Source organism: Amaranthus tricolor, chromosome 15 (assembly GCF_026212465.1).
Source record: "Amaranthus tricolor cultivar Red isolate AtriRed21 chromosome 15, ASM2621246v1, whole genome shotgun sequence".
Lineage (NCBI taxonomy): Eukaryota > Viridiplantae > Streptophyta > Magnoliopsida > Caryophyllales > Amaranthaceae > Amaranthus > Amaranthus tricolor.
The window spans coordinates 6,477,874-6,549,962 of NC_080061.1; the positions used below are offsets into that span (position 1 = coordinate 6,477,874).

Below are 72,089 nucleotides of genomic sequence, written 5' to 3' on the forward strand. Positions count from 1 at the left end.
GTGAGTGATTCATTAAAGCATCTCAAAGTAAAATGTGCAAAGGGTGTAATAGCCTAATAGGTAAAACCGTAAAGGTCAAAGTGTGAGATAAGACCGTTTTATTATGAGAGGGACTCATATAATTAACGTATGTATTTAATTAGTCACTTTAAAATATAAGTGATTCCTCTAATATATTAAATGTAAATGAGTCAGATCAATAGAGATAGTCTCATTTAAGAATTTGTGTAAACATGAACTCAAATATTTTGCAAATTAAAAAAAAAAGAATAATAAAAGATAAAAATGATTAGTTTCTAAATAACTTTGATCACGTAGCTTAAAATTATAAAAAGTTAATATTAATTAAATTTACATTAAAAAAATCAAAAAAAATCCTAAATTTTTTTTGAGTAATCAAAAAAAGATTCTACCTGATTATTTATTAATTTATAAATAATGAACAAAATACAAATTAAGAGTTGCTCTAGTAATGAGTAGGACTGAATAACAAATGAAACATTTAACAGCTAGTTTTTTGAGAGATCGTCTCTTTGAAACACATATTTTAAGCCAAGCCCATTAAAGATTATTGCATACTTATCGTATTCTTAATGTCTACTTACGTTACTTAATGTTTACTTACCGTATCCTTAATGTCTATTTACAATATATTAAATGTTTACTTACATTATTCTTAATACCTATAATATTTTTAAAAATATATAATGGTTCGGTCCAATTAGAGATTGTCTCTCACAAGAATTTGTGAACATTTAATCGCAACATGAATAATCAATGAAGAATAAAAAATTAATAAATACTCGTTTCGTTTTCATAGAATTTACAAATTTTAATGTCAAACTTTGATAATAATTTCTTATTGATTTATAAGAAAAAACATATTTATGTAAAATTTTAAAAAACTCAAAATTAAATAATTTGACTTTTAAATTTACATTGAAATGCAAGTAAAAAGCAGATGAGATTAATAAATGAAATATAGATACTAAAAAACAATTGTACTACTCAAGGAGGAGAGAGAGAGATAAAAAAGGGAATCCCAACGCCTGAGAAATGAGAGAGAAACTGAATAAGAAAAAGATTGAAAGAGACATTAATTATTAATTAATTTTGAAGTAATAATCTTAAATCTTAATCTACTTTCAATTCTCTCCTTTTAAAATTTTTTTAGTTAGATTAGAAAGTATGCCGAAAAAAAGGGTTCGATGATGATTAAATTAAAAAAATTATATAAATCATACTCTCAAAATTGGTTATTGACTTAACTCTATATTTCTAAGATTTGGAATACTTATCCTTTAACCTATGCACATTTATTTAATTGGTTGTTTTGGGTATTTTGAGTTAATGAAATATATTAGGGTATACAAGGTTAAAAATCACATTACTTGGAAATTGGAATATTCAAAAGTAAATAATAATCAAAAGTATTTTTAAGCGAATGAACTATTCCTTTCAAAAAAAAAGTGAATAGTAATTAGTAAGAGTATTATTTACAAATTTTTTACTTTAAAACCTTTAAAAAAAATTATATGAGACTATCTTACGGTTAGATTTGTTGGCCCATAAGCTAAAAGTTTTATTGTTGGGTTAGACTATCTCACAGTGAGACCGTCTCATATAAGAATTTGTGATATTTAAAATAAAATTTAAACAACTTTTTCAAAAATTCTTGTATGAGACGGTCTCTCCATAAGACGTGTTTCATACTTGGATTAAAAGGCCTGATAATAGAAATTTTTAGTATAATAAAACTTTTGTATAAATTCGTCTCATAATAAATTTATATCATGATGAGACCATCTTATATAAAAGTGGCTCTTTTAGTAAATTTTGGGCCGATCCATATTAATCGGTATAAATGTTCATTAACCAAAACAAACTCTATTCTCCTCTCCGGCTCTCCCCTAAACTTAACAACTAAAAATACCGAAAAAAGGCGATTTTGATGCTTCCACTTTTTTCTCTCTCCTCACCAACATTAAACCCTCGTTCTCTCTCTTCCCAGTTTCTTCTCCTTCTCCTTCTTCTCCCTCAGAGAATTATCAGATTCTCTTCTTCACTTATAATCCTTTCTTCACCATTATGTTTTCAGATTCATCATCAATAATCAATAATATAATAATAATATTATTAATGATAATATAGTATATGTAGTTGTATTTATTATTAATATTATTATTACGACGTTTTTGGAAGCATTCAACAACATTGTTTGGTTACTTGTGACCTCCACTTTCCTCCTCCGTCCTCGCCTTCTTCTGTTCGTACATCTCACAGATCCTGGTACTTTTTCTTCCAAATATCTTCTGGTTTACATTTTTTTTTATAATTAATTTATTCTTTTGTATTTTTCTTATTCTTGTTTAATTACTCTATTAAATAATGGAGTGCTATTTATAGTTTTAATTTATTTCTATTATAATATTATCTTTTTTAGGATGCTTGCATTGTTGGGTGTTTGTCGAATTCATTTTTTGATGAGCGAGTGTGTGTATCTTTTTCTTTACGTTGCTCCATGTTTTTAAATCTATTTTACTGTTACATGGAGGAGGATATATGATTAGTTTATCTTAATTAGGAATATTTTTAATTTTAATGTGATTATTGTTAATTAGCTAGGATTAAGCAAGTTAATTGTGGGATTATTTCTTGAATTATTACTATTTATGTGGGGTTTTAATTTGGCAGAAATTTCTGGGTTTGTGTTTTTTGATATAATTTTATTTAGGACCCCCTTATTTATTGTGTAATAAACTAAATCTTAGTAACATATTCTTTGTGTTTTTTACAGTATCATAATAATTTATAAACAGTTTTGTGGTAGGATTACATATTTTGTTCTTGTATCACAAATCACAATATTAATGTCAGATTGCCATTTACATTTTTTATTACTCTTTTAGTCCTGTTATATATTTTAATAAATACTCCCCTCTGGCTTCAAGTACCAATCTCAATTGCTTTTTGGAATTATTAAATCTTTATTTATACTTTTATTTTATTTTATTTTATCACTTGGGTTATTATTTAGTTCGTCTCTTATAAATAATAATATTTTAAAATGAATTTTACTTTGTATGATTACGGTTGAATAATGCATTCGATAACGCAAAAAGCAAATGGAATTTAGTGCCAGAAGAGAGGGCTGTGTTGTTTAAGGAAAAAGATATTATTGTATACTTTTTTGTTATAAAAAATGTCACTAAAATAAGCGAATAAACTAAAAAAATATTCAACATTAATTAAACATTAATAACATTGACTATCATGTGATTTTATCAATATTTTATATTTATTAATTTATTAATTAGAACATGTATTTATGGCCCGTTTGTTTAACGATGTTAATCGGTGATAATGTGAATGATTTATAGTCTAAATTTTCATGAGATGGATCATGTCATTTCTATAGTAAAAATTTGATCATAAAAAAGATTTTTTTCACAATTTTCCATGAATTTTATTAAGAAAATGAGATTGTTGAAGAAAAAAATCATAGCCATGAAATTTGTCAAGAGATATTTTTATCATAATTACACTAACTTTTCATTGCTATATCCACAATTTACTACCCATTAACAAACGGGACGTTACTTTTGATAGATTAGTCCTCTCCGCCACTAACTATGTAGCAAAATGAGTTAAACAAGTTCTCGGCTCCAACCATAAGCTGAATGCTTTGGGCAGCCTTTGTAACCTTTTTAAAGTTAAGTATGTGGATCAATGTGGAAACGTAGCCTAAACTTTTTCATAGGAACTAGGGTCATTGACAGTTATAACTTGAGGTGTGATCTGTTGAAGCTTGAGAATCAAATGCACTAGTAATGGAGTATGCAGTAGAAGTGACGGAGTAGTTTAATCAAATGTACTTAGTAATATAGGAGTAGAGCTAGAAGTAACAGTAGTTTTGATAAATTAGACAGTTTTCATTACCCACATTTATTTATGAACCTGTGTTCTAGTATATACTTTCTTGGGTTACTTTGTTTAGTTGTGCTCAATTGATTTTTGGATAAAACCTCATCGTTGCTATGTATGTAGTACGATGGAGCTCCCTCTTTTCGTTTCTTTTTTGACAGAAACCGTGTCGTATATTACTTGGATCAGCTTGTTACACTGCTGTATGGTATAATTAGAGTGAGCTTCTACATTGACCTTTTAAGTAAATGGATGTTTTAGATTTGGAGTAACATCTTTGAAATTTGGAGTGACTTGGCTATTGTAAACAGAACTACATATACTATTTTCCTTATATATGCATTTGGATTTAGGAACGAGGGTCAGTCTTATTGAGTGATGGAAAGTTGCACAGCATCTCTACAATGTTCATACTTTTTTTCTGTAGTTTGAGCCAACATGAAGTATCATATCATGTATATGTCATATCTGGGTGTTAGGAATTGTATTTTTTGAGGAAGGGGCCTTTCACTTAAAAGAAATTGATTCGGTAATGCAAGTCTTTGTATTTCTTGTAGTTTAAATGAAATGGTTGTGGACTTATGGTATTACTTGATATGTTTATCTACTGACTGATGCTTTGATAATCAAACCAAAATTGGTAGTCTTTCTCTAGTAGCAATTTGCTATTTTTTTTTCTTTGATTGTTGATTGTTGATTGGAACTCCTCAATCTTTTGGGATTAAACCTTTGACATTGTTGTTGTTCCTTTATTGATTGGAACTCGTGAAAACGTTGTTTGGTTAGAATACTTACTATTGGTTTCTTTTCCAGCGGTTACTTTTGCTCAAATTCGGCAGTAAATCTTTGGCCGTTGCAGTTTTGACCCAAACATTTGACCCATATTGTCGTCTTCTCTTTTCTACCTCATTTTTGGCAATGGATCACTAATAGTAATTGCGTGCGTTACAACAATTATAACATTTTCCTTTTACCTAGTTTATATAGCTGGTTTGTTTAACTGGTAATCTTCATCTTTCTTTTATCATTTTCACTTCTGAAAGGGTGAAAGCTTTGCAGGTACAGAGAGGTAAGCAAAGAAGTTCTGTTCTCAAATCTGAAGATCCGTTAAAGGAGAAATTGAGGCAGACTATTCTTACCCAAGACCTTCGTTTCAGGCAACAGGTATAACTATTGCTCACAAGTCTGGTTTTTCATGTTGCTTTCTCGTTATATGCTCGTGTTTTTACAGCTTTGCACCATTGTACATTTACTATATCAAGCGAAAATCTCATTTGATTTTCTAGATTGATTTGAGTAGATTCTAATATTTCCCCTAAAAGGACATTTTAAACTGTACTTTTGTGCGGATATGAGCATTCATTCAATTTGTTACCGTGTTAGACTATTTTAACTCTAGATCTTTGAACTTCATCAACCGTACCAGGTGCAAAGATCGATGAAGGAGGACATAAAGCAGAAGGGTTTATTTTATTACAATTTGCCTAACAGAGGCATGATGGAGGACTTTAAACAGAAGGGATTTGATAATTACAATTTGCACAATGAAAGCATGATTTCAGTTCATAGAAACGTGAACAATCAATTCCCCCATTCAACGGTGAGTTAGAACTAGTTTTGATGTCATTCTTTTACATGAAAATGTTTTTATGAACTTTATAGAACTAGTTGTATATGTGAATTGGTGAGAATGTGTTCGTGTATCTGAAATTGCTATTTTCCTCTTTTCTGTTGATCTTTTGTCCAAAGGTTGTGCTGGAAGTTTTCCAATTGGCCATATGTTGTGATGCCTTATTGGTGCTGTGATCTTATTGATCACGACTTTGTGCAATTATATGACGGTCTAAAATTATGTTTTTCTGGCTAAGTATTCGTACAATGTGTAAACTGTCATTTACTTACAAATTACACTAACAAGTAACAAGGATGATTATGCAGAAACCTCTTGACCTCAACCTTCCTGCTGATGAATTCATTAAACAATGTGCTGATGATTTTTCCGGAAATGCCATCTTGTCAAGAAACTGTTCTCGGGATGAGCTAGTTTACCGTCTGGATAATATGGACCTTTCTTTGAGCCTTGGACTAGCTGCTAGAAATATGAATGGAGAAGGTAGATCTTGGAAGGAAAAGAATACTTTTTCATCTTTACTTTCCATCATTGATCTTGAAGATCCAAATTTGAGTTTTCCAAACTATGATGCTAAACATGGGCTGTCTTCTAGTTCTGCTGCTCCAAATTCTTGTTCCCCAGACAAACACAAGATAGATTTTTCGGAAAAAGGCAAGAAGGTAGAAACCTTACAAGTATGTGACATTTACGGAGACTCGTATAGAAATACATCTAGTAGATCCCGTGCTGATGCTGGTTCAAGTTGTCAGACCCAATCACTCTGTGACTCAGGTATACTAAAAAGTACTCCTATATTAATTGGGGATGCTCTCTTTGTCTGTTAAGATTGCTAGATTACACTTCAAAAGGTCTCACATCCATTTGCGTGATGTAGCTGATTTCAGTCGAACGGAGAGAGCACCCCTTTTCTTGATTGACAATGTGCCTTGAAATACGAAACAGTTCTTGGTATAACCTCATTGATATTTCATTTGCAGGAATATATGGGCACCACAGAAATTTATTCATTTCTAAAATTAGTAAGAATCCGAAGTCTACTTCTGGAAATGTATTAAATTTAGACCTCAATCTACCCTTTTTTGAAGACCCGTCACATATCTCAAATGATCATTCTTTGGTGGTCAATTCATCTATAACTAGCTCATATCCTGTGTTAGAAAATGTTTACCACAAGTCCAATGTAGCCTCTTCGATCAGTCCAGCTTCTTTAAGGGCGTTCTCTGAATTGATCATCAATCGTCAAAAGGATGTGAAATCTGGAGACAATGAAAGAGAGAAGTGCTTCGAGGATGTTAAGTTTAGAGAATGGAATGTGACCAACATTAATTTTATAGATCTTAGTTCTGATTCCTCTGAAGAGGTTTGCATCAGCAGATCTGATCCAAAAGTTTCGAGTGTGGGTTCATCTTCGAAGGTTTCAGTTGGGTTATCACGCGATATGGATTTAGACAACGCAGTTAAAAGGGAAGCAAACTTAGACAAGGGTGTAGGATCCTTTGAGCAGGCAAATTACTCGAAGTTGTTTGGCTCCTCTGAGTCTGAGGTTATGCCTGAGCACCATTCCAGCAGTACAAAGACAATGCAGTCTGGTGTCGGATGTGATGACATCAACTTCTCATCATCTATTCTTAGAAAAGAGGATAAAACGGGTCCTCTAGCTGCTCATTCAGGAGAGGACGTAAGATCTTCCGACAGCATAGAATCCGATATCCAGTGCTGCGCCAGTATGAAAGAATCAGAACAAGTCGATGAAAGAGTTCAGATAGCGGCTGAATTACTTGTAGACATGGGCAGGGTAATGCAACCCTGCAGTCAAGCTGAAATGTCAAAACTTCCACAGAATGAAGAAGAGGACAAGCCTCAGCGTTATTTGGATTCTTACGAGGCAATGATACTGAACGCAGAGGAGTGTATCCCTGATGATTATTTTGTTTCCTCAAACGCATTTTCGGTGGATGTATCAGAAAAGAAGGACGTCGAGTATAAGTTGAAAAGGGGAACCCGGATGAGAGATTTTCAAAAGGACATACTCCCTAGCTTGTCGACCTTATCAAGGCAAGAAATCCTAGAAGATATAAACTTGTTAAAAGGCGTTATAAGATCACGGGAATACAAAAGAATGAGGACGAATGTGGATGATGGCGGAGATAACTGGTGCAGGTCATCAAGGAACAAGCGGTCTAGAGCCAACCGAAGGTATTATTCTTGAAGGAAAAACTGTAAGATAGCTAGAACACAGGCCATTATACAAAGGTTATATTTAGGTCATTGGATGTTCAAATAATTTATTGATATAAAGGCTTTGAATCATATACATAAGGTCATGTAATCAAGCTTCTGGGGCTTTGGTTTTAGGCATGATTTCTGTAGTATTTGTCAAAAAGAATTTAGATGGAGTACCGTGTAAAATGGTCGCCAATTTCATTCAGATTGTCATGACCCAAAATAGTTCATTTTGTAATTTAAATCTTAATACTGGACTAGTTAGTGCTACAGCCTACATCATGCCCTTTTTGTTTATCACAAAATTCTTGTGAGAGACAGTCTTTGATTGGGTCTTTCCATAAAAGAAAATATAGAGTAAGAGTAAGCATTAAGCTTTAGAGTAAGAGTAAGCATTAAGCTTTAATGGACTGGGCTTGAGAGACGTCTCTCAGAGAGACTAGTTGTGCATAGAACACAGATGTTTGATGTCTCATAATATAGTAAATCATCATTCATTGTAGGATTCTATTTTAGTCTAGTAAGATAGTTTCGATAAATCATGTGTCTTAAGCTGCGTGATGTTTTCTGTTAGTCTGTTAGGAACAATAATTGGAAACAATCCCTTTATTCTTATGCATACAATCTGTAATCCGCATCTTAGCTAGAAGTTACTCGTGTGAGCCTTTGATAGAATTGATACGCATTTTTTAAATTAGTTGTATCTTAGATCATATTGGGTTATATCCACTAAATTCCAGTCGAATTTCGGGTCATGTAAAATTTGACTAGTGTAGGAGTATAATTGTAGTTGAGTTTGATGTTTGTACTTTATTTTTGATAAATTAAAAAGCATATTATTGAAATCCAAATATATTGTATCAGTTGTTTGTATGAGTTACTAAAAATACAGCTCTAGCAAGGGATGCGCTCCAAGGAAACAAGTGGGAATGTTTGCAAGATCCAAGGATCTTGAATGTTGATTGTAACTCATAATAAAGGGTGCACGTTCATATCATATTCATATTTCTATATTTAAACAAGATAAAGAGTATATGCAATTGAATGCTTTCATGTCATCACAATTGAATGCTCAAAAATACATCAATATCCCTGGTTTCACTTTTTTTTTTTCCTATGAGTTTACAATTTTTTTTTTTTTTTGAGTTTACAATATTGTTAAGAATTATGAAGAATTTTATGAGATCTTCGAAAAGGATATTGATTTTAAATTTTATATAAAATAATTTTTTTGCTCTAAAAAAAATTACACTTTGAAATATATTTATTATATTTTTTTAATTAAAATTTATAATGGTTAAGGTAGTAGGATAAGAGAATAAAAAAAGCAGGAAAAATCGAATAAAAGAATCACTCGAAAAGTAGAAAAAGGTTAAATGGATCATCTTATTGAAACAAAAACAAAATAAAAGTCCAGTAAATTAAAAATGAAATAAATCGATATTTTAAGCGCAAAAATCTTATAAAAGGGAGTATGAGAATTCATGAACTTTTTTGAGATATTGATGGAGTTAGTGCAACCTTAACATGAAATTTAATTAAATATATACTCTTACATTATGGTTTTTTTTAGATTGTTAGGTATATTGAAACATTTGATAATAAATAAAAACATATCAAAATATTAGGACCAATAGGATATGTAAAGGTTTAATGAAGATCATAATTTTTTTTAACTATTACATGAATTAATGCCTTAATTTCACACAAAATAATCTACTAAAAAATTTCCCAAAATTTCCTTCATTCAAATAAAATAAAATTCTTAATTTATAAGATGGAGCTTAAAATGTAGGAATAGTAGTCCACTATCCTATGAGGATTTTATTATTATTATTATTATTATTATTATTATTATTATTATTATTATTATTATTATTATTATTATTATCAATTATCATCACAATTGGCAGCTGTATCGCAAAGAATTTATGTTATTAAACTTTTAATCTTCGAACGGTGCAAAAGAATGTGAAAACTTTAGAGACATCCAATTATATTACTTGATTTAATAATTCATTCCAATAACAAATTGAAAGAATCAATTACATATCAATCAAAAGAAAAAAGTAAAAAGAAATTATTGGAAAAATAGGGTGGTACTCCGCAAGGTTGCACTAAAACGGACACGGACAAGGGAAAATGCCAACTTAAAAATGGCGGACACGGGGACACGAAAATGGTAATATAATAAATATATCAAATTAAAGATAATTTTACAATCTTTCATTTGATATATGTAAATAAAAACTTTAAAAACATAAAACTCACAATTTTTCAACTTTTCAAAATTCAAATTACAAACACTAAGACTAAGAATTTAAGATTAACAAATAACACATAACAATTTAACATTAACAAATAACAATTAACAAATATTCAACGAGGATATACAAAAAAATGGGAATGGAGGTGGGGCAACACCATGTAGAAATAAGAAATAATTCTCCGGCAATGTTTGCTTTTTTACGCAGTTCAATGCACTAATTCAATTTTTAATATTTCTAATTATGTATAATATAAAATTATAAAAATTTGATATTAATAATCTTTGCAATAAAACAATCAAATAAAATCTCACTTATTTTTTTTTAAAAAAATGTGTCCTTGACTCCTTGCCGTATCCCTTTTGTATCCTTGCAATGTCCGCGTGTCCGGAAAGATATTAAAATATTGGACACTTCATTTGGCGTGTCGGACACGGATTTTCGCGTGTCCTTGTCCGACACGTGACATGCAGATTCAGTGACATATCTGTATATTCCAAATACTCCGTACTCAAATCTATAATCTCTATTGGTAGTGTCAGATTACAATCTCAGTACTATAAATATTTGAAAATTTGACAAAATAAAATATTATCAGTATAATTTTACCGTTAAATGCTATACGGTTTTTTCAATGGGTGATGCTATTTTTCGCCACCCCTTTTCATTTTATCGCCACCCCCCTGTAAAATTACATTTTTGCCCCTGTATTTAAAAAAATTACAAAATTGCCACTATACTTAAAAATTAATTAATAAATGTAAATCACGCTTAATAACACTAATAAGAATTTAATGCGTAAGATTTGTCTATATATATGGAATTCTGAGATGCGTATGAAGTACGAATTCAAACACGGTATTATCTTTCTAAAAACTAGTATTATCTCTCTAAAAAGTGTTAAAGAAGTGGTAACCCGTAATTGGTTAAATATGGCTAACGAAAGCGACTATGAGTCGGATGCGGTACGTAAAGTTGTCGTTGGAAAATTAAAAAAAAAAAAAAAAAAAAAGGCGCACAGATCTGGGCGCCTGAACCATGGTTCAGGCGCACAAATCTGGGCGACTGTGAATTTTTTTTTTTTTTCCGTATTAATTTTTTTTAAATTATTATTATTATTATTGTTAGTACTATTTTTTATTTTCCGTATTAATTTTTTTTTATTTTCCGTATAAATTTTTATTGTTGATAAATTTAAATTTTTAAGATTTTTTTATTTACGTAATGTTTTTAATTTGTTGTTGTTGTTGTCATTATTTATATTTCAAATTTGCAGGAGTTTGAAAACTTTGGAGACAACGTAGACTACTCTGGTAGCTTTGTTACGGATAGGGAATTTATCTCCTTAGATGAGTTACATAGTTGGGCCGATGCGATAGCAATAACAATTGGTTTTCAATTTACACGTGCTTCTTATAAAAAGAAAGAAGGACGTTCTAGAGTTAGTGTCTATTTAAGATGTCACCGCTATGGTAATATTAGGGGTGATGTACATAATCTAGATAATACTGCCCGACCTGGTTCTAAAAGTAGAAGTTGCGGGTGTAAATTTATGATTGTAGGAAGTAGTCGTAAACCACCAGAAAGACCTTGGACGGTAAGGGTGTGTCCTGGTGAAAAGGGAAAACATAACCACCCGTTCTTGGTGTACAGAGATGGTCATGTAAGGGCAAATAGGATTAATGTAGACATTCGGGAGCACATACGACAGCTTAGTGCAACCGGAATGCAACCGGCCTTTATTATGAATTCTATTAGAGATAATTTTCCTGGTTTTTATGCTAGTATGAATCAGATATATAATATTAGACAATCAATAAGGAGAGAAGAGATGGAGGGTAGGACTCCCCTTCAACACTGTCTTCATATGGCCACAGAACTTAATTATGTGGTCTGGACAGACTTGGATAACGAAGGGCAATTGAGCAGACTATTAATTGCAAATCCTACCTCTATCCAAATGATACGTACGTGGCCGTATGTTGTGCTGATAGATACAACGTACAAAACGAACAAACAAAAGTGGCCACTATGTGAAGTGATCGGAATGACGCCAACCAATCACAATTTCTTGGTTGCGTTTTGTTTGATGCGAGATGAGGCGGTTGTGTCGTATTCGTGGGTGCTGCAGGGATTGAGAGATATTTTCGGCACTGCTCAGACTCCTAGCGGCATTGTAACCGATCGAGACGAAGGTTTATCTCCAGCTATTCGTGACGTCTTCCCAGGTAAAAAGGCTTTGCTGATTCATTATTGTGGTTATATCTAATGATAATGTCTTAATTACGTTCAATGTTTTGTTTAATGTAGATGTGCGGCATTTGTTATGCATCTGGCATATTGGCAACGACGTTGAGAACATGGTGGACAAGTTGTGTGGCGGCAAGAAAAATCAACAAGGGCAGGTATTCAGGAAAAGTAGATGGAACCCCTTGGTTGAAAGTTCTACGATCGAGGAATATGAAGATAAATGGCAAGTGATCGTCAGTACGTGGTCGGTTAGGAACAAAAAGGTCGTTCGGTATTTGACTGGAACATGGATTCCACTGAGAGAGAAATTTGTCCGTGCGTGGATGAATGATTGTTTACACTTGGGTAACCGGACTACCAGCAGAGTTGAAAGCCAACACTCGTCTTTTAAGTATTACCTTGGTAGCGGTAATAGCTCATTCGATACCCTTTTCAAAAGGGCGCACGCACAGATTACAAATCAGCAAGCTACAATCCGACAAGCGCTACAGGATTCCATGTCTTCTGTACCAAGATCGATGCGACAGCATTACTTTAGACCTCTATATCGCCACGTAGCTCTCTATGCCTTGGAGCAGCTCCAGCTTGAGTATTACCGCATGTTAGAACTCGGTGATTTTGTGTTTAACAAATGTGGTTGTGTACTTCAACAAACCCATGGATTGCCGTGTGCATGTTATTTACATATGTCCATCGGATCACATGGTGCTTTGTATTTGGATGACATTCATGAATTCTGGAGTACTTTGAGGTACACAGAGGTAGGAGACGAAACCGATGAAGGAGTACGATACCCGAACGCCAATGACAAAGAGTACTTTCAATCTCTAGTCGATGAAGTCCTCAAATCTGATCCCGCTGTTGTTCGCCGAATGTCTCAGTTACTTGAATATGAACTACACCCAGATGGCGCGGAAATACCTGAGCCTTACGCTAGTCCACCGAGAAAGGGAAGACCAAGCACAAGTAAACCCCCCAACTACTCTGGAGGCTGTCAGCCTGGTCATCAATAGGAGTACGCACTTGGTTCAGCGTACTCGACCTTTGGGCCTCACTGTGTCTGACAGCCTCTTCATGCCTAGCCCTCCTAGTAGAACCCGTCACCCCCCTCTCATGCGGGTCCCCTCTAAGTAAAGTAGGCCTTAAACTATTACCTCTCAACAATTGCCTAAAAAAACCTTTTCCTTTTCCTTGATTACCAGCCATTTTCTACAATTTTTACAGTTTTATTCAAAGATAAATAATAATTTAACAACAAAAAAATTAACATACAAATTTACACTAATAATTTATAAAACAACACATGAACATATTTATAATAATAAAAAAAATAACAATCACATTAATAATAACATAATTAATTATAATAACATTAACATATATTTAATAAAAAAAAAATACAATCACAATAATAATAAAAATAAAATTAATAATAATAACATTAACAACAATAATAACATACTTCAAAATTTAAATTAATTATTTCTAAATATACCGAAAAAAAAATAAAATAAAAAGGGAGGCGCCCAGATCTCCTTTCATTTTTTTTTTCTTTTGCATTCAAAACAATATATAAAATTTACTAAAAAATATAAAAATTACACATTACAACATACAAATTTAGAATAATAATTCAAAATTTATATTAATTAATCCTAAATACACGAAAAAAAAAAAAAAATTCAAAACGAGGCACCCAGATCTGGGCGCCTCGTTTTGAAATTTTTTTTTTCCTTTTGCAACTAATTAAATTAAAATAACTTACCTCGATTAATAATTTGGGGATTGTACTTAATTTTTGCTCCGAGATTTAGCTTTAGTGAGTTGTATTTAGTTGTAGTGAGAATAATTTTAGGTGGCGTGTGGTATATATAGGATTTTTACCCTTAATGGCAATGTTGTTAATTTTTTATAAAGTAAGGGTAAAATGGTAATTTACTCAAGGGTGGCGATAAAATGAAAAGGGTGGCGGAATATAAGGATTGGGTTTTTCAATTGCTTGGCAAATTAAATGACGTTTGTATGTTGACTTAACCTGTTTGGCTAGCAAAAAGTTGGTTGTTTTTGTTGGATGTTAACTTAGTTGAACAAGTCAACTATTTAAGGTGATGTTTGGTAAATTTAATATTAAATATTAGCTGTTTATTTAAGGAATGTCGGACTAACTAGCCAAATGTTATTGAAAAAATCTAATAAATGCTTTAAAATCGGCTGAAAAGTCATTTAAAATAATTTTTTTAACTAATTAAAAGGCCAAAAGCTAAAAATCAATCAAATAACTAACTAAAAACAAACCCATAAGCCATTTAATAATTATCAAACAACACTAATTAATTATGTTTAAAATATTTCCTTGAAAGAGAGTAAAAAATTGAATATGGTTTTCCATTGATACAAGAAGTATATATGAGTGTAATATATTCATTTAAGGTTTTGTTATATTTACATAAGACTTGAATTATACTCCTTCCAATTCAGTACTAACGTTCTATTTGCTTTTTGGACACTATTCATTTCTTACTCTTAATTTATATTTTAATATTAATCTACAAGTTAAAACATAGTTATGTGGGATCTTGTTTGATTCGTCTCAATGCAAGGATTATTCATATCAACTTTCCATAATTTTTAATAATGAACATTAATGATTGAATAAGTGTATTGGATAAAGTGTATAAAGTAAATAGAACATTAGTGCTGAATTGGAGGGAGTACTTTAAAAAATGTTGAAAAGCAAATGTAACTAACTTAATAAAAATTTGCAAATCTAACTAACTTAATAAAAACTAGGTAACTATTTATTAAGAAAAATAAATAGCGTTAATAACCCTAAATTCAAACCAACTTTATCCATTTTTGTAAGGAAATTAATATGTTTTCAAATTGCCACTTTTCGCCTCACCATCAATAATATTATTGTATTTTTTTAATAAATATTATGGATTAAGAGATTTAAATAAAAAATCACTCTAATTTGAATTTTGTTGGAGATTTTTGTGTTTTAATGATTAATAACTCAATGAAAAAATTTAATGTCATTTATAAATAAGAACATAGTGCAAATCAATATAAATTTACGAGGTCACCATAAGAATAAAAATGTATTTTGTGTGCCATGTGAAAAATTTGAATTTTGAGGACTAATATACAAAAATTTTCAATTTTTTATTATTTAAACTTATATAAGAGTTTTTTAGTTTTGAAATTCATCCTTGGACTCATACTATAAAATTATTTTCAGAAACATTTTTTTTTTATAAAGATACAATTGTGATAACGTAATTGGCAATAATGGTTTGTAAAAAGGGGCACGGGATTTCAAAGACTCCATTCAAGATAAGACTAATGTGTACCATGTTAACATAAATCTTAAATAGAGTCTTTGAAATCCAAAACCTTTTTTAGACTGTAGGCTTTTTTATGATTGATTGTCAATTATGTTATCTCACTTGTTCCTTCATAAAAAATAATGCTTTTTAAAGAAAATATTACAAAATAAAGTGATTTTATAGATAAAGTGTAAAATTATAGATAGTCTTGTATGAACCAAATGATAAAAAATGGATAGAAGTTATATATATATATATATATATATATATATATATATATATATATATATATATATATATATATATATATATATATATATATATATATATATATATATATATATATATATATAATGTGGCAAGAGTGTGAAGATTGAAATTTAAGTATGAAAATATTCATGCTTCTAATCAAATTTAAATGTAACAATTTGTTTTGTATTGTCTTACCATGCGATAAATTTTAATTAGCTTATTTTTCTAATTGATTACTTAAAGCTAGTAAATAATAACTTTAAGGTTATAAGTGATCACTTTAAGAGTATTAAAAATAATCAGTTTCAAATTGTAAGTGATCACTTTAAAACAATAGATATATATTTGGCCGGTCCAATAGAATTTCTCTCACCATTGACTCATCTCATTTGAGAATTTGCAAAAGTATTTTGATGGAGGTACTCTTGTAAGAGACCGTCTTTCAGTGAGACGAGCTTAAAACAAGAACTCAAAATATTAATAATTAATAATTGGTATTAAATGAGTTATTTAATCCATGTATGAGTTACGTTTAACGGATTGACCATCTCGTACAAGATTTATGAATCTCATGTGAGATCCTTTGGGCCAGCAGGTTTTAAAAGCCAAATGTGGGCCACTTTTGAGGCAGATGACATGTGAGCCCACCTTGTAAAATTAAAATGGGCCAATATGACATGATTTATCAAAACAGTTTAAATTTACAGTTTGTTTCTTGAGAGACCGTCTCTTTCAGATATGGTCTTCAAACCCAAGCCCTTAATGCTAATTTCATTAATAATATATATAAAAAAACTTAAACAACATTATAACTCAGCAGCCAGCAAAACTCCGTTATCAAGACACTTTCCTTATTCCAATAAATATCATTAATCTCTCCTCTTGAAAACCTTCCATGTAATTATTGCATTAATCTTTTAAAAAAAAATTTATATTATCAATAAACATCATTAACATCTCTTTCTATATTATCAGTAGAAACACCATAGATGCTTTCATGGAAAAATTCGATATTCAGCACAATCGTTTTTAAATTTTGCGATATTATTGAGAAGGAAGAAAAAAGGCTAATATTTGGTTCATGATTTTTTTTTTTGAAATTAAACCCCTAATTGTTATTTTGTTTTTTTGAAATTATTTTCTATAAAAATTAATTGAAATAAAACCCCCAGTTGTTGTTGTGAGAAGGAAGAAGAATACATTGACGTTGAACATGATGATGAGAATACAATATGTACTAAGTAACTGTAAGTTGGTATTAAGTCTGACGTAAGTAGGTATTAAATTTGTTGTAAATTGGCATTAAGTATGATGTAAGTTGGCATTACGTTTTATGTAAGTAGGCAATAAGTCTAATGTAAGTTGGCATATATGAAGTGTATTGTAAGTTGGTATTAAATCTGGTGTAAGTAGGTATTAAGTGTGCTATAAGCTGGCATTAATTATGATGTAAGTTGACATTAATTTTGATGTAAGTAGGTAATAAGTCTGATATAAATTGGTATTAAGTATGATGTAATTTGGCATTAAGCCTGATATAAATTGGCATTAAGTATGATGTAATTTGGCATTAAGCCTGATATAAATTGGCATTAAGTCTGATGTAAATTGGCATTAAGTCTGATGTAAATTGGCATTAAGTCTGATGTAAGTAGGTATTAAGTGTGTTGTAAGTTGGCATTAAATCTGATGTAAGTTGGCATTAAGTTTGATGTAAGTAAGCAATAAAGTGTGCTGTAAATTGGTATTAGATATGATATAATTAGGTATTAAGTATGAAACGTCTATATAATATAAATTTACATTAAGATGATATAAGTAGGTATTAAGTGTATTGTAAGTTGGTATTAAGTCTGATGTAAGTAGGCATTCAGTGTGCTATAAGTTGGAATTAAATCTAATGTACATGTGCATTAAGTCTCATGTAAGTATGCAATAAGTGTGTTGTAGGTTGGCATTAAGTTTGATGTAAGTTGACATTAAGGCTGATCAATTTGGCATTAAGTATACTATAAATAAGGATTAAGGATGATATAAGTAGGCATTAGAACATAAAATCCTTAAAATGTAAAAGGATTTAAAATACAAAAAATCTTTGTCATAACATATACAAATAATAACAATAAACGATTTCACATTATTTAATAATCACAAATTTTCTTAATATATACAATCAAATTTTTTTTATTCAATCCCCTACACAGTACTTCTTCTTTGAGATGTATTTTTTCGCTCTGATTTTCTTCGAACCATTAACAACCATTGAAGCCTATTTGATTCACAGCAACAATCTGTGCAGATGTAAGCTTGACCTCTTCTTTACCATTACACAAGAAGAGATGTGGTTTGCAATTAGTATAGATGTCTTTGTCAACCCTGTGTATACAAAAAAATCATAAAAAATAGCATTAAATAACAAACAAATATTAACAAGAATAATCATAAATGTAATATTACAATATACTTAATGCCAACTTACAGTATATTTAATGCCTACTTACATCATTCTTGATTTCTATTTATAGAAGACTTAATTCCTACTTACAGTATACTTACATCATCCGTAATTGATATGGTTATTCTACAATTTCAGTTTAATTATATTAAATGATAGTATTCTTAATGTCAGATTACATCAGACTTAATGTCAACTTATATCAAACCTAATGCTATTTATATCAAATTAATGTCAACTTATATCAAACCTAATGCTATTTACATCAACGTCGAACAGATTAAATGCCAACTTATAATAGATTTAAAAGCCAAGTTACACTAGATCTAATGGCTATTTATATCAACTTAATGTCAACTTACATTCGACTCATTGACAATTTATATCAAGCTTAAATTCCACTTTTACTAGACTTAATAAACACTTATATCATACTTAAGATTAACTTACATCATACTAATGTCAACTTAAAATTTATGTAATGTCAACTTACAATAAGCAGAATTCCAATTTAGAACAGATCAAATGCTAACGTACAATAGATTTAAAGTCAATTTACACTAGATCTAATGCCTATTTATAACAACTTAATGTCAACTTATATCATACTATGTGCCAATTTATTTTAGCTTAAAGTCCACTTATATTAGAGTTAATACCCACCTATATCATACTTAAAATCAACTTACATTATACTAATGCCAACTTAAAATTTATATAATGTCAACTTACAATAAACATAATCCCAACTTAAAACAGATTAAATACAAACTCACAACAAACATAATCCTAACTTAACTCATCATCATCAACACTCCGTTCCTTAACACTCCTTTCCTTATGAGATGAGATTTTTCAAGTTCTCCATGACAAAGCCTAAAGTTTGTTCATCATCATCATTATCGTCATCATTATCATCATCATTATCATCCATGATTGGTATTGACAAAGATTACATATTAAATGCAATAAAATAACAAATTGAAAATTTATATCAAACATGGAAAAAATTCCAAATGCAAAACCTAAAAACATAAATTTGCTTGACAATTTTAAATACCTAATTTAAATGATGTAACTGAGCAAGTTTTTTGATGAAAGAGAAGAACTCAAAGATGGAAGAAACTAAGCAAGATTAATGAAACTTTTTTCATTAATTGGGTCATGATAAAACCCACTTCTGGGTCATGAAGCTTTTTTCATAAATTGGGTCATGACAAAACTCACTTCATAAATTGGGTCACAAGAAACAGTAGAATGACAAAAATGGTGAACTGAGCTTGACAAGATGAAAATCAAATTAAAAAGGTTTTGAGTATGAAGAGAAAGAAAAATCACTGAGAATTCAAATGGTATTTTGGTTTAATGATAGCAGTTTACCACATTAATTGGCGCGGGTAACAATGAGACAACCAAATGATAAGTACAGATTCCAATTTAAGTAAATGCATTTTATTAATAAAATAAAAATTAGTAAATTATAATACTGATTTTTTTTTTGGGCCGGCCCATCTAAAGACGGTCTCTAAAAAAACGATCTTTTATAAGATTTTGTGTTAAATTTAAAGAGCAGCGACCCATGAAAATAGCAGCACTGACAAAAATGTTGATGTTGATTGAACTAGTCTTTTGAATACTTTCGAACTTCAGTTTGATGTGAAATACTAATATAAATAATTTCCACTAAATAATCATGAAACAATAAGATTCGTATAATTAATTAATCAACTTTGTAATTATGATATTAATTTAATTCTGGTCAAATCCTTCCACTAAATATTGAATATGCCCTTGCATGGTGTAGATGCATGAAACTAAATTGTAGCAAGTAGTGGTTCCTTATAGTGGAAGTAAGTATCCAATTAGATTTAGATTAAGGGTGTTTATAATCGGGTACCCGACTATTTTAACGGCCCATGTTCTGGCCCGATTTATCTGGGTACTCGGATATCGGGTCGGAGCACCGAGTACCTGGATTCATTTATGTCATTTATTTTAGAATTTATTGGCATTTTTTGGGTAAAATTTTTTAGACAACAAAAAAATGATGACACTGAGAATCGATAAAACAAGGAAAACATTTAAAAAATAAGAATTAAAGAACAATTTAGAACAAACAAGATCAATATCTAAAAATAAGATAGAAAATAATTCACTTAGAAACAGTAAGAAAACAATTCACTTAGAGACAGTGAGAACATGAAGAATCAAAGGTTATAAAACAACAGATGGTTTTAGACGAGATAATCTCACGGTCAATTTGGGCGGTCCAATTCACGCATGTAATAACTTTGGCATTTTTTTATTTTTTGAGTATTTTTTAATTTTGATCTTAACGGTATCAATTTTCAAAATTGATATCTTTAAGGTCGAAATTGATAAATGCCCAGAAAATTAAAATGTTGTTACACGTGCAAATTGGGCCGGCAAATGGACAGTCTCGTCGAAGCTTTTAATAAAACAAAGTGAGTCCACTATGAAGAAGTGAAGAAATGAGAGACTGCCTGCAATAGAATTTGGTAGGCGCGCAACTTAGTATTAGGAATTGAGTCAAAAAGATTTTAAACCTATAAAAATTTTGTCCCTATAATTACGGGTCAACGGGTACCCGATAAAAAATAATTTGTAGCTCATAATTCGACCCACACATTACAACTTTTTTAATATAATAATCCGCCATGTAAGATGCGGGTCAACAGATTGGCAGGCCGGGTCAGCCGAATTGAATTTTTTTGAACACCCCTAAATTAAATTAATTGATTTAATGTTACATTCTAAAAATTAAATTAATTGATTTTATGTTAGATTCTAAGAGAATGTAACGAGGTTGCATATAGACTTTTAGATGGACATTGGCAAGTCCTTGTGATTACTAATAAGGTGTGATTAGATGTTTGTTCTACTTGATCATTGACACTGTAATGTTGTATATTTCAGTATAATATATCTAACTCTATAAAAAAAAATACTATATCATTAGTCCCCTATATACAAATTGAAATTCTAAAAGGCAAATACAATTAATTTTCACTTTAATATATTTTTTACTTTTATGAGCGACCGTCTACCGATGAGACGAATTCAAAACAAAGAGTACATATACAACATATTCATATTTCGTATTAATTAGGCTACTTAACTCATATATGAGACGCGCCTCACAAAGAGGCCGTCTCATGCAAAAGTTGAATCGACATGCTGATCTGATTTAAACCTAACTCGAATAAGTAGGTTTTGGTTGAGGTTGTTGATCCAATTGATTAAATGGGTCGATCCGGCCTGATTTGTGTATAACTCATTTAATTATACGAATTAGTTTCAAGTCGAAAAATCATTATACCCTTTTTAATATTATCATATTTTTCATAGTATATACTAAATACACAATTCATTAACTAAAAAATTGAAATTGAGGCATAAATCATAAGAAGTAGTCAATGTTAAAGACCTTAAAAGAAAACCAAAATATCTAAACTAGTTAAGTAAGTTGAAATCAGGTTAAAATTTCTTGCAAATCAGGTCATGATTATAATTTTCAATTCAATTAAATTGTGATTTTCGACCAGTTAACTATAGGAGATATGTTCAAACCAATAGATTTTTGACAAATTTATATAAAACTAGAACATAAACTGAGCCCGACCTAATCTATTTGAGAGGAAGCCTAATTACTTGTCTCAAACGACTCTCACATTTTTTTTTAAAAAAAGCATGTCTTGTAACTTAAAAAAAAGCAGATTAAGAATTAGAGCGCATTATTCTATGTTAAAAGTTTATTGAAACAAAGTAACAATGCATTTTTCAGATATCCATAGCTAATAGTATGTCACTTACGAAAAAAAGCCCATATATATCTTTTAGTTTGTTTCTAATGTTTTCGTTCATGGATATTTTCATTTAGACAACACTTAATATATTTTTCTAGAAAAAACCTCTCTTTAAAAACAAATTTTGAAATGAAAAGATCATAAATTTTCTTTTTTTTCTTTTTTGGTTTATGAAATTTATAAGTAAATAAAAATGGTAGGAATGACAGATTAAAAAAAGACCACCAACAAGCATTTTCGTCGCTCAATCATCGCTAAAACGAAAGATGACATCTTAGAAAAAAAATGACGGTGTCGCTAGTATTTCGGCCGCTAATAAAATTTTATCGCTGTGATTTGAGGATGATAGTTCCATTAATACGTTGAACCATTTATCAATCGCTAATTTGGTTGTTAATTTAGCTACGTTCCTATTGAGGTAAGTCGTAACTGTTTTCGTTGCTCATTATTTAGCTAATATTCTACTCCTTCTGTTCCTTAAAGTTGTTCTTATTTATCATTTTGAATTATTTTATTTGTTGTTTTTATAAAAAATTATTATATTTATATCTCAAATTTTAAACAAAATTAACCTTTCATTTCAATATTTTTATATTGTTTATGGTTTACATATGTTTACCACCAATTTTAAATAATATTTTAATATTGGTGATTTTAATATTGGTGATTTTCATATTTTTTCACTAACTTTCATTTAATATTTTTTTAATGTTTATGATTCTCACTTTTCCTCATCAAATTTATTATTCAGTAAAATAATATATCACTATCTAAAAAATTTTATTTTTTTTTTATTTTCTTGAATATTTTTGTGATAATTTTTTAAGTAACAGAGGGAATATTTTTTTATAGCTAACTTCGTCCCTAATTTTTATGAAACTAATCAATGATTCTTTTCGTGGATAATTTCATAGCTACCTTAGCTTACGACTTCATTGCAAATTTAGTTATGACCCTTAAAATATATTTGAATATAAAATAGGAGAGAAAAGAAAGGAATAAAAGAGAAGGAATGGAAGAGAAGGGGAAAAGAGGAAAAAGACTAGTAGACTATATTCTTTTTATAGGAAGAAAGGGAGGAAAAAGAAATAAATTTTATTTTCCTTTCAAATCTTTCTTTTAATGGAGAGATTTGATGTTAACAAAATGAAGTGGTTTATTCCCTTTAAGAGTCTGATTTCTTTGTCTGATCTGATTGAATCTGATATTGAAAACGACGATGTATTAGAGTTCGAACAATGTGTTTCAAACTCCAATATTACCAAGATCGAGTGTATGAGGTTTTGTGACAAACAAATTACGCTATCAATGATATCAATGTTTGTAGGAGAAAATAAAGCAATAAAACGACACAAAGATTTAACGAGGTTCACCCAACTAAGGCTACGTCCTCCGGTGTGTAGTATCTCTTATATTATCAAAAGGAGTTCAAAGAACTCTCAAATATGGAGAATTACAATAGAGAAGAGATATAGGCTAGTGTTTGGCTTGGGGTGTATTTATGGATGTCCATTTGATGATTGAGAGCTCCCTATATATAGTACTAGGTACATAAATGTCATTAGCTCACTAAATACAGAATTAATATTGAGTAATGAATGACATGAAACTTCTCCAAGAACTTGAAAGGTCGAAAACATCATCTTAGGCACATCAGAGGAACCGCTCGACTGGAACAGAGAACTCGCTCGGTCGAGCGGAGTACAGACCCTTTCTGGATGCATTCTGTTTGCTCGCTCGATCAATCAATAAGGCTCGCTCGGTCGAGCGGACAAGTCGAGCGACCATTCTGCTTCTTCTGTCAGAATTCTGATCGAGCTTCAATAAATCAAACATAAACCAAGTCCTTTGCACTTCTTCATTAAGTCCCATAACTCTCACACTTCATTACCTTATTAATCCACACTTCATCATCATAAATCAATCATCAAAACTTTACTTAATACACCCATATTAACACATTCATGGGATTCTATCCCAAAGGTCACACATGAATGCACCTCAACAAATGTGCACTCAAGTCACACTAATCACAACAGATATGAATTAACTAATGTCTGATCTGATCTAGTCTGATTCACTCTGGTCTGATCTGATCTAATTTCAATAAGAATAAGTAATAAGTTTAAAAAATAAGTTGAAGAGAACATGTTCTAAATCCCCCCCTCTCTTTTTGCTATCTAAACAAGAAAATTTTCATCCTTTCAAAGCATTTCCTTTCTTTTTCCCTCTAAACAAGGTCTAGTTGTCACTAATTTATCTACAATCCTATAATAATTTATTTATGTAGAAACATACTCCTTTGTCTCAATGTATTTGCCATATTTTTTTAAACTGTTGTAATGAATTTACCTTATTTTTATAAACATGAGCCATCACTTTTACTTTAGATTCAAACAAAATTGATCATATCATTAAATTTTTTTAAAAATGTTAGCATTGAAGTAACAAGATATAAAGAAGTAATTAGACATGAATGGCACGTGATATTAAACAAATTTTGTTGAAAGTGCATGTAAACCTTATAATAATGAAAAAAAATAAAGGGATAAATAGCCAAAAAAAGACTCGATTTGAGTTTTGTGACGTATACACAGAAATTCTATTTTACTCAATAAATATATGTGCAATGGATATTTTACTCTTTAGACTTTACGTGTACTTCAATTTCTTTTCTATTACAAAATTTAAATTTTAAGGTCATAATGTTTTTAAAATTAGTAAAATTAGACAAAATAAAATGAGGCGAGACAATTTATCATGATTAAATTGTCGGTTGGCAACAAATGTATGGTGTGTTTGTTGTAGCAGAGTGAGTGGACAATGCATTGCACATATGTGACCGAAAAATTATGAACAATTTGGAAAGTCCCCATTATTTTATTAACTAGTGTATGGAAAGAAAGATTTTAGACTTGGGAATGAGATTTGAAGCAACAACAATTTTATAGTTTTATATGGGCATTAGTCTACTACCAATATGAATTGAATGCTTAAATTATTACTAAAATTTAAATTATTGTAAACTTGTTTGATCGTAAACACATTATTTGTTTCAATTTAACTTGAAAGATATCTAAATATTCACAAATTTTTATGTGAGACGGTCTAACTATTACAATAAGACATTTTTAATGGGTAGAATAGTTCAACTAATATAATTATTAGCATATAGACCTTTCATTTTAGACGGTCTCTCACAATAGTAGTTCTGATGAATATGTGGTTCATGATATAAATTTTTTATCCATTGTTTTAATATATTAGGTGTGAACCAATGATACAATTCACAACCCTAATTAGAGTAACTAAGGATATCATTTTGAGTAGCACACTTGTAAAATAATAATAATAATAATAATAATAATAATAATAATAATAAACCGAGTTTTTGAACGCCCCCTCTCTTTATTCTCTCTATAGCCAAACCTCTATGAGGGGATACTTCATATATCCATTCTCTCTATGAGGGGATAGTTCTAAGAGGGCGAGGTTGGCCGCCATTGACGAAGACGAACCAAAGGCGTTCCCGTTTACCTTCACCCTTCCTATCACCAGAGAAAGTCATTATTCCATTGGAGGATGATAGCAGCGAGAATGGATATAGAAGCGGCGGAATAATGCCGCAATTACCTAGCATCCGAAACAGTCCGAGTTCGACGACCAAATGCGCTGATGTTGTGCGTGGATCCAGTGGAGGTTCAGAAGCCAATCCAGCCGTCACTGTTACAACCACGGCTCCACTGGTTACACCCGCACTAGAACCAGAGCGAAGGGCAGTTACCGAAGATCCTATACCCGGCGGACACAACAATTCAGGTAAACGACCTTCTAGACCCGTTAAAATTACCTCTAAAATGATTAGTGAAGAAGTAAAGTTTTGGAGTACTGCAGTAATCTGTTCCAAAGTCAAAGCCAAGAAAAGAAGTTGATATAGAGGGTTTTAAGAGAGTAGGAAGGGAGCAGACCTGTACTAGCACATCACCTAACTCTCAGCAGCACACAAAGCAACAATCCAGGTCAGAACCTAGATCTATCATCACACGGCAGCCAAAACCAAGCAATTATCCAGCTGGAGCATAGGAGACTCGATACACAACTGAATAGGTGGACAGTAGACAAACGACATCCACTGAAAATTTATTTGCTATACTTGATGATAATGAATGTGAGGAGGGGTTAACGACGACTAAGACGCTCGGGGCCCACCCCATCTGTACTAATGAATAACATTCTATGCTGGAACATCCGAGGTCTCAATAAGGCTAGGAAACAACAAGAGTTAGCAAACTTTATTGCGAATCATAATGTAAGCCTGTTTGGATTCCTGGAGACTAAGGTAAAGAGGAATGCTCTCGGACCTCTTTATCTACGGCTTTGTAACAATTGGTGCTTCACCCACAATCTCGTTTGGCATAAAGGTGGTTGTATCATAATTGGATGGAAGGGTGAGGAAATGAAGGTAAGCATTCGTGAATGCAATAGTCAAGTGATCCATTTGGAGGTACATCCACTAAATGGGACTACATTCTTTTGTTCATTTGTGTATGGAGCTACAGCTCCACAAGAAAGACTACAATTATTCCAGCAGCTAGAGAGTATTGGCAATCACATGAATAGACCTTGGATCATTCTGGGAGACTTCAACTGTGTTGCCGGGATGGATGAGCGAATTGGTCATGAAGCTAGATTTCACGAAACGACGCATCTTCAAAATTGTATGTTTAATTGTGGAGTTCACGACATCAAATTTAGTGGACGCATCTTCACATGGTCAAACAAAAGGGTAGGCCAAAGTAGAGTCATGTTTAAACTAGATAGAGTGCTTGGCAATCAACACTGGGATGATTCCTTTAATGATGTTGAAGTCATTTTCCTCCCCGAAGATGATTATGACCACACACCTATGCTAGTAAGGTTCATTAAGGCTCAGTCTGGTAAAAAACTCTTCCGCTTCTTCAACATGTGGGCTCATAATGATAAATTTCTGGATATGGTGAAAGAGAAATGGACTAAACCAATGCAGGGGATCGCAAGCTATCAAATAAACCAAAAGCTACAAAATTTGAAGAGAGTGTTCAGAAATAATTTCCATACCAATCAAACACATAATTTGCTAAGGGAGACCAATCAGCAGCTGGAGCAGGTTCAAAATCTCATCCATCTTCACCCTCTAGACCCTAATCTAACGGACAAAGAGAGCATGTTGTTAGGCCAAATAAGAAAACTGAAGGACTATTCCTCCTACCTCTCTCGACGGGCAAAAATCTCTTCGATTCAACATGGAGATGATAATACCAAATACTTCCACGACTGCATTAAACAAAGAAGAAGTCTTAACAAGATTCACACTCTCCAACTTCAAGAAGGCATCACAACTACATATGTGAGATTCGTACTGCCTTTAATCTTCTAACCTCTTCTGCTCTTCTATGCAGAGTAAAAAGAGAGTTAACATGCACATAATCAGAATGGGGCCTATCCTAAATGAAGCTCACAAAGCTCACTGATCCTTAACTCCACTGAACTAGAAATTAAGGAGGCTCTATGGAGTATTCCAATTGATAAGAGTTCAGGTCTTGATGGCTACAACAGTGGTTTCTATAGAGCCGCTTGGCCGATAATTGGCCCTGATGTCACAAAAGCTATCCAAATGTTCTTTGAGGATGGCAAGATGCTCAAAGCTTGGACTATCACAACAGTTACCCTCATCCCTAAAAGCACCAATGCAAATACTCCCGGCGACTTTCGTTCGATCTCATGTTGTCATGTACTATACAAGTGCATCACCAAGCTGATATGTGCTAGACTTAGGGGAGTGCTCGAGGATATTATTAGCCCTACTCAGGGCGCATTTGTAGCAAAGCGAAGTATTCTCCACAACATTGTTCTCTGTCAGGACTTAGACGCTATGGCAGGAAAAATTGTTCTCCTAGCTGTTTAATTAAAGTAGACTTGAGGAAAGCGTATGACACTGTGGAGTGGGAGTTCCTTGGAGATATTATGGTTGCTTTAAACTTTCCTAAGCACTTCATCAAAATTGTTATGGCTTGCATATCTACGGCTAAATATTCCTTGGTGATTAACGGCACCCCTCAGCCAGTAATATCTGCAAGAAGGGGTGTGAGGCAAGGGGACCCCATGTCCCCCCTTATGTTTGTTCTGGGAATGGAATATCTATCCCGAATTCTCAGCTTGGCTAGCACAGACCAAGGATTTAGTTTCCACCCTAGATGTAAATCCATCAAGTTAAACCATTTGTGTTTTGCTGACGATCAAATGTTACTGTGCAAAGGCAATTTATATGCTATAAGGATCCTTCGGCAAGCGCTAGACTTGTTCTCTGATTCTTCTGGTCTTATTGCTAACTCTCAAAAGTCTGCTTTGTATTTGGTGGGGATCCCTGAGGTGACTGATAAGTGCAATTATTTGCACTTATTCATATCATTTTATACTCCTTAATGATGATTATTGTTAGTAATTTTGTGCTTATTTTGAAGATTTATGTTACTTTACTCATTTTGGTTATTCATGTTGATTTTGAGCGGTTTAGATCATTTTTAAGCATAATTCTTATGATTTTAATGATGATGGAGTTTACTAAGGAGATTATTTCTCGTTTGAAGATGTTTTACAATGAAGATGGCAAAAGAGTTGAAAAGTGCTTAAAATGCAAAAGTTTTAAAGTGAAATTTGATACATGCTCACTCTTTTGGTCATAACTTTTGATAGAAAGATTGCATTAATATAAGGTTTGCGGCATTGGAAAGTAGACTTCAAGAGCTTAACCAACGGTATATTGTATGTCCAATTCTGACAATCGAACAAGAAATGGCGACCATTTGAATTTGCTGCAATTTTTCAGCATAAAACGCCGACTCGGCTTTTTGCATAAAAAGCCGACTCAGCTTTTGTGAAAAAGAAGTTGCCGCCGAGTCGGCTTAAGTTTCTGGAAAATCAGTGTTTTTATTTCATCAAAAGCCGACTCGGCTGTGCATCCTGTTTAAAGTGGCGGTTACTCTTATCATTGGAATCAGTTTTTTAATTTAATTTTCTTTAATTAATTTCAGAGAATTCTCTGACCTCTTAAGAGAATATCTGTTGCTGATTGCGATATACTTGTTGAAAAAATGACAAGTAGGATAAGGTCGTGACAGGCCAGGGGGTTATCTTACACAACAAGGTTACAATTGGTTAACTCTTTTCTCATGAGTGTTTCTAGTTACTGGTGTCAACTGTTTATTTAATGGTGTCAACTGTTTATCTTACCTAAGAAAGCGCTGAAACATGTTAATGATATCCGTAGAGCTTATCTATGGCATGAAAATTTTGATAACACAAATCCTGGTAATGTTAACTGGCAGGATGTTTGTAGGCCTAAGCAGGAAGGAGGTCTGGGTATTCGCAACTTGGAGATCTGGAATTTAGCTGCAGTAGGGAAAATGGGCTGGCATATCGGCACTCTACGAGAGTCTCTTTGGGTGAGATGGGTGCATGGCGTGTATACAAAAGGAGCCGCTTGGTCAATCTTAACCCTCCTATAACCGGTAGTTGGGTCTTGAAAAAACTATGCTCAGTCAAAAACAAACTTAGTAGGTGGATGAACAATGGAAGATACTCTATCAAGGAAGTATACAACAAGGTGACGGATACCAAGCCTAGAGTTAAATGGTGCTCATTTGTATGGCAAAGGGCAAACGTTCCCAAAAGCTAATTTACTCTATGGCTTGCACTCCTTGACAGACTTAAAACAAGAACAAGGCTACAAGCACTCGGGATGAATATTGATACGAGGTGTCCCATTTGTGATACTAGTCAAGAAAACACTCACCACCTTTTCTTTGAATGTCACTATAGCGCGGTCTGTTTAGGAAACATTCAAGATTGGTTGGGGGTTCGATTTAGAGGAGGAACGTTGATTGATATTTGCTCTAGGAGATTGATCATCACAAAAGGAAAACAAATTACAACAACTGTGGCGGTCAGCAGTCTTGTACACCACCTATGGCAGGCCCACAACGAGGCATTTTGGAACAAGAAGGTGTGGACTCCAGATCACACAGTTAATAGGGTGAAACAAGCAACCATCATGCGCATCGAAGCTACATCAAGAAGTCTGAGGAGGATAGGATCTGGTTTGAGAAACTGAGAGACCGAGTAGCATAAGCATCAATAACTGATGGGAATAGGTGGTCATTGCTTGTGCTAGTGTGGCTCTGTTTTCAAATACCTCTTTTTTTTTTTTTATTTTGTTTTTGGCTTGGCTGCAGTAGTTAGCTTAGATTTTCTTCGGACTCTCATTCCCTTATAGCATATGAAGAGCGGGACTCGAAAACCCTTCATAGAAGGTGGGCCTTGCCTTCATACTCATGCTACCGGAGAATGTTTGTTTTATACATTGTACTATTTCTTGGTTTTTTTGTTGTTCAATAAAATTTTTGCCTTCCAAAATAATAATAATAATTTGATTAAAAAATTTAGTACATGAGAAAGTGGGAACAGATCAAAAAGATTTTTGAGATCCATCTCTTAAAGATCCTCCCTTTCTAATTAAGGATCTAAATTCCAAAATACCCAAGCTTTTGTGATGTCCCTTTATTTTTAGGAAAGTTTGTCCACTTTCATCCCATTATCCCATCCAATTCCCAAGCGTCATACGGTCATACTTCATATGGTTTTCTTGGCTGTTGTCTCTCCCTTGCATTGTTTGTTCTTGGTGTTGGCTATTACATATTAAATTTTTTTCGATTATCAATAAAACTGAACTATATAGATTTATAATCAGTTAAAGCAATTATCATTTCTTTCAGAGAAATTTATGTATTTGATTTTTGTTTAACATTTCTTTTACCTTAGCCCTAATAACCTATCAAGTAAAACAAAGTTTTAATGTTAATCTCATAAATAAATTAAATGTTTAATACAAAGAATAATGATTTCAAAAAAAAAAATTACAATTAATTTAAGATGGTTTGGAAAGAATTATGTTGCAATCAATTTAAGATGAACGGAGTACAATATTCTTAAGCTATATTTTATTTAAAATCACACACCGGGTGATATTATTTTCCTTTTAATTTTTTATCGATAAACCATACAATTATAAATATTAGTATATACTTTTTAGAAGGATATCCAACCTCCAATGGAAAAGTCTTGTAAGTTAAACTCATCATCTATCTATAAGTGACGATACAATAAAGAGGGGATACAAGAGGAGAAATATTATTCTTAATAAGTCTTGGACGTTAGAGGTGTTCAAAAATAAAAATAGACCCGATTTGCCTATTCTTGTATAATCAAACACGACTTTTTTTTTGGAGCAAAAAAAAAGTCGTGTTTGATTATACAAGAACAGGCAAATTGGATCTATTTTGACTATAATTTAAAATGAATTTACAACAACATAAAAACAAATGTGAACGTAAAGCTTGATTTTGATGACCCGATCGAAACACCCAACTCGAAACCAATTGGTTGACATTGTGAGTAAATACATGGTCCAATACGTCCATCAGAAAATCATTAAATGAAATGTTGTTGAAAATGTATTTGATGATATTCTTACAACTGATCTTGACGTTATTAATTAATGGAAATAATAATTGGTAATCATTTTAATATCAAAGGCGAAATCCCCGGAATTTCAAATTGCATCAAGTTGTAATTGACGGAGTACGTCATTTTTTTTTCTCTTTAGAAAATATTGCTGTTTTATTTAATGTTTATTATTGACATTTTTGACTTAATAAAATCAGTTAGAAATGCTACACAAGACAAAATAAATAGGTCTTAGTTTTTAAAAGGTATTTGAGATAAAAATTAATTTTCGGTAAATACAAATTAAATCTTTAGTTATGACATCAAATAAATAGGTTTTAGTTTTCATAACTATAGATAACTCTAAATCATTTCGGGAGAGATAAAATGTAAGTCTAAAATTTAAGTTTAAGATGAGGTTATGGGAGAGTTAGATGAGAATTTGTGAGAGTATATAACATATTTTGGAGCTTTATCCATCAACAATTAAGCTTTTGGTTAAGTTGGTTTCTTAATATGATATCAGTAATTAGAGTGATAAGAGGTCACGGGTTCAAATCTCAACCACCCTTTATGTAAGATGGAATATTCTGCAAGAGGTATAAGGACGACCTATGCCGCATCCACACTTCTAATCTAAAGGCTCTCTTGTGAAGGGGCGTGTTAGAGTATATAATATATCATGAGACCTCAACCATCAGTTTAAACTTTTGATTGAATTGATTCCTCAACAAAATTTAATCTATATTTTATATGAAAATAACGTTATTTGCTTTAACCAAGACAAAATTCTAAAAATTTGAGCCTGTCTTTAATCTCATTTATCCACATTAATTTCGTAACTCTTTTTCATCATATAAAAAACTTCGTATATTTTTTGGCCTTCACGAAAAACAATTTGATAGAGAAAACATGTCCTAATCAAATAATTTTTCACAATTTTCATCACTTTCTAATATCATCTTTTCAAATGATAATTCATTAGTATAAACTAAAGAAAATAAGATCAATAAAACAAGTATGACTATTAAACTTATTAAGAGATTTCCAACTAAAATTATATTAATTCTTCATCATAATTTTCACCATTTAATAAATATCAACAATCAAAGGGATAGATAATTCCATGCCAAGTAAACAAGGATTCATCATCAAATAATAGTAGTAGTTAAATATATAAACCATCCTAACAGTACTCCCTTCACATGCGAACCCTGGTTGAGTTTGTATGTGGGAGTAATTAATTAGGGAATTCTCAATTAGCTAGGGTAGAAATGCCATTCTTTTTAAACCTACTATTTTTAATTTTTAATCGAATCATTAATTTGGATACTATATCATAAAACCAACCCAACTAAAATTTAAGTTCATGATTGAGCCCAGAATATCTTATATACTTTTAACAAAATATCATTCAGTAATCCTCCCAAAAGCTACCTATCCTCCAATTTACTCAAAACATGTCTTCTATAACATCATTCTCCTATATTTGTTGTCCGTCTCTCATCGCATCTAGCTAATTAGCATGTTGCCTAACAATCATTCATTCTAATAATGGAGAATGACTGAAAACAAAGATAATCTATGTGAAGGAAATTAACACTCCAAAGGCTAGGCTACTTATGAGCTCTATTTCATTTTGTATGTTGTGATTAGGTGACAAATTGAAAATGGCTTATCCAAGGATTTGAAGTAGTTTAGCGAAGTTTGAACTGATCTAATTAAAGTTATCGAGTATAGGAAGAAGAGATTGATACACAATGGTAAGTCTTAGCCAAAATGAGCTAAGATTTTGAAAATCATCAAAGACTCTACTCAAAACATGTCTTCTATAACATCATTATCCGATACATTTTGAAGAAGTGTGTCCAAAAGATTTTTTGCCAAATAGAAGTAAATGAAATGTATAGGAATTGAAGTCTTTGAGCAAAGTTGAAGGAATCACACAAAAGAAAAAGTACGCCCTGAACTAACTCAACTAAAAACTTAAGCTGATGCTTAATGTCCCAAGATATGTTATATCTTATAACACGCCCTTCACACGAGAGCCCATTGGGCTAGAATAAGATGTGCATAGGCGCTGAATATTTCACTTTAAATAAGGGGTTGTTAAGATTCGAACCCGTGACTTCTTGTCACGTTAGCTTCTAATATCACGTGAAGAAACCAACTTAACCAAAACCTTAAATTAATGGTTAAGGCCCCAAAATATGTTATATACTCTTAACACGCTCAAACCTCTCATTTGTTTGCTTTGTATATCCTTGATATATTATTTATACAAATTTATTTACAGAAAAATACCCAAAAAGAAAAACTAATTAAGCTAGTATGAAGTATAATTAAGATTTGAAAATGCTAAAGCAGTGATTGGTCCCAAAAGAAGATCATAGTTTGAAGATTTTACAAGTTGGGTTTAGTGGGAGGTTGGGTTTAAGAAAGTTAAGAAAATAATGTCCCCTTTTTGCCTTTATTTGTCAATAAATATATGATGCCTCATAAAATAATGAAAAAGAGAAGCTGCTATTATATATTGGAAATGGAATGTCATTTTCCATGAAGTAGTAGAGGGAAAATCCTTTTGTACACAAAATCTAGCCAATTACATGCCTATTGGATTCTCCAACTTGATTATTTCCATCACATATCTTTCTGAATAAGAGTGTCATCTGCAAATGAACAAGGAATTTTTTTTCCCTTTGGATAAGGAAATATTGTGTGATTAGTGGCCACATGCAATTCATTGCAACTTGGATATAGACTTGCATTGTATGGGTGTTGTAAATATTACACTATCTTTAATTGGATTTCATTCTCAACGTCACTCTTTATATGGGTTTTTAGGTAAAACTAGTGTAAATAGTATACCATCTTTTTTATGATTTTGTATGTATTACTCTTTATTTAAGTGAGTTTTTAGGTAATACATATTTACATGCATACTACACATAGAATTTAATTTGAGCATGTTAAAAAAGTTGAATGTTAAAATCTTTATATATATATATATATATATATATATATATATATATATATATATATATATATATATATATATGTATGTATTTCATTTGGTTGTTGGTAATAAATGGTATAATGATTTGTAGTGTACCATTTTATTTCCATGATGGTGAAATTTTGATGATAAAAAATTATTTTGTTTATAATTTTTCAAAATTACAATTTAACACCATGTGTTGGAATATTTTTTTTTTAATAAGAAAATGAGATGATTGAAGTAGATTCTAAGCATGGCCATCAAACATTTAAACTTGTCAAGAGATTATCCTAGTTACATCCTTCTACTCATTTTCTCACCATTGTTGGGTCTAAAAACTTTTCCTTTCGCTACCAAAATTATATCAATTTTCATTGTTATTCCCATCATTTATCATTATTTATTACCAACGATTAAATAGACCGTTAAGTCTTTTTTCTTGAATTTATTTTTGATTTTATACAATAATGTTAAGTTCCATTCAACTCAATAGTTCTACTCTAGCTCATATATTCATAAAGAAGCACACATTAAGAATGAATGAGGAGAAAAATAGAGATGGAAAATCATTAGAAATGATTTTTTTAGGAATAGATTGATATTATATATACTAAAAAAGTTATAATATTTATTGTTAATGTTTTCTATGTTAAAATAATATTTTATCGATTTTATTTTGTTGGTTACACTTTAATTAAAATTATGATATTTTTTTTTGTTAAAATGTAACTAATAAACTGAAATATAGAGAGTATGATTTATATAGTTCGCTTTATATACATTAGGATTATGTTTCATTTTAGTTGAAGATCGGGATAATTAAATAGAAGAAACACTGGATACATGGCATGGTGGTGCAACTAATAATGAGGGAACATATATACAAGTGACCACTCATCACCTTGTTTTGAATGGGTCACAAAATTATTAGATAAAAAAGAATCAAAAATTGCCAATACCACTTAAAAAGTTAATTTTTTTCACAAGTCTCAATGGAGTGCTATCCTTTTTGGAAAATTTTACAATTTGACGACTAAGGTGTTTGATAAATAATGTTTGGGTTAATTTTTGTTGATTTTTTGCCTTTTGGCTTATCTATATGTGATTTAAGCGTTATTTTCAAAGAATAATATAAAATACAAATAATTTAATAAAAATCTCGTTAAATGAAAATTAAATTACAAATTTTGAAATTATATCATGCATTTGCTGAGTCTGTTCGGGCAAGCAATTCAATCGCTCAAAAGAGCTTTAACTTAGGCGAGCACTTGTGCTGAGGAGGTTATAACCGACTTACTCGATGTGTTTTTCTCAAACGAGGACAAGGCTTTGTTTACACGTGTTTATTTCGATTTAAATTCAATTAATTTGTTTGGTATAAATATTCATTTATTTCATTTTCACACTAAATGTGAGTTTCATTAAAGAGTTTAACCAATGTAAAAAGAAGATTAAAAGCCACAAAAATTATTGTGAATTAATCACAAGTGATCCTTAGGAATTTGTGAAAATTTTTTGTGTGGGGATAAATTTTTTCCACCTCTATTAATTTATAAAAAAAATGTATATATACAAGTATAATTAGGGTTATTAACACGTAGGTACTTGAAACAAATATAGTTCCAAATTAACTAAACCCAAATTAACCATTATTAATCTTAACATTGTGCTTGTAATTAAGCTTTACTACTCAAAGCATATATAATATTATAATTACAACTGGCTTCCCCTTGTTTGGGTTTTAATCATAGTCTATTAGTCTTCAAGTAATTTTTACTTTACAGAAAAAAGTGGCTCTTAAATGATTTTTTTTCCTTGTGTTCTTCTCTTACTTTATTTCTTTAATTTTTTTTGTTTCTTGTTCATGTATACTTCTCAATTGTACATAGTTTGTTATATGTGTGTAAAATATTGTTTTAATAAATGGAAGTACTCACCTCAACGTACATTATACGAGTGTTTATGATAGTCAAATTTAGGTGCTGCTTAAACGGGAGAATAATATATATTAATGCAATTGATAGAATATATAATAAATTTTGAGATTACAACTGACTGTTTAAGCTTATAACTGAAACCTCGCTTTTTTAATAAATAATCGTACTTTATTAGAACTTGTTCATCAATTTTTAATACCCAATAAAAAGCTTTGTTTATTTAATTTTTAATACCCAATAAAAAGCTTTGTTTATTTTCATGATTTGGTTGAAGATGGGGATTATGTTACCATCATCTTTTCCTCCTTCATTTAAACAATAGCTTCCTTCCTTCACTTAAAAAGTTTGGTGGATATCAAACTATAAACACAAAATAGATATTCTAATCAAAATTAACTTCAAAACTTCAATAAGTTAAAATCAAACTCAATTAGCTTCATTTAACTAAGGGCAGACTAAATCAATTTCAACCAAAAATAAATATATACGTTAACCCTAGCGAGTTTTAACTTGAGGTTTTAAAAGTTTAACGATTTGATATTTACTCGAATTTATAACTGAAATGACTTTGACTTGATTTTAAAAATAGATGCACAATACTGTAAAAATTAATATAAATACAATATTAATACTCGCTTTTAAACTGATCTGAAATACATCACTTAGAAATCGAGATCAACGAATAAATGTAGTATGAACTAATGAGAATTTGACAAGTTTTTCTCATAGTTTGAACTAATATTATATCGTGTATTCTTGTGTTAGGTAAACCATATAGCAAATCTGCCTAAAAACTAGATAGTGTATCTAGAAGAATAATTAAGAAAACAGAAAAAAGTACTGGTATATACTTTTAATCTAAGTTGCACAAAAACGGACACGGACACGGACACGACATGGGTACGGGAAAATGCCAACTTAAAAATGGCGGACACGGGGACACGAAAATGGTAATATAATAAATATATCAAATTAAAGATAATTTTACAATCTTTCATTTGATATATGTAAATAAACACTTTAAAAACATAAAACTCACATAAAATGCAAATAAGTACTAAATAAACAATATGAGTATTTAAAAATAGTCATACAAACCAAATCAAAGAAAACCAAATAAATAGGTAAATTCAAGTTTGATCATCACACATCATCCATATGACATCCATCATCATCCTCCGCACAAAAGTAGTTTCCAACTCGGGGTCATCAAGAGAAAGAAAACCATATAAATAGGTAAATTCAAGTTTTTTAAAAAAATCACGTGGGGCACGTGTCCCTTCCCTGTCTTTGCCGTGTCCGTCGCGTGTCCTTGCCGTGTCCACGTGTACGGAAAAATATTAAAATATTGGACACTTCATTTGGCGTGTCAGACACGAATTTTGGCGTGTCAGACACGAATTTTGGCGTGTCGGACACTAATTTTGACGTGCCCGTGTCCAACATGTGTCCGACACGCAACACGCAGGTCCAGGAGGGTGTCCGTGATTCCTAGCTTTTAATATATTATAGACTAGTCTAAATTACTTATATTCATTCCTCTCTATAAATTAGACACTAGTTTCATTTATAAATTACTATCTCCTAAGTCTCTCTCCTAGTTAAAATGCGTCATTTAAACGGTATTTATCAATTAATTTTAATTTTGTATTTTATTCTTAATTTATAAGTTAAAAATAATTTAATGTGACCTTTTTAATTCATAATTAGAGATGTCCATAAATAATCTAATTAACCAAAATCGAGTATGACTCAACTCAATAAAAAATAACTAGCATATAAAACTTAAATCAGATTAGGAATACATATAGGTAAACATAAAATTTTAATTTGACCCAAATTTTAATTTTAATTTGAAGCCCGTCTAAACATTTAACTGTATACCTCTAATCTTTTTTTTTTTGAAAGGATATACACGTCGATCTTAATGTAAATATTTTGATATTAACTTTTATAATTTTTTTATTATACATAATTAAAAATACTAACATTTAAATAAATGTCTCAAATATCATGTAATCTTAAATGAAACATTTAGAAAGAGATTGTACTCCATAGTATTTGAACTTTGGTGCATTCTTTTTTTTTTTTTAGCTTTAGTCTCACATAGTCACATAGGAGTAATTTCTTTTAGTTTTTTCCATTTTCTTAATACTCATTTTGTCCCTGGTGTGTTTAAAATAGAGAGAACATAAATTTAGAAATGAAATATTTAAAAGAAAAAAGTGAGACTATATAAAAAAAGGCAAATTAAGTGGTAAATAAAATACCATAATATAAAGAGGAGTTTTTATGAGAGGGATAGAGACACTATTTTTCTTCTAAAATACTCTTTCTATTTATTATGGTTGTTTCATTTATTTTTTTAAACACTATTTATCGATTATTCTTAATTTGTGTTTTATTTTTAATCTGTAAGTTAAAATATAATAATTAAAATTTTATTTATTTTATTTAAATTCTTAATATAAATATTATTAATAGTAATTTTTTATAATTTAAATTTAAAATAATTTATAAATATGTCAAAACCAAATAAAACGATGATAGTGTATATTTAAATGGAGTTTCATTTTATTATACTCCTATCATGGATGGAATGGTCACTCTCACAACCTTGTTGTGGTCTTGTGGATTGAGGCCCCCCTCCCAAAAACTCTCTCCATCCTTCCTTCCTCACCAAAACCTCAATCCATACTCATTTTCTCTTCTCTATGAGATTACCACTCGACCAATATAAGTAATCCACATTCACTTCCCCTTCTTCTCTCTTCCTCTGTTCTTCTCTTTCTCTTTGGTTCTTTTCTCTCAGTTTCAGAGATACTGGAAAATCAAACATAAAAAGAGAGACAAATTTAGTAACTTTTCTTCACAAAAATGTCTAATGGTAATGGAGATGATCCTCGTGTTCATGATATCAAAACTAAAATCAGGGTTGTTCCCAATTTCCCTAAACCTGGTATACATTCAAATCTTCTTCCTTTTATTTCTGTAAATTAACATTTTAATTCTGGGTTGAAAACAAAATTGCAAAATGCTGTTTTTTTTTATCCATAATTCTTTTACTAATTTGGTCTTCTGCATGTTTGTACCTTCTATTTTCAGAATAAAGGCAAAAACTTTGCTCTTTTTTATGCACTTTTGTCAAAAAATGATTAAATTTTGATGAACATTTTGATTTTTTAAGCAATTTAAGCAAGTAGGTGTTTGTTAAATTCCTTGATTAGAAATGGTTTAACATCAAATTGTGTAGGTATTATGTTTCAAGATATCACTACTTTGGTGCTTGATGCCAAGGCCTTCAAAGACACAATTGATTTGTTTGTTGAGCGTTATAAGAGCAAGAACATTTCTGTTGTTGCAGGTGAATTTTATTGTTCTATGCTGAATTACAATTATTTTCACTTTTTGATTGTCTTTTTCTTGTTCTTAATGGTAACTTTTTGTAGCAGAAGATAGCAAGTATGGCTACTTACACACCATTTTCTTTATGTCTTCCTCTGCTTTGTATTGTAAAGGAGTTACTATTAGAAGTGTTATGATGATTTAGGAAACTCCCAAGTGGGAAAAAGACAATTTTGTTTGTCATGGAGTATTATGGATAAATGGTGGGTAGGGACTCCTACTTCTTTTGTTTAAAAGCATTAAAGGGTTATTGTGGAAACTAGTTTAATCTTTCTATACATACTCCACATTTTACTGGCTAAAGTTTTATGTTGGAAAAAATATATACTGCTTCCGTTTCTTTTCGAATGTTCTATTTGCTTTTGGGTTACTATTTATCAATCACTTTTAATTTATGCATTAAAACATAGTCAAATAGTCAAATGAGATCTTGTTTCGTCTCAACATAAGATTTATCAATATTTAGTTATTACACAATTATCGCTATTAAGTATTAGATTAGTGCAAATATGTAAAAAGCAAATGAGACATTTGAAATGAAACAGAGGGAGTATTATTTTTGGGTGTATGGCTTTTTAAAACACTCTTAGGCTGAAGAAAATGGGGGGGCTAAGGTAGGGAGAAAAAGTAGGGAGTTCAATAATAAAATGGTTGAGTACACTCAAGTTTATGGTTGGCTTGAAGAGTGCTTTTAGGAGTATGTTTGACTGTGGGGCTGTTTTAGTGAGGTGTGCTATCAATTACTATCTGTGAATATAATGAGCGGCTTCCATTGTTTTCTTATGGTTTGTGGTTGGATCCAATATTGGGTGGACCCTTGTGATTTTGTTCTTGATTCGTTTGGTCCTTTGGCTAAAGTTGAATGATCAAGTCCAAATTTTACTGTTTTAGTGGGTTCTTTATGTGCTTAGTTTATTCTTTCTTTCGCCATATGTTTTATCTTTCACTGTCTGTGATTGAACTTTGTATGATTTACCTTTGAAAATAGCTCTGATTGGATCCCTATATGATACATTCTATATTGTTGATGTATGTTTGATGTCAACTACGGGATTGTTATGCTTGGTGATGTTAGATTGAAGTAATATAGCCACTCGTGGTGATTAGACATTGTCATGTTGATAGTGAATTTGAGCTAGTAACATATGTTGGTCTGTTATAAGACAAATATGAAACGCTTATCCGGACATTTTGATCTTGATCTTGATTTGAGGATATGCTAAAACGACGCAGAACGATTAAGATCCTAGAAATCTCATTTGTCTTATTTCTTGAAGGAATGGTGAGACTTACCATCATGTATTGTCTATGGTTTGTCATATTTAGATCTCCTGTCCTTTTCCTGCAATGTGGGGCTGAATAAACTTATTCAAATCCTTCACTTGGCTGTATCCCTGTTCATTTGCATGCTTGCAAATCTTTTGGTTGGATTTAGAGGTGGTATGGGCCAACGATTTTGTTATTGCTGTCGCATGTGCGTGAACAGATGTTTTTGTCTCTTTCTTTGGCTATCTGTTTACTGGAATCCCTCCTTTGATCAGGAGAAATCCTGTTGCTATCTACAATCTTGTAGCTCAAAATTTGTAGTTATGCTTTGGGATACGAGCGATCTTAAGTTGATGGTTCTTTTGGATTTTCTTTCAAACTTTTGTGTGGAAGATCCAATTTAAGTTGGTAAATACCGCAGTTTTGTACCATCGTGTCTTTTGCGACCACGATGACCTCTTAAGGTTAAAGTATGCTCAAGCGATGTTACCATTGATACGGATTACTGTAATCTTATAAATTTTTGTGGTGTGTGTAAAATGAAAATTGAGCCAAGAAAGAAGGATCGATGTGTAGTTTTTTATCAATCATGGAAGAGTGGTTTCTGGCTTAAATCAAAAGTTTTTTCATTTATTAGAGCATATAATATATCCTGGGGCCTCAACCATAAGTTTATGGTTGGATGCTGTTAGAGTATACTACATAACATATCCTTGGGCCTCAATCATAAGCTTAAACTGATGGTTGAGGCCCCAAGATATGTTATATACTCTAACATCATTGTCTCACTATGGAATCAAGTTATTCATTGTACAGACAGAGAGAAAATAATTTATATAACTACTATTCAGTTTCCCTCAATAGTTTTACCATTGCCTTTTTCTGCTAATTAATCAATACTGAATACATCGGAACAGCTGATTTGAATACCTTCATATTACATATTTTAATAAACCATTGTGAATATTACGTGCATTTTTGTAGACTGCTGTTAAAAGTATTAGTTTGATTCAACTCTTTTTTCTATTATTTCTTACCTCCGTGCTCAGAACAAGAGTTTGTGTTATCTATAGTCCTATTGCAGAAGAGCTGGAATTGTTGTCTCGTGTTATTCTGAACAGGAGCTTTTTGTGTGTTAGGCATTGAAGCAAGAGGTTTCATCTTTGGTCCTCCTATTGCATTGGCTATTGGTGCGAAGTTTGTGCCTTTAAGAAAGCCAAATAAGTTGCCAGGTACTGTCTCCCTGAATTTATTCTTTTAATTGTAACATTTATCTCTTGATTTTCCTCCTTCCTTCCCCTCCATATCATAGTGTAAAAACGCGGCAACGGTTGCAATTTCGCTAATGTAACGAGGATGCGGTAACAGGATTAATGTTGTTATTGTAACGCTTAAATATCAGTCGAGTGATAAGATATCCCTTAATACGGCCCAAAATATGTTATTTTTACACCTTTACAATGCGGAAAATATCGGTTCGTTTGTTTTAAAAACCTTTACAACACGGCTGATGTGACCCGATGCAATGCGGCCTTGTTTTTAACTATGCTCCATATTCTTTCATTCAAAAATAGTGTAAGAAAAATTGATATTTGCGAAGAGTAATACCGATAACGTGGATTTCTTTAATGATGTGATCAGACTGATTTTTGTACCTACAGAACTTTTTCCAACCTTGTGCTCTGTTATGATTGTGTTTATAAGGGTGAAATATGCTTTCCTTTTGTTATACATGACATGGAATGATGTGGACCTGCAAGTTGATGATTTGAACGACATTGAATGCGAAAAAAAAAATTCAAGGGTATGACCGTCAAAATTATTATTTCTTCGCAGCTAATGACCTGATGAGACTGATGGTCCAGCTGTTGCTCTAGAGTCTAGTTGATTGCTAAAATATTTCTGTCCGAAACAGTATCATCACATACATAATTGACTTGAAAATAGTTGTTCTTATTCCTATGATTGTATACCAAAGAATTAATAGCTATCAGATTTGCTATATGAATATGCAACTCACAACCTAGGTCCTGGATTGTTAAGTTAGTCTAAAATGCCCCAAAATTCTCATCTTTAGACTCATCATTAGAGGCCGGAATGGATTGGTGCTCTAGGTAACCTATAATTTTTTTTTTTTTCAAAAGTTCTTGCCAGTGTCACATGATTCGTTAATCTTCTCGCGATTCGCGAGTCAAAAAAAGCGAATAATGGTTGGTTTTGGGCTATTCTTATTTATTGGGCAAATTTGAGCCAATCAATTATGTTACGCTGGTACTTCAGAACTCAGAAGTTTCTGAAGTAGGTGATGATTTTAAGCAACATAAATTTCTTAATAAGATTTTCTATCGATGGCAATTTCTAGATAATTTTTTTTTCTCTTAATTTTTAAAATGTGAGGATTTGAGGCTGTAGTTTCTTATATTTATAGTTATTAACTAAATGCTGAATTTATTGTGTTACAATAAGTTATCAGCTCGGTTTGCCTTATGTATGAGTTGTGCTTATGTCAATTCATCACATGTGTCGAGTTAGTATTCTAGATTAATAACTGATTTATCGTGTTTGTCGACAGGTGAAGTTATCTCACAGGAGTATGTATTGGAATACGGCAGTGATTGTCTAGAGATGCATGTTGGTGCTGTTGAACATGGTGATCGTGCTTTGGTTGTTGATGATTTGGTTGCTACTGGCGGAACTCTATGCGCCGCAATGAGTTTGCTGGGTAGGAATATTTTTTAACAGTCTTAATTTTTTAACTAATCTCTATTGATGAGGATATGAATGCCGTTAACTGTAAAATATTCAAATTATAAATCTAGAAATAAACTTAAGGGATTTTTTTTTATTTTTCCTCTATTATTGCCTGTCAAACTTGTCAGAAATCAGAAGCTAAGTTGTATGTCAGAAATCAGGTTATTGCACAGTAAACTATCAAATAAAATTGTCTTCTTGAGGGTTAATCTAGCTAAGATTCTGCTAGAGATGTTCTTGGACCTACCATGTAAGTATCTATGAGGTCAGTCGATAAGAACTATATTATTTATGAGCTAAGTGAAATCGGTCATCTTGTAGAGAATAACCATGTAGTTAAAAGCTCAATTAGTTTTCAGATAGAAATATTAAAGGAAAAGTACATATTTCTGTAAGTATTCTTTGCTAGATAATCCGGGTTTTGATTGGTCAGCACGTAAGTTATGGAGTTGAATACCTGTAACATCAAAGTTCAATGCATATTTGTTACTGCCTTAGAGATAGCGACGTCCTTTTGGAACATTATAAATAGGAATTGTTCCATATTTTGGGACATGTTTATAACTTACAATGTTCAACGAGATTCTTTAGCTATGCCATAAGGTTTTTTTTTTATTATTATTTTTTTTAATAGTGAATGCCTGTTGACTACTCTTTATCTGTCCTACAGAACGTGCTGGAGCAGAGGTGGTTGAATGTGCATGTGTCATTGAACTACCCGATCTGAAGGTTAGAGCTTTATGTGATATCGTCTTTCTTTTCTAGCCAGTCTTTAGAAATTTGATTATGAAAATGTGAACGGTTAGAAAATCTTCCTAAATCATTGAACTAGATGTACTTGTTCTCAGGGGCGAAACCAAAAAATAGAAGTTAAGGGTCTGTAAGAAAGTTATTTACTTGTTAGTGTGTAGAATCCTTTTAAATAATCCCGCTTGACATTATGTAACGTGATAACTCTTAATTGAGAGCTAGATATGGGAAGACTAGAGAATTCCCAGGTACTCCGTATGTTGATGATTTAACTGATAATCATTCCTCGAAAATTTGACGTGAGGCTAATAGCTGTCAAATTGAAATGCTGCTCTTTCTTTCCGCTTTTAACTTTATTTCCTTCTAATATTTATTAAATAAGTGATAAAGGTCTTGCACTATTGTTTGTCAATGGTTGCTATTATACATGTCCAATCATCATCCGAAACCATTTTTTTACAATTATTGACTTATTATAAAGTTGCTTTTTCCTACCAATCAAAAGGGATAAAATCTTATACATGTGTGCATTCTGTACTACTGTATCCAATGATATCGTGATCTCTAGTTGCAAACAAGACCTTTTTGTTTTGAGCTTAACGCCACGAAAAATTTCTAAGAGATTCCCTTCATATGCTATTGTAGCTTATTCATTTCTTAACCTGCATACTTAGTACTGCATTATTAAGGGTATATTTGAGGTTTATGCTTCCTTAAATTTGATCTGAAGATCATAAGTGATGGAAATTCGAGTTTATTTTGTTCTTTACTTTTTTCTGTGAGGAATCAATTCTTTTGACTTGGGCAATGAAAAAAGATTGCACTACCTCTGGTCCACGAACGCCAAAATAATTGCCTTTGTGTCCTTGCAATATGATTAAATCCATAGTGAGATACAATATTCCAGAAATGTCGGCTTTCATGGGGCCTAGTTAATCCTGTAAGTTAGAGGGGATTTTGACATAATTAGTAGCTGTTTAAATGTTCGTACTTTTTAGATAAGTGTCCTGTGCATTGATGAAACACGCATCGCATATCTTGAAGTTCAACATTACTTTCTGTTTGTGTCTAAACTGTGTGCCTTGAGAAAATTCCGGTATGGAGAGCAGAATAATGATATTTGAACTAGTATGTAGTGAGAGTTTAAGGAGGGGAAATCTGGAATTGCGCCCATATCTGCCCTCAGGTTGTTACAAACGCAATCAAGTGCATCTCGTAATGCTAGTATAGACCTTTGACACAATGAGGTCTTGAGCGTTATTTGTTCGTCTAGGCACAGGGGATTTGCATGGGCTTACGTAAATAAGTTCAGATAGTAGCTAATAAATTAGGGGTTTTAGGGTGTAAGAACAATTAAGCTGCCTTGTAGCTGAATGGCTAGAGTTAGAGGTGTTCAAAACAACCCGACATAAAAAAACCAATGTGGACACAGAACCCCAATTCAAACCAACCCGAAACACCTGATCCGAAATCAACCCGATGACCCGAATGAACACATCTAGCTAGAGTCTTTTGAACAGTTTGTCTGCTTCGTTTCTTTGAATTTGCATTAAAATAAACTGCCCAGCATTCTATCAGACCAATACTTCTATTCCTCCATGCTTTACCGTGTATCAATACTGTCTTAACTGATGCTATGCTGTAATGAACCGATGGAATGATGTAGGGCCGTGAACGGTTGGCGGGAAAGCCGTTGTACATCCTGGTGGAAGCTCATTAGTACAGCAACTACTCTCTGATCCCACGACTAAAGAAGTGTACATAAGGTACATGATTCGTTGGCTCTAGCCGCTACACTGATTCAGATTATCCCACTTCTGCTATATTTCCATAGCTGATTGTCTCCTAATGCCTTTGTGAATCTGGATATGGCTGAGAACATATTCGATCGTAATGCAATCAACCATGCATTAATAATTCGTCCAAGAAGATAAACATATCTGTTATCCTGAACTTCCTCGCTTTAATGCATTATGGTTTTGGTGTAGGAGACTTATTTGGCTATAAAAAAAAAAGGAGAAAAGAATTCAGACTCAACTTTGACAAGTCTATTTATCTGTTTTACTCCTTACCCTTATTTTGCTACATTTGTGTTCTAATAGAAAATTGATTTTGGTTGGTGTTAGCCGAACCACAAGGGAAAAATAACAAGTCTATGAGAGAAATAGGCATATGCCTATAAATACTTCTCCGTCTCACTGAATTTGTATAATTTGATGCTTTGCGTTGTCTCTATTGGGGTTCAATGGGTGGGCTTAAGTAAATATGGGTTGTGTTGGATGAGGGCCTTTTAAATATAATATGGACTTTACATCTTTTAAATAAAACATGAATAATCCCAATTCACATTGTCATTTCATCATTAAATAATCCATCAATTATCTGATTTACAAAAATCCATTTCTGATCCTTATTAAGCTTTTTTATAGCTCGCTTTATTTAATTATTGTAGCACCTATTTTCGAATTTACCCATTTTCAGTCAGGCTTTTAAAAAAACCTTTTGAAAATAGGTCGGATAAGGACTCAAAAATGAGAGCTCGGCCCGTTGAACACCTCTAGTTGTCTCTCTCAAATTCACCAATTTTTTTTAAATCTCATTTATATATTATAATTTTATTTATTATCAAATATAGTTTTGTTTTTTCTAAAAACAATTTAATTTCTGTTTAATGCTGATTTAAGGCCACGGACGTGTAAAAAATACAGAATTTAGTATTTCCACTACTCTAAAATTTGACTTTGAGAATTTAGAAGTTGGTATAATGCTTTTGGTAGTAAGTTACAGTCAGTCCACCGCGCCATTATCTTCCAATAACAAATGTATATATTCTTGTATTTGTTAAGAAATTAAATTTAGTAATTAGGTGACTGATTAGGACTATAAAACGTCCCCCATGTGAGGATATATTTCATTTATTGCTAAGTATTTGCATTTTCTTTTGTTATTTATGGAACAGCCATACAATTACGATTGAAGTAATGTTCGTATAAACTCAACTAGGGATGGTTAGGTGTGAGGTTGTTAAAACCCAAATTATATTTTGAATCAGACTCTTAAAATAAAAAAAAAAAATCAATATTCTATAAACCTATATAATTTAAATACTCTCCTATTTAACGCCTCAACGATGTTTCATTTAACTTTTGAAGGTATTTTATCAAACACTTTTAAGTTTTTATTGTGTTTTTAATTTATTCGTCACAATACAAATAATATTAACACCAACTTATTATACTCCCTCCTATTCACTTTAGAAGTCTCATTTGATTTTTCACGGATTTTAAGGAGAGTCAAAAGTGGGATTCTAAGGGTAGGAAAAAAAGTGGTATTATGGGTTTTTTAATGTAAGGAAGGAAAATTAGTATGGGTAATGAAGGGTATAATTGAAAATAGGATAAAATTACTAAGGGCATAAAAGTCAAAAATTCATACCAAAAATAAAAATTGGACAATTAAAGTGATTTGACCATAAAAAAATGGGACACATAAGCTGAATAAGAGGGAGTAATTTTTAATTATGCTATATCTCTCAAGTACTATCCAAGAATTCAAGATGTATCATTCGTGGCAACTTTCGAAAAAGAGCAACCTATGTCTCCACCATTGTCGCAGCCGATCAGCAAGTGTTTATCTTATTTTTTAAAAAAAAGTTCACACAAAATATATTATCGAGTTAGGACTTGTAATTTCAGTTGAGTTTTGACATTTATTTTAGTTTGTATTTTTAATACCCAATTACTTTAGGATTAGTTTAATAAATATGGATATCAATTTCGTTTTAATAAAGAACTGATATCTATTTTCAATCATTTAAATCAATTGTGTTGTGCATAAAGCATGACCCATGAGTTTTGACTAGCTCCGTTAAAATAATGAATATTTTCTCAGTCTAAAATTGATTCTATTTTTTTAGTTTGTTATATTAAATTTATTTTATTTTTATTTTTTAATTTATATTTTTGTTAATTTTCATTCATATACGTTTTTCTATGAAATATTACTTTATTCTTTTTTAAAAAAATTTAACAAATTGTCAATAGAGCAATTTTCCTACGAGGAGAGAATAGAGAGAGATTTAGGGCATGCTTGGATTGGGTGTAAATATTTAAGGGGGGAAATAAAATCAAACTAATGAAATGAAAACAAATAGAGATACACTTGAAGTAGTTGAGATAGTTGTGAAAAAAATAAAATGAGTATGAAATTAAAATAATAAAAGAAAAAGAAGATGATTTCACTTATTATGGAGGTAATATATTCCCCCACCCTCCCCTAAGATAAATATTTATCCCACAAAATTAAGAGCTTCCTTCATTTTTTATTACTTTGCAACTATTCTTCCACCTCTACAACAATTAAATTTCAATAATTTCTCATTTATCAACTTTATTTCTTACTTTAATATTTTTTTACCACTTATATATTTACACCTAATCCAAACATACACCAGGCACTAAAAGGCTCACTAATCTAACGGAATTCGTATGGCGACTACTATTTATTTTTAGTACCCATCATTTCTTGCTTGCTCCAGCCTTAGAATACACAGCTTTTGGTCCAAAAGATACAATACATTTGGGAAGAAATATCGAAAGCGGCAACAATCACCGAAATTTTAAACAAAAATGTATATATGCGATATTGTTTTCTCATTTCAAATCAATTTGATAAAGATCAGGATGAGAACGAGCGGATGTGATTTGGAAAGAAAGTGATTGTTGGAGTATATAAAAAATACTGGTATCTCGATTATAAGCTTAAGTTTTTTGTTGAATTGGTTCCTTGATAATTGACATGATATTAGAAGTCGGTGTGATAATACATTACTGGTTCGAATCACAATCACCCCTCATTTAAGTGAAATATTAAATGCGACGGCGTGAGATATGAGGAGGACATGTGCTGCACTAGACTTCTAGGTCAAAGGGCTCCCTGGTGAGGGATCGTTTCCGGGGTCTCAATCATAAGTTTAAACTTTTTATGGAGTTGATTTCTTAATAAAAAATAGAGAATTTAGATTTACATGTTGTATTAAATATTTGAATTGTATTAAAAATTAAAAAAATAGGTTATAACAAAATATGAATAAATGATTTTTTTTTTTTGGAATTTACATGTTTTCTATATTTTTGTCATTTGAGTTTATGTCAAATTATGTTGGCTCATTGAGTTTTCCAGGTTGAGCATGATATGAATTTGGGATGGTTGGTTGATTTCAAATACGGGTGATTGAATTTGAATTTTTAGTTAGAGTTTTTAATATACGTAATTTTTATTTGGTTAGATTTAATTTTATTAGGGATTAAAATTTGGTTCCTTGATTATATTTTGGATTGTGCATTGATGTTATTGTTTATGTAGTATGTATCGCTATAAATGAAATTTTGAGTGAGACGATCAATATAAAGGTATATAATAGATTATTAGATGGGATGATCCATGAGGAGTTCACTTGGAGACTCTTGCCACCAACTATTCATGTATACTGTTGAGCATACTAACTCAGTCTTAAAGAAATAGCTCCAAGTAGATTTGAGGTGAAAATATTAGTAAAGGTGAGACAAAATGGTAGAAAAGTATATTTTATAGGAAAACAGAAAAAATGTGCAGATGAGATGAAAAGATAACTTAAAGATGTAGATGAAAATTAAAGTAAAAGTTTGGATCACACTCAAAAGAGAATATGGACAAATTCAATAGAACAGACTAAAAGAAAAAATAAATCTAATTGTACACATATAGTATATATATAATTTATTCAAATATATAATGTTATTTATTTATCATCTATTGTCTATGGTTGACGAGTGTTGTAAGTTGCACGCTTTCGGGCAGTCTTTCTTGAGCCGATGGACTCTTTAACCGCATTCTCCTTTATGGATATGAACTGTCGTCGTTCTTCCCTCCTTAAATTTTGATTATAATTTGCTATGAGCAAGATATATTAGGTATGATTATGATGATATAATGTTATTACACTTAGTAATCACCATTTGAATCATCATAAATATTTTAAGTATTTGGTAACAATAAATTTGCAAGCTTTTCCAACTCAAGTTTTCTTAAATTTTGGACAAAAATATTCCCCTACTGGTAAGGACAAATCTAGGAATTTTAACTTGAGGGGCCATATAATTGATCTAATAGCAAAATTTTATTGTCAAACGAAGGAAACCCTAGTAAAATAATATAGTTGGGTAGCTGATAAATAATATAAGTCCAGTGAGAGATACAATACCAAAAAAATATAATACGGAATTAAATGACGGACAATAATAAAAGAAAAAAGTTATATAACTAATACAATAATAAAATACTTATTTTAAAAAGTTAAAATCGAGTATCATATATGAATTGGCCTAATGGCCAAAAGCTCTATTTCAAATTCTTTTTACTACTGCGATTATATTTAATATTTAATCTTCTCTTATTCAAATATTATAAATTATTAAATAAAAAATACAATAAAGCACGTATTTATATGAGGCCATCAAATAATCCCGATTCTTATTTGTCGCCACCCTTTTCATTTAGCGCCACCCCCCTCCTAATGAAATTACGAATTTGCCCCTGATCTTTAAAAATTTACAAATTTGCCATTGAGTTAATAACTTTTCATTTTCATTTTTTTTTAATTTTTTTTAATTATTCTTATTTATATTATTATTATTATTATTATTATTATTATTATTATTATTATTATTATTATTATTACGGTTATTATTATTATTATAACGGTTATTATTATTACGGTTATTAATAATAATAATAATAATAATAATAATAATAATAATAATAATAAAATTAATAATAAAAATAATAATAATAAAAAAAATTTAAAAAAAAATACCAGTCGCACAAAACGTGCAACTGACAGTCGCACAAAACAGTCGCACGTTTTGTGCGACTTGTATTTTTTTTTTAAATTTTTATTATTATTATTATTATTATTAATATTGTGGTTGTTATTATTATTATTATTGTTTTAATTATTATTGTTATAATTGATGTAAGAAAGAAAGCATAAAATTTTATTATTAGAGGAAACCCAAAATACAAATATTGGCTAGATTATAGAAATTAGGGGTTTATAAATTACTCCAATACAGAAAACCTTAGCCAAAACAAATTTTTTTGGGATGATGCTAAACTAATGCCCAACACTCCTTTTATAAGGAGAAGAATAACAAGCCTTTGTTATTCTTCCGATGTGGGATAATGATAAACATTAATCTTCCAATGTGGGATAATGAAAAACATTAATCTTTCAATGTGGGATAATGACAAACATCAATCTTCCAATGTGGGATTCAAGACATAACCTTACATTGAAAGATTGATGTTTGTCATTCTCCCACAATTGAAGATTAATGTTTTTCATTATCCCACATTGGAAGATTAATGTTTATCATTATCTCACATCGGAACACATTGGAAGATTAATGTTTATCATTATCCCACATCGGAAGAATAACAAAGGCTTGTTATTCTTCTCCTTATAAAAAGAGTCTTGGGCATTAGTTTTGCATCATCCCAAAAAAATTTGTTTTGGCTAAGGTTTTATGTATTGGAGTAATTTATAAATTCTTATTTTCTATAATCTAGCTAATATTTGTATTTTGGGTTTCTTCTAGTAATAAAATTTTTCTCTCCTCTGCATGTGGACTTAGTTGACACATTGTCGGTGAACCACGTAAATTCTGTGTGTTTTGTGTTTGTCAATTTTTATGCTTTCTTTCTTACATCAGTTATAACAATAATAATTAAAACAAAAATAATAATTTAATAATAATAATAATAACAACAACAATATTAATAATAATAATAATAATAATAATAATAATAAAATTAATAATAATAACCGTAATAATAATAATAATAATAATAATAATAAAATTAATAATAATAATAATAAAAAAAAAAAAATATCAGTCGCACAAAACGTGCGACAGCTTTGTGCGACTGTCAGTCGCACGTTTATTAATGTTATTATTATTTTTTTTTAAAATTTTTTTTTTATTATTATTATTTTTATTATTAATGTTATTATTATTATTATTATTATTATTAGTATTATTATTATTATTATTATTATTATTATTAATAACCGTAATAATAATAACCGTTATAATAATAATAATAACCGTAATAATAATAATAATAATAATAATAATAACCGTAATAATAATAATAATAATAATAATAATAATAATAACTATGATAATAATAATAACAATAATAATATAAATAAAAATAATTAAAAAAATTAAAAAAAATGAAAATGAAAATTTATTAACTCAATGGCAAATTTGTAAATTTTTAAAAATCAGGGGCAAATTCGTAATTTCATTAGGAGGGGTGGCGATAAAATGAATAGGGTGGCGACAAATAATAATGCCCTCAAATAATTCTCTTCCAACTCAATTTTAAAAATCTAAGAATTTGAGAGAAACAAGTAATGATTGTGTAGGCATCAACTTGTATTAATTCAATTAATAAAACAAGCATAGTAAATTAAAATTATAAATTATGAAGAAATATGTATTCCCCATAATATATAGTAATATAGAGTATGTCAGACAAAGAAAACAAAACTAAATGATTCAAGCACTATTAAAAAGACAGGAAATCGTTAAAAGATCTGAAAGTGTCCATAATTACTCATGCACTACTCCTATTAAAAGCAGATACATGCAGATTTCCATATTAATGCCTCACCAATATGCCAATTTCATATACTCCCATGTTTTTGCATGTCATTTTTATTTATTTAATTTAATATAACGCCACACTAACTGATACTGAAATAACTGAGCCCATATCATTAACCAACATTTCTGTTATATTTCTGTCTCATGGTTATCATTCTTGACTTTAAACTAACTTATTAAAAAAATCAACTCAATCAAAAACATCGAGTGATTATTGAAATTAGTGTAATGCAATACAAATTAAGTCTCTTCCATACTTGGCATAATAATTTCACTCAGGGCTGTTTTTTGGGTAGTATTGAGATACAATCGTGCCAAGGCTCAGCTTATGAAAGGGCTCAAATTAAGTTAATATTTATTATAAAAAATTAGGTTTTTAATTATGTTTTTGTACCGTAATCATTATATGATCTTAAATTAGTACATTTATTTAACATTGATGTGATGAAAAAAGAAAAATATATAATTAATAGTTGAAGAAAAAATAACGAAACTTTACTAATACAAGGATCCGTTTTTAGTTTTCACCTAGGGCCCAAAAATTATCAGAAACAATAGCAATTTCACTTGATAAAATAGATAAATAAAATTTAAACTTGTGATCAAATCTTCTAACACTATTTTAAAGAACTAAATCAATTAAAAACTTTAGCGGATAGTTCTATTTGCTATACATGTTATATACAGTCTATCAATATATAATTCTCAAAATTGATTGAATGAAAGTAATAAGTTGATATTGTGAAAGTGCAAATATTATAACAACACATTCAAAGTGAATTGGAAATAAGAACCGGACAGAGCTAGGTAACAAGTTTAACATAATATTTTTTCATGTCTTTATTTTATGTTCTTACGTTTATCAAATATCTATTTTTCAACATGTAATATTAATGATTTAAATTTTACAAATTTTTAATTTCAATATATGATCAAAGGATATAAAAAACCATCAAAGTAGTAAAAATTGTAAAACATTTTAGAGTATACAAGTCTTTTTAGGAGTACATAAATAAAAGCTACGTATGTTTTCAATATTTCAGATTTTTTATATTATAAAAAATATAAAATTTCATTGAAAAACCCAAAGAGTATATACATATCTCTTTATAATATGTATCTTTAAAAATTAATTATGTATCCCTGTATTTAGAGTTTTACCACAGTGAGTTTTTACATGATTATATATATATATATATATATATATATATATATATATATATATATATATATATATATATATATATATATATATATATATATATATATATATATATATATATATATATATATATATATATATATATTCAAACCAGCACATTTAACCTAGTTAAATATTAGTGAAGTTTTATAGGAATATATTATTGAAATAATGATGAGAAGTTGAATAATTACGCCTAAAATGATTGTACACAAATTCAAAAAAAGAGATGAGTAATGAATTAATACTACTTATAACAAAAGTTAAAAGGTGCCTTGAGTACGTATAAATTTATGATGAACATCAGATCTGTAGAAATCTAAACAGACATCATCAATGATATTAATATGATCACCACAATCAACGGAATAAAATCATCCAATCTCCTTTCTTGACATCGTTTTATTCTTTCAAATGAAAAAAAGTATACTAAATTACTAATATAGGATGGAGTTAAACATTCAACTTTATATATGTGCTGAACTAACACAAATAATTAATAATAAATTTTTATGTTAAATATTATACATTTTAATAGTATCATTAAATGACTCGAGTCATGACCTATATATGCTCGGGCTTAGATTCCCTTATAATTATAGAAACGGATAACATAATATGCTTTTCTTTGTTATTGTCATCTTTATCGTATAATAAACGCCTCTAGCTCATTTGATTAAATTTTTCATATAAATAATATTTGGAGGAAGAGTCCATTTAGTATTTGATATTGGGCTTTAATATATTATGGGCTAATATATTAATAAAAAAACTATAAGAACAAATAAAGGCAGCATTTGAGTTTAACATATATTTGACATGCACAAAAATTAGAAAACAAGAAAAGTGGAGGCATAGACTTGCGGGTGGAATACAAAGGCTCAACGTGAAGTTGCATCCATCCGATCGAAGGTCATTCGTATTTTGTTTTGCATCAAATTTTGATATGGGGTTCCTATCTATCCAACCTACATATTTAATGGTTAGATTGTCGTTTTGTGCATTGTAAGTGGACAATTTGTATTTTTCCCTAATTTACCCTGATTGTCATTTTACGACTTTTGAGTGATGTTTTAGGGTTGTTTGGTGTTTGTATTGTCCTAGTATTGTCTAGAGAAGATTTTGGTTGTACCCATTATTTTTATTGGTAATTGGTGGAAGAGTTTGGTACCACTTACGATCCCGTGGTTTTTTCCCGCATTGGGTTTCCCCGTAAAAATATCTCGTGTGCTTTACTTTCCGCGTTTTTTACTTTATTATTGTGCTTGATTGTGGGATTATTATTGTTTGTTTAATTGGATTGGTCATTTTTATTCATCTAACAACACAAAAAGAGAAAATATGTGAAAATGTGTGTTATGTTGTCACTTTTCTCAATATATATATAATTAAGTTTTTCAATATTATAGATGACAAATATAATGAAAACCCTAGGAAATTTAAAAAGTTTGTTTGCTTCTTATAAATATACTTTTTGGACAAGGAATATCACCTTTTTAAAAGGTACTTTCTCATTTCCAAATAGTCGCTACATAAGGATTATTAGTACTATTCCATTTTTTAAGCTTATTTAATATATTGTGACTAATGTGTTAGAAAAAATATAGTCAAGTACTATAATATCAAATTTTTATAATTTTTAGTTAAGCATGGCTTAAGATATAAACGATTAAAGTTATGCATTGGATTGCATAAAAAGTGAAATGTAGCAAATATAATAAAACGGAGAAAGTATTATATTATAACACATCCATGATATGTTTGGATAATAATTTTGCACGGAAAAAAGAATGGAAGAAAAAGAGGAAAAGATAAAGAAAAGGAAGACAAATAGATAAAAAGTATTAACTATCATTTGTTTAGAAGAAAAGAAAAAGAAATAAAGGGAATTGAACTTTTTCTAACTTTAGAGAAATTGAAAGTTTGACAAAAAAAAATCACAAATTGTTATAAGAGACGGTCTCTTTGAAAGACACATTAGATATGGGTTAAGTAGACTAATTAATACAAATCATAGATAAAATAAAGATATGAGCTTCTTATTTTGAGAACGTCTCTTTAAAAGACGATTTCTCACAAAAATAGCTGAAAAATATACATCGATCAAATCTCTCACCCAAATCTCTATCTCTCCATTTTACTATCTAAATAAAAAATTATTTATCCTTTAAATTTCATCTAAACATACCCTTGATGGAGAGAGGTAGTTGGAGGAGAAGCTTAAAGGTTCTTAAAGTTTAACAAAGTTTAACAAATTGGAAATCTCTGACAATATAAAGACAGTTATTATTGGAAGAATTATATATACACTTGCTCCCTTCTTACATTTCAATTTTATGTATTTTAATGTATTATTTTGTGCATTTATATCTTTAATTATACAAATCTAAAAATTATAAAAAATTAATATTATAAAAGTATGCGATAAGACGATTCAAATAAGATTCCACTTAATGATATTATGACTTACACATTAGTCGCAATATATAAAATAAGCTTGAACAATAGATAATGCACATAATCGAAATGTAGCGAGTATTTAAGAACGGAGGAAGTGTATATATATATATAATTAAATAGCACAAACTAAAAAATTGAACATTAGTGCAAATTACTTATTTCTTGATTTCACTTCATTTGCAATATGTTCAGTTTTAGTTCACACAAAAAAAAAAAAAGAAAATTATAAGAAAATAATTTTAACATGTATGAAAATAATATAATTAGGAGTACAAAAAATGGGTAAGATAGAGTGTTCTTGCCAATAATAAATATGAGTAATTTAAAAAGATTGAACATTGATTACATTATAGTAACCAATAATGTTCTATCTATAAAATTTTAAAGTTTAGATCTTTGTACATAACTCATATTAATTACAAGAACCGGAAAACACTCTTCCCCTTCTACTTATGTGGAGTAATTTATACTCTAATAATTCACATTATTTTATATCATTTTTATTTTTTAATAATAATATTTATTTTATTTTAATTTTATCCATACATTTTAATTTCCATTCAAAATCATTCAAATGATTTATTATTTTTTTCATTTATTATTAAATATATTCATATTTTCTTTACAAAAAAAACTTCATTTGTATTTAAAGGTAATTTGAAAGGTCCCTGTAATACTAAAAACTTTCAAAATAAAAATATGAAAAACAATTAAAAAATGAGAGAACCTCAAAATTTATTTAAGAATACTTCTGAAATTTCTAGAATCGTCTTAAACATTTAAATAATATTTAATTTGCCCTCACGGCCTAATATTACATCATATTTTTCCGGCTCCCATGTTTGCTGAACTTAAGGTAAAAAAGTTACATATAAGATTACAAAATGAGTGATTAAAAAATAATTACAAATTAATAGAAGTTGATGAGTATGTAAGCAATAGAATTAACAGATCAAATTTCTAAATGAATTAATTAACAAAGCCAATATCAATATAATCATACCAATGAAAATTAGTTCTAAGAAATATCTGGTTATCAATTACAGACCTTTTTAAAACTTTCTATGCACAAAAAGCAAGGAGAAAATTAGAGTAGAACAATTTATCAACACAAATTTTACAAAATTTTAATCCAAAAAACCAAAAACAAAATTAACAACCATATTAAGAAATTCCCAAAAATATGGATTAATAGTAAAAATTGTGTTGATAATTGTTTTCTTTTTTTCATGTTTATTTTTTACAATCTGTAGATGACAAGGAAACAAGGTAAAACTGCACGAGAATCAAACACCATTAACTCGCCATTCTCCCCACTCACTGAGTCAAACTCAACGAGTTTACCTGATTCAGTTACTGAGTCAACTCGTTTTGAAACTCGTCCTGCTATCACCCTACAAACCACCATAGCCCGTCTTCCACGACCACCACCTGCACTCTCATGTGCGGCCCCACTACCGGAATACGTACACACTGACGTGGCTCCTTTACTTCCGTTGATCTCACAAACACCATCACAACCGTCGATTATGCTTCCTCCAGAATTTGTGGGTCCCAAACAATGAAACCGCATCATCTCATTCCCATCCGCAACGCATCGACCCGACGCGCAACCTGGATCCGCCCGAGACTTAATACAATCCCTGTATTCCTCAAACCGGGTTACAGTCCGACCCAAATTCTGAATCTTAAAAACAACCTCAACCCGACCCGAAAACCCTCTGGGTCCCCACCTTGTATGGAAAATTATCTCAACCACATTCCTTGAAGGATGTCCAACATGTAATTCCGTCACAGAAGGAAAAAACGGGTCAACTTGAACAGGACCTTTTAATGGAGCTGATACAGTACGCCTGACCCAATTATTTGAACCGGGTTCAGTACTTCTGGGTTTTACCGAATCAGAACGTTTAACACGATGTGAAAACGGGTCGGACTTTTTAGGCTTGGATTTTGATTTGGGTTTGGAAATGGGTTTGGGTTTAGAGTTATCAACGACGTCCTTAAGATTCTGAAAACTGTTCTTACAGCTAGTACTAGTAAGAATAAGTTGTTTTGGTTGAGGATTAAAAACATCTTCTACAGCTTTTGATTTGCATTGCAATGATTTAACCCAACCAGCCGCCATTAAAGACAAAATGGAAGCTTTTTCTGGAAAAAAAGTAAAAATATTTCTGGGATTAATATGAAGTAATGATTATGGTGTGTAGAATCATGGTAGTGTAATGTATTCAAAGTGGGTATGATGATGAAGATGAGATTTGAGAATGTGAATGTGGGTTTGGAAATGAGAGAAGTAAGTTTCAAATGTAGTTGAGGGAGTATTTTCAAATTTAGGGGAGGGGTGAGTCTGCTGAGTTTAGTTTTAAGTCGGCTGGTTTTGGTGGTAGGAGGAAGGAAAGTGAAGGGAGTAGAACAGACAAAATAGAAATCAATTTGGAAATTAAATACCCCACTGTTTTTTTCTTTTTTACTTGTTTTTAAAATGTTACATTTTATATTACTTTTATACCCTTTAGTATTAGAGACTAGAGAGAAATTAATAATACCTCCTATTTAACCATTACACTCATTTAGTTTTTCACACTTGCTGAAATAATATTTTAACCGTTAATATATCTAGTTGTTCTTAATTAAAAATTATAAAAAATTGATATTAATAATCTTTGTATTGAGACGAATCACACAAGATTCCACATCGCTAATTTCTTAAAAATAGTAAATCTTAAATCTTAAATCTTAAAAATAAATATCTTACACCCACCTCCTCTTTTCTTTTATGTATTTCCATTAATTTTTAGAGTAAATCTTGTATGAGAATATCTTTTTATAAGATGAGTCTTTATAATTAGTCAATTTTATTTAATACTCTCTCTAATTCATCACTAATGTCTCATTTACTTTTTGCAGAGATTATAACAGTAAATTGAAGGGAGTAATTATTTTACAATTGTAAGTAATCATAATAAGTGATCACACTAAAAATTATAAAAAGTGAACTTAATTAAAACTTTAAGTAAATACTTTAATACGACAAATGTAAATTGGTCAGTCTAATAAAATGGTCTAAACGATAAGTTGATTATATTTGAAAATTTGTGAAAATTTTAACAGGTAAGATCAAAGTGTTTGTTCATTAGATACTTAATACTCCCTCCTATTCAGTTTATGTGTCCCATTTTCTTTTATAGTCAAGTCACCTTAATTGTCTCATTTCTATTTTTGGTATGGGTTTTTGACTTTTATGCCCTTAGTAACTTTATCTTATTTTCAATTATACCCTCCATTACATATACTAATTTTCCTCCCTTACATTAAAAAACCCATAATACCACTCTCTTCCTTACCCTTAGGGTTCCACTTTTGACTCTTCTTAAAATCCGTGAAAAGTCAAATGAAATTCCTAAAGTGAATAAGAAGGAGTACTATTTTCCGATACTTCAAACAACTTTTTCCTAGTAATAAATTTAAGTAAATAATCCATTTGATTTCATGATATTCTATTTTCTGTGTATATAATTATGATTGCGTATTCGTTTAATCATTGAATTTTTAACTTAATACTCCCTCCAATTCAGCACTAACGTCCCATTTACTTAATACATTTATTCAATTCTTAATATCTCTAATTGTGCATTACTAAAAATTATGGAAAGTTGATATGAATAATCCTTACATTGAGACGAATCAATCCCACATGACTATGTTTTAACTTGTAGATTAATAATAAAATGCAAATTAAGAGTAAGAGATGAATAGTGTCCAAAAAGCAAATGAGACATTAATGCTGAATTGAAGAGATTATTATTTTTGCTCATTTTTACAACTATTATATATTACTATCATTTAACATTTTTTTATTATGTATAATATATATATAATACCCTATTTATTTTAAAGATTCAATTTTTTTACACCCACTATGAACTAACATAATAAATTATTGAGAAAGTACTCATTTTTCTTGTGTTTTTTCACATTTTAAAAAACTGCATATTTTTTGTCATCTTTAGTTTGGATATTGCTTTGCTTGCATTTTCATTTCACAAATTCTTATATGAGACGGTCTCTCGGTAAGATAAAATTAGGATCATCTTTATTATGTAAAATGTAATGGAGGGTTCATTATTCAATTTAATGGCTAAAATTGCTTGATGGGGTTTAATAGGGGGGATTTTGACATTTTATTTTTTATCTTAAAATGGTATCAAATTCCTAGCATGGGTAATAGAGAAAAGTAATGGAGAAGATCCTAATACCGTGAGACATGCCTCATTCTTGGGATAAATAGCCTAATAGTAGAAATTTTTAGCTTATGAGCTTCTTATTTTGAGGTTATTTCACCATAAAACAGTCTCATATAAGACGGATACATATATTTTTTGAAAGTTAATTTTATTTTGTCAATAATCATTTACAAATTAATATTGAAAAAATAGCAAATAATCACTTTGGTCAATTTAATTTTTTCTTAAAAAGAAATTATATTATATTGATACAACAACAACAACAACATTTAATTTATTGTCCCGACGCTAAATAATTTTATTTTAATGAAAAACTAAAGTAATAATTTACTATTTTTCTATCAAGTGCTGTAAAGATTAGGATGGAGGAGTATGAATTAAATAAACTAAGTATACTTTTATATACTTCTATTTTTTTCAATTAAATTCTTAAGGATGTTAATTCAAAAATTTATTTGTAGTACTAATTTAATTATTCATTGCAAATTGACTACTAAGAAAATTCAACTACATATAGCCCTAAATAATAACCATCATTGTTATGTATGAACATTTAATATATTTTTGAATTAATATATTAGAAGTACATAAAATGATATTAAATTGAGAGATTAGACCGAATTATAATTTTATTAATGCTTATATAAGTTTTTACTAGACTTTAATATTTATTTAGTACTCCCTCCGTTCACTAAAGTTATTCTTATGAAGAATATTCCACTTCAAGGAGAGAAAAATTTAATTAATGTTTTTGACACATATTTAGAAGATAAAATATATCATGTGAGATTTTGTTAGATTCGTCTTAATGTATACATTTTAATTGTGTATTTTTTATAATTTTTTATTATGTATATTTATAGATATAAAGGTTTAAAATTTATATTGAAAATTGTGCAAAAAGCAAATGGGAAGAACAAAAAGACACAAAGGGAGTATATTATTTTTAAAATTTTTATTACTAGCATTTAGAATTGTTAATATCATTGATATTTTCAATGATTTAGAATTATTTCAAATCTTTTTAACATTGATTAAGAGTTATTTAGGACAGAAAATGTGATAAAATTATTAACTTCAAAGGATAAAAAATTATTAATTGATTCTAAATATGCCCCATAAAAGGGTCCAAATTAGACGATATAAGAAAAGAAAAGTTTTACACAAATTGTCATATCAACTCTATTGGGCCAATTCAACGTATATTAACACTCTAATAGTATTAAATTAATCACTTACAATCTTAAAAAAAACACTTACTATATTAAGGAGTCAATTATAATCTTAAAATGATAAGTAAAGTTTCTAAAGTGATCACTTTTTATAGTCTTTAAGCGATCACTTATAATCTTAAAACGGTATCTTACAATTTGTAGGTGACTAAATTATAACCTTAGAGTGATTAATTATACTTTTTGAAGTGATTCCTTTATATAATTTTAAAGTGATTGATTAGAAAAAAATTTAATAATAGAAAGTTTTAATAGTTAATACCTGTTGATCATATCTATTGATGCATCATGGTTTTATAAGACTAGATAGATTCCCGTGTTATGAATTATTTAAATAAAAAATTACTAACTTTATATAAGTAATTAAGTTATTATATGACTACTAAATCATATTACAATTATGAATTGATTTGTTTAAAAGCTAAGTATTATTATTAGATTGAGATATATATTACTAATATATATAAAACATAATCATTAAATCATGCATTAAACAATATAGATTATAAGTAATTGCATAAAAATAATAGTAAATTTCAATAAATAAAAAAATAATATAAATAGTAATTTATATGTTTAATGTCTTTGTAAAACCTTAAAATAAGTTTTCAGCCTAAAGATAATACTCCCTCCATTCCTTAACAAATTCCCATTTGCTATTGTGAGATATTCCATTTGTTGTTCTCATAAATAACCTTTTTGTTTATGTCATAAATTTTGAAAAAAATAACCTTATTCATTTTGATTTAATATTTTAGTAATACTTATGGTCCCACATATCTTCCATTAATTTCATTTTAACACTTTTATATTCTTTATGGTCACTATATTTTTTCCACTAACTTTTATTTAATGTTTTTTTAATGTTTATGTTATCCACTAATCCTCCATTAAATTTATTATTTAATAAAATAATATATCTATTATTTAAAAGATTCTATTTTTCTTAATTCCCGTGAACATTCCTTGTGAAAACTTCATTAAGGAACGGAGGGAGTATTATTTTACTATAATAATCAACTAATAGCCTGATTTTTTTATTTATGTATAATAACTTTGTCAGACATAGGCGATAGAATTATCATTTGAAATTTATTTCACCAACATCTTTTTCTAATTATTTACTTAAATAATTAGTGTATAATCTATTTAATTTGTGTATTTTTTTAATATAGCAATGTAAGTAGTGTATATGATTATCTATTAAAAAATGTTTCAAAATTATTTTCTTTTCTAATTTATTACAAAAATATTTTGTTGAAAATAAATATGTTATCCGATAATTATCCGTTGTAATTAAAGGATACTATATATCTTAATTATTTGTATATGGTAAAAATTAGTAAATAAGATATAGTTTTAAAATCTTTTGGTACTAATCTATTAAACAAATCAAATCAGAAATATATTACATTATACTAAAAAAATAGTTATCTAATAATAAAAACATGAAAAGAGCGGGAAATTTTTTATTGTAAAGTCGACATGTGTCCTAATCGTTTATTTATTAGTATATTATATACTATATATCTTAATTATTTGTATATAGTAAAAATTAGTAAATAAGATATAGTTTTAAAATCTTTTGGTACTAATCTATTAAACAAATCAAATCAGAAATATATTACATTATACTAAAAAAATAGTTATCTAATAATAAAAACATGAAAAGAGCGGAAGAATTTTTATTGTGAAGTCGACATGTGTCCTAATCGTTTCTTTATTAGTATATTATATAGAAGGTATAGATATAGATATAGATATAGATAGATAGATAGATTTAAGTCTTATCATTAAGCGAAGTTTATTCTGCCTTGTTGAATACTTTTGGAACATTGCCACAAGTTTACTTTGTACAGTACGTAGTAGTATTTACTACTTCTATAGTTCTATATATACGTGTGTTCTTCGTTCTTTCATTTGTGTATTATTGCTAGTTAGAATATATAATATAATTTAAAGTTTTAATTATCAGTTTAAATTTTTAATTGAATTAATTTTTCAATACTCTTTTAACTAATTCTCTAAGATTTTGGTGGTCTTAAAAAGGGTTTTTAATCTCAATCAAGAAATCACGAGGGCACACATAAGAAAAAAAAAATAATTTCCAAGCTAAAGTCTCTTAGTTATATACTCTCTCCTATTCTTCACAAGTGTTTTATTTGTTTTTTGAGTATTGTTCATCTCTTATTCTTAATTTGCATTTTATTATTAATCTATAAGTTAAAATATAGTCAAGTGAGATCTTGTTTGATTTGTCTCAATGCAAGAATTTTTTATATCAACTTTCTATAATTTTTAATTATGCACAATTAGAGATATTAAGGATTGAATAGATGTATTGGATAGAGTGTATAAAGTAAATGTAACACTTATGGTGAATAGGAGGGTGAAATATAATTTAATATTAACAATCTTTACATTGAGATAAATCAAATAAGATTTTACTTAACTATATTTTAATTTATAATTAAAAATTAATTAAATATTAATAGTAATAAATAAATAATACAATATTTTTAATATTATAAGTAAATTAAACCCACAACGCACAAGTATATAGAAGTAATAAAGTGCAGGGAGAAAAATAAAAGAATAAAAAAAATGAAAAAAAAGGTTCGTGCTAAAAAACGATGTGTAATGCTTTTTGCTTAGTCAATCTTACGTCGCTATTAAGTAAAACATGATTACGTTATCCACAACATATATGTAATATGCTTAGTCAAGAACTCAAGATACAAATAGTCATATAGCAATCATTAGAGTCCATGGTACTATATACTCTCTTTCACTTTATTATATCATTCAATAAATTCTCATTTCTCTTTGACATTGAAGAAATAATTTTTAGGATATATGTAATTTGAGATGAAAAACATAAAAGTTTTCTTATAATATTCGTTCATATAATTATGTGTTTGTTAGAACTTAATTAGTTATAAATTTGTTTTAGAATCCAAAGAAAATCAAATTTGATTAGTGGTTGTTTTTTTTTTGTGTTCGTTTATATATATCTTTGTATGTGTATGTGTCAAGATTAGTCTCATGATATCCGGGAGAAAATCAACTTGGAAGAAGAGTATTAGCCGATAATCTGAAAGGAATAATTTAATCTCAAATACTGGAAACAAATAAGAAGAATATTTCTGGGAGGAAAATAAAAATGAGACAAAATAATGGCGTATTAATCGAAAGTAGTCCAATGATTATATCTACGGAATGTAGCTCACACAGGTGAAAACCATAAAAGCTATCTTCCTTGATAGTGGGGCACGTGTCGAGCGTTAAAGAAAGAAGCTCCATTTAAGGAATTGAATCCACCATCAAGAGGAAAGATAAGATTTGACACATTAAGGGATGTAACAACCTTAACAAGCCAATGATTTTAGGGATTGCTGAAGACACCAACAAAGAAGCATATTAGAACATTTCTTACATCAAATGATAGGTTATAAATACACCAAGCACACCATAAATGAGGTAAATGATTTTCTACAAAGAAAAGTATATTAAGAGTAACAATCTCAAGAACAATAAATACTTGAGCATTCAATATAAATTGTTTTTCAAGTACTCAGATTGAATTTCAAAAGAACATTTAAAGAAGATCAGAGACATTATATTAAATAAGATATTCTCTTGTTTAAATAGTTACTACAAAGCTTTATGCTAAACAAGTTCTAAGTAGTAATGCACCTTGCTGCCATTGTGCACTTGAAAGAACATAATAGGTAATTCATCTTATATTAACACTGACTTGGACATCGGAGCAAGTCCCAGGAAAATCATTTCGGGCCTTGCTAACCCTTGTTCATTTTTGCAGGAACAATAGGCATCATTAAAGTGGTCTTATTGTATGACTTGGCTGGATAACAAAGACAAACTTCCTAATACAGTACAAAATCCTTTCTTAAGGAAAATCATTGAGCTAATAAGCAATTAGTTCATAAATTAATTGTGTCCACACAGGAACAATATGTTTTTGTCAAAGTTCCAACTAAAACAAAAATTTAAGCTGAGATTGAAAACTTAAAAATATGTTATATAAACTAACATGTCATTTCACCTGAGAGATGCAACGCACGCCCTTCTCGTATTTGACGCTAAATATTCTATTCAAATAATGAGAAGTGAATGAGATTCAGACTTGACCATCCATAATATTGACTCTAATACAATGTCAAGGGATCAATTTATCAAATTTTTATCTCATATTAACATTACAAAAATGTGAACATTGATTACTAATCCAAAATACAAATAGAGCTACAATAAAGATGTAAGTTGCAAATTGCTTCTAACAATATTCCTATGACCTACTTAAAAGTAAATATTAAAAAGAAAATGCATTTATACTCCCATATTTAGGAGGTAAGTATAAATACGTTATACGTGATACATGTTGGTTAGTATTTAGATTTATTAGTGGCCACGTAAGTTTATATTTGGTATATGTGTTGGGGTCCATGATAAAAATGGAACAACGATAAGTAAGTTCCAAATTAACATTTATTTGAGTTTGAGATATGTAATGAAAACAAAATATTCATAATTGGTATGTCACGGGCTTATTATAACCTGTGTACTGTATACTGTAACTATTTGTAACTATTGCTAATACTTTATATGAGGACCCTGTTTTTGCAATTACTACTATATATAAATATACAAATACATCATAAATCCCTAATTTTTTCATGTGACCATACTAACATTTATCATTTTTGTCGGTTACACTTTTATCAATTATTATTATTTGGCTATAGCTTACAAAATTTTGACCATTAAATTTTATTTTGAAAGCTGAAAATTCATGTTATTATATTTTATTTTTATCTATGTATTGTTCACATTAATTAATCATTATTATGTATATTTATATTCAAACAAAAATACATGTATTTGACGAAATTGAACCTAAGGATATATCTTCACGCTACAACATATATAATATAATTTTAGTGGAATATATTGAGTCACTAAAATTCTAATGGTATAGACAGTGGTATTAATGTTATTTTATTGGATCGCCTTTATAGGAAAATAAAGTGTAATTAAATTATTTTATATGGAAATTCAAAATAAAAACTAACAATTATAACACTAAAAATATAAATTATTTTTGTTATAGTGTCAAAATATATTAAACATGGAATCGAGAGTTTAATTATTCAAAATATATTAAAAAATAATAGGATTTTTTTGCAATGCAGATTTCATGCTAAATCTTTAGACTTAAATATGTTTCACTTTTCTGTAATGATAATTTTTTAATTAATTGAAGAGAAAAATGCACCAGCGCATTTCTTATTAATAATCCACCAACAAAAAATATTATACATAATGCAGACATAATCCATATTGTGGGGGCTCTAGCAATCATAATCTTGAATAAAGTGAATTAATCGATTCGAAATTAATTAATTAATTAAAAAAAACGTCTTAATCCAACTTTTATTTTGCTTTATAATATTGATTGGTGGGGTCACGCTCTTTAATGATTATTCTATAAATGGGTAGTTTAATAGAATTAAGCTATTATATAATTATATACACTTTAACTAAATGAAGGCAAAATTGAAAAGGACAAAATTAACCCCTTAGTTTTTGTTAATTGTAAAAACAAATCTCAATAAGAGTATAAGTACTTATGGGGTTTAATTTCGCATTTAACAAAAGTCAATGGGACTACATTTGGGTACGGAAATACTAATTAAAGAGTGAATATATACAATGAATGTAATTTAGTTTGAAAAATTATTTAATAAGGTTAAGGCTATGTTTGGATTGGGTGTAAATATTTAAGGGGAGAAATAAAGTCAAATTAATGAGATAAAAGCAAATAAAGATGCATTTGATGTAGTTGAAATAGTTGTGTAGAAGGTAAAATGAACATGAAATAAATTAATGAATGAAAAAGAAGATGATTTCCCCTATTATGAAGGTAATACATTCCTCTACCCTCCCTGCGATAAATATTTACCTTACAAAATTAAGAGCTTCTTTCATTTTTTATTACTTTGCAACTATTCTTCCACCTGTATAACAATTAAATTTTACTAATTTTTCATTTATCAACTTCATTTTCTTGCTTTGACTTCATTTGTCATATTAAAAGTTAAAACCTTAAATCTTCACAAAATTCCATTTCAACCATCACCACTCAAGTATGCGAATGAAAAATTATATAGAAAAATATATTTGAGTACGAGAATTTTATCAACTATAAGAATGACATCATCAATTCGACCAAAATGCATTCTCGTTACAAATGTTTGATACTTTGATACCATGAACAAAATAGGTTATTAGTATAAATAAAGGCCATCAAATAAACGGGGTATTAATATTTAGTACTCCCTTCGTTCCTTTTTTACCGTTCTTTTCAATTTAAAATATTTCATTTAAAAAGAAAAATTTGATATACGTTTTTAAAAGTATATAAAAGATAAAATACATTCATCTAAAATCTTGTTATATTTGTCTTAATATGTACTTTTTTATTATATAATTTTTATAATTTTATGTGTATTTAAATATTGAGACGCAATAATTATTTTAAAATTTGTCTAAAATTTAATAAAAAGAACGTGAAGAAAGGGGAGGAAAAGGAAAATGATGCAACTCTTGTTTGTTTATGAGGAAAGGAAAAGAAAAGGAAGGGAGATTATCTTAACAAATTTATCCGGCCAATCCCTTTAAATCCCTTCTTTCTTATTTTGTTATCCAAATAAGAGATCTCTCAACCCTTCAAATCTTTTTCGTTCTTTTCCCTTCATTTCCTTCCATCCAAACATAGTGTAACTAAAATTGTCCGATTCTTAACAAACATTTATTGTGAAGGATCTTGGTAAAATTAAAGACATCATGAGAATGCTAATCCATTAAAATCAAAATAATGTTGAAGGTTTTATAAATATTCTAAATTAAGTAATTTTCAAAAGCATGATTTATCATTTATGCATCACATTTAAATAACTTATAAATGTAATCTTCATTTCTTTCAAAAAAAAAACTAGAAAGTCTTTATACACTTTATGGAAAAATAAAAACTTAATTGGTAAAGGTTTTAGATTGTTTACTTGTGCAAGACTTTTCCATATAGTTTAATCAAAGCCACGATCCAACGAGGCTACGATACTAAAAAATGCATGCAAAGGGTCAAATTTTTTTCGTATTTCCCATCCATTTTCAAATGGAATAACATAAATTATATATGTGTTTTTATTAGGAACCGGGGGAACTAGATTGCATTGTAATTTAATATAATTTGTACTTAATAGAAATATGTGGTAAGATTTTATTAAGAATAATTATTAATCAAAATAAGTAATGATTATTTTTACTTAAAATTATAATATAAAAGTAAAGAGATTTTAGTAATTAAAAAGAGAATGTATAGTTATAATGAAGGTAAAAGTATCATTATAATACGAAAAAATTAAGTAAAAATTTTAAGGGTTAAACTTGTAATAAAAATTTAATACCCTTTTAGCAAAATGTTTTAAATAAATAAGAATTTTTTTGTCTAAAAAGATGTTCTAATTGTGTAGATTCATAATGAAAAGAATTTTGTGAAATTACCAAATGAGAAAAACAAATAAGAAAGGAGGAAGTAATTAATATATTTTCGTATTTAGTACTTAAAAATTTATATATTGATATATAAAACCTTTAAACATTTGCTACCAAGAGTGTGAATCGAAAACAATTTATATTAGTGTTTTTTTCAACAAGAGTAAGTGTATATCCAATCTCATCAAACCCTATCCTTCATTGAAGCCATTAACATTAAAATAAAAAATTATTATTATTATTATGTGTAATTTTAAGATTTTATGTGATCATATATCTTTCTCATATTATAAATCATAATATGTGCTGATTTATTTAGGGTATAAAATATAGTGTGTTATTACCTACGCCATATGGCATGCAGAGGGGTCTTTGAGGGTGTATGAGGTGATCGACCGTATAGAGCCCTCTTTATTTTTCGTAGATTAAAAAATTAATAAAAAAAATATGTTAATATTATAAATAAAATAAATATATACTATAAATAAAACGCAAAATAAAAATTTTATATAGGCCTCCTAAGTTTTTCAAGATAACTCTAATGGCAAGATTATCTTGTATGAAGTACTAGATTAGAAAGTGAATGGAAGAAACAAAATAAAATTGTGGCCGTCCATATATGGTGATTAATAATATTAGCCGGTAGGTAAGGTACCAAATAAAGGTAAACTCGTTTGTTTTTACCCTTAAAAGGAAGAAAGGAGCTTCCACTTTTAGCTTGCTTGTAACTAACTACCGATTCTTCTATTATCTTTTGCATTTCCTTGTAATCAAAGCACTAATTTAAGTATTTTTAATAACAGTTGGAACTTTTTAAACCATGTTCCTAACTAATTTTTAAAAATTGGACTAAATCTACTTAATTACGTCTAGTTTGTAAAAGGTAATATTTATTAACATCAAATTTATAATTAATTATTAGACGTGCACTGAAATATATAGATTCTGACAATTTAAATTACAGAAACATAAATAATTTTTTTAAGTTGAATTAGCATTGATTTGTGTTTTTATTTTTGCCCTTTAGAATTTTTTTTTTCATGATTGATTATTTTTATGAATTTTTTGCTATTTACCTCTTGGCATTGTTTGGAATTTTACCTTTGTATACTTTTTCTTTAACCTATATAAGTTATGCACAAAAATTTAGTCTAACTTAAGATGATTAAAATTATCAATTCATGATTTCTTAAATATTTGGCCTATAATAAGGTATCCAATCTTTTTAGCGCCTTAAATTAAATATTACAACTTACAATTCTAAACATCACTAAGAGATGGGCAATCCTGTGATTCAAGTAGTTCTTATCAATTTTTAAAATTTATCACACTTTTCTTTTTAATTCTATTAACTTAATTTATTCAATTTTTAATTTTAACATAATCTATGAATTTTTTTTAATTCATATCCATATATTTTTAAGTTATTTTTTTTATCTTATTTATACGTTTTTCACACTATTTTTTTCTTCGTTTCTTGAGCAAATGATGACACAAATTTAGTGGGGAAGGAAAAATAAAATAAAAGTAAAAATGAAATGACATTAGAAATGAGAAGAGTAACCTACATAGAATCTATTTTTATGGGAGTTTGGGGGAGTGAATAACATGTGGATTGTGGGGGAAAGAAGAATAGAAAGAGAATGGAAACTGGCAAGCAAAGCATCTTAACATTTTTAAAATACTCCTAAGTCCTACTCTAAAGCTGACCACTGAAAACTGTGTAATAGGAGTACTTATTATAGAGCTTCTTTAGAGTGTTTTATTGACCAATAATTCATAATTAATAATCGTGATTTAGATCACTAAAATACAAAAACGATAATATTAAAATAAATAAAGCCAAAAAAAAT

General features: G+C 29.7%; 4 protein-coding genes across 8 annotated transcripts; 3 read left to right on the top strand and 1 right to left on the bottom strand.

Moving 5' to 3' along the window:
• The first annotated feature begins 1,876 nt into the window (after positions 1-1,876).
• On the top strand, positions 1,877-8,054 carry LOC130801308 (uncharacterized). Of its 5 annotated transcripts, none has more exons than XM_057665128.1 (6): positions 1,877-2,289; positions 4,738-4,864; positions 4,984-5,088; positions 5,351-5,524; positions 5,863-6,328; positions 6,535-8,054. In XM_057665128.1, exons 4-6 carry the CDS (start codon positions 5,363-5,365, stop codon positions 7,764-7,766), a joined length of 1,860 nt encoding a protein of 619 aa, XP_057521111.1. In that variant the 5' UTR covers positions 1,877-2,289; positions 4,738-4,864; positions 4,984-5,088; positions 5,351-5,362; the 3' UTR covers positions 7,767-8,054. The 5 variants fall into 5 exon arrangements, with proteins under 5 accessions (XP_057521111.1, XP_057521114.1, XP_057521110.1 ...); XM_057665129.1 differs by having other exon boundaries at positions 1,912-2,289; positions 4,968-5,088; XM_057665130.1 differs by having other exon boundaries at positions 1,912-2,289; positions 4,990-5,088.
• An 18,328-nt stretch (positions 8,055-26,382) lies between these two features.
• Positions 26,383-28,104, top strand: LOC130800978 (uncharacterized). The gene is made up of 2 exons (XM_057664721.1): positions 26,383-27,529; positions 27,692-28,104. The coding sequence occupies exons 1-2, from the start codon at positions 26,383-26,385 to the stop codon at positions 28,102-28,104; spliced, it is 1,560 nt and encodes a 519-aa protein (XP_057520704.1).
• An 11,115-nt stretch (positions 28,105-39,219) lies between these two features.
• On the top strand, positions 39,220-47,005 carry LOC130801310 (adenine phosphoribosyltransferase 3-like). Its single transcript, XM_057665132.1, has 6 exons — positions 39,220-39,594; positions 39,889-39,999; positions 42,446-42,538; positions 43,879-44,028; positions 44,728-44,786; positions 46,474-47,005. Exons 1-6 carry the CDS (start codon positions 39,513-39,515, stop codon positions 46,525-46,527), a joined length of 549 nt encoding a protein of 182 aa, XP_057521115.1. The 5' UTR covers positions 39,220-39,512; the 3' UTR covers positions 46,528-47,005.
• Positions 47,006-57,911: 10,906 nt separating this feature from the next.
• Positions 57,912-59,599, bottom strand: LOC130801311 (uncharacterized). Its single transcript, XM_057665133.1, has one exon. The coding sequence runs from the start codon at positions 59,308-59,310 to the stop codon at positions 58,423-58,425; it is 888 nt and encodes a 295-aa protein (XP_057521116.1). The 5' UTR covers positions 59,311-59,599; the 3' UTR covers positions 57,912-58,422.
• Positions 59,600-72,089: the final 12,490 nt, after the last annotated feature.

What these genes read in the sequence shown, in the direction of transcription:
- LOC130801310 (XM_057665132.1), top strand. Translation starts at nt 39,513, where the DNA reads ATGTCTAATGGTAATGGAGATGATCCTCGTGTTCATGATATCAAAACT. An exon ending in TCCCAATTTCCCTAAACCTG is followed by an intron (nt 39,595 to 39,888) that starts GTATACATTCAA and finishes CAAATTGTGTAG; the next exon opens with GTATTATGTTTCAAGATATC. An exon ending in AAAGCCAAATAAGTTGCCAG is followed by an intron (nt 42,539 to 43,878) that starts GTACTGTCTCCC and finishes GTTTGTCGACAG; the next exon opens with GTGAAGTTATCTCACAGGAG.
- LOC130800978 (XM_057664721.1), top strand. Translation starts at nt 26,383, where the DNA reads ATGAATAACATTCTATGCTGGAACATCCGAGGTCTCAATAAGGCTAGG. An exon ending in CACTCTCCAACTTCAAGAAG is followed by an intron (nt 27,530 to 27,691) that starts GCATCACAACTA and finishes CCACTGAACTAG; the next exon opens with AAATTAAGGAGGCTCTATGG.
- LOC130801308 (XM_057665128.1), top strand. Translation starts at nt 5,363, where the DNA reads ATGAAGGAGGACATAAAGCAGAAGGGTTTATTTTATTACAATTTGCCT. An exon ending in ATCAATTCCCCCATTCAACG is followed by an intron (nt 5,525 to 5,862) that starts GTGAGTTAGAAC and finishes ATGATTATGCAG; the next exon opens with AAACCTCTTGACCTCAACCT. An exon ending in CCAATCACTCTGTGACTCAG is followed by an intron (nt 6,329 to 6,534) that starts GTATACTAAAAA and finishes TTTCATTTGCAG; the next exon opens with GAATATATGGGCACCACAGA.
- LOC130801311 (XM_057665133.1), bottom strand. Translation starts at nt 59,310, where the DNA reads ATGGCGGCTGGTTGGGTTAAATCATTGCAATGCAAATCAAAAGCTGTA.